The following is a 72089-nucleotide window of genomic DNA, read 5'->3' as shown; positions in this document are numbered from 1 at the left end:
GATATGAGTAGGACTACCTGGACCCACTTTGTGAAGTAATCTGTAGTGATGATAATGAAGATGTGATCTTTAGATGAAGGGGGATATATCTTTCTAATGATGTCCAATACCCAAGTTTGGAAGGGCCATAGAGAGACCTAACTATGGAGTTCCTATGCAGGGGCTCAAATCAGGTTGCTATGTTGTTGACATTGAGGATGCTTTTTGACAAACGAAAAAGAATCTTGTTCCATCATTTGCTAATAGTACCCCATGTGGATTAGCTTGTGTACCAAATACTTTCCTCCAAAATTCCTACCTCCAGAGCTTGAATGGGCTTCCTGAACAGTTTGTGTACCAAAGACTTTCCTCCAAAATTCCTACTTCTAGAGCCTGAATGGGCTTCCTGAAGGGCAAGGGGGATCTCAAATTTTGTTAGACATCACAAAAGAATACCATTGTATGATCTCCTATAATGCACATTAGATATGAGAATGTAATGGTTGGCCAACTTCCAAATCCACATGCGTGAACTTTTGCTGACATCATCGGGAAAACTTCTGGTTTTTAAATAAATGAAAATGTGTGTGAAACATTCTCCTAAATTGACATGGGTACACATAAGTTAATCAAATTGAGTTTGATCAGATATGTCTAGGGAGCAGAGGACTTGTACCACAAAGTGGTATTTGTCCTGATCAAAATCGGGGCCTACAAGGGAAACAGTGCTTACCATTGCATTTGCATGATGATTTTCCCTCTATGAGATACTATTGATCATGTAAGTAGTGAATTGCTTTAGTATGGTCAATACTAAATCCTTATATTGAGACAACTTCAACTGTTGAACATGATAGGGACCCGTCACTTGGTTTACAATAAGTTCAGAATCTCTGTGGATGTGGATGTTCTTTACTCCAATGGCAATCATGGTATGGAGTCTTGCTATCAGGGCCTCATACTTGGTGATGTTATTGGTACAATGGAACTCTAAATGGAAAGAGAGAGGAACTAGCTTTCCTTCGGGTGAGATGAAAACCACACCAGCACTTGAGCCATTTTGACACCTTGAACAATCAAAATACATGTCCCACATGGAGTCCTAGTCAATGATAAGAACATCTTCATCGGGGAAGAAGTCCAAGGTGGGAGAAGATTGATGATATGATGAATCAATAAGGATTCAGACAACTACTAAGAGGGGGGGTGAATCAGTAGATAGAAAACAAACTAAACTTTCACCAAACTTAAAACCCAACTCATAAATCTATCACTGAACTAATTGGTTCAAACACTAAACTACAAACTACAATAGCACTGTCAAGTTTACCAGTTGACTAGTATACCAAAATAACAATATAACAGATTTGAAAATCTCAAACCATTTGAACAATATATCAAACCTCTTCACTAACATTAGTAAAAGCACATTTCAGATCATTGTCGGTCATCTTAACACATCTAAGTGGCTTTACCAATTAAACAAATTAACCATATCAAAACATAACCATAAAAAACCATTCACCACTTGACACAATGATTTTTGACATGGAAAACCAAATGGGAAAAACCACAATGGGGATGAACACCCACAAGTATTCTGAACTCTTTTGAAGTTCACCCTTTTAGTAGCCAAGCCTTGTTAGAAGCTTTACAAAAATGTCCTATTAGGAACAGATCCTGTTAGGGACCACCCGGTTAAGAGATTGACTACAATGCCCTCTTAAAAGAAATACCTTGTTAGGAGTAACCTCAATAGAGGATTTGAAATCCAAGCTAATGGATCACCTGGTTAGAGGATTTAGAAATCACTAAGCCTGTTAAAGCTTACCCAGTTAAGGGATTTAACTATTGTAATTGTTAGAGAACAACAAGGTTTTGTTGTTCTGGTAAATAGCACTACTCTGCTTGATCACATCCTTTTCATGCTCCTATCTGCCTTCAAACATACTGCAGATACTCCTTCTGGTTTGGAAATAAATCACACTGACACTTAACCAAAATTGCCAACATTACAACAAAACAACTCATCAACCTTATAAGAAAAACAATAGGTTGGTAACACATCACAAGACCTAAGATGTCATAGAGATTACAAACAAATTGGTTCAAACATGACCGTTAGATCATATAGCAATCACTGCACATTGTACAAGACAACCTTGACCACTCCTTGATCACCGCTCATTGAATCCTGTAACTCATCATGTGGTTTCCACTTCATGTAATGTACTCGCTTATTCCCAAGATAAAATAGTTATCTCTATGTGCCAAAAACCACTTTGAAAATCATCACGTGCATCATGCATATGTGGCATAATCATCTCCGATCATCATTTGATCATAGATCAACACAACCAATTCACCAAGGTCCATCGTTTAGGGTTTGGTATATCAATAGGTAGGGTTACTGGTTGATCTCACTGCTTGTATAGTAATATCAGTTTCCTTCAGCAGCTCAATTACTAGTTACATTACAACTCCATTACTGGTTACAATTGACATCAATGACAACACTTAGGTTCAACAATACAATCTTCATGCAAATGCCAACAATGACTTGTTTGAGGGAGCATCGACTAACTGATTGGAAATGACCTACCGTTTAATTGACTTCTGAGTTATGAAGTGTAGGTCAAATTTAGAGAGCATCATCACCCACTTGGCCAACTTTCCTGAGAGATCAGACTTTGCAAAGAGGTGCTTGAGGATATCAATTTTAGCAATGACTCATGTTTCTGCATCGAGGATGTAATGTCTCAGATTTTGAATCATGAAGACAATAGATAAGCACTATTTTTCCATAACAGAATATTGGGTTTCGTATCCTATTAAAGTGCAGCTAATGTAATAGACTTCTCTTTCTCACCCTTCATCATCATGTTGGGCCTCTAATGCCACCAAAGCATGAGATGAGGCTGAAATATACAGGAAGAAAGGTATATCATACATAGCCGACATTAGGATAGGGGGATTAGCTAGGTAATCCTTGATAGAATCAAATGCCTTTTGACACTCCTCATTCTATTTGAAATAGGTATCTTTCTTCAACAATCGTGTAAAAGGGAGGGTACGATCAGCCAATTGTGCCACAAATCGATGAATGGCCTGGATCTTCCCCTACAAGCTACTAAGCTAAGAGATATTCTTAGATAGAGGCATGTTCACAATAGCATCGATCTTAGCTATATCTATTTTAATTTCTCAATGAGAGATAATGAATCCTAGGAGCTTCCCAACATCAACACCAAAGACACACTTAAGAGGATTCAGTCTCATTTTATACAACCGAAGTCTTTCAAAGACCAAGCGAATATTTTCAATATGTGTTTCTCGCGCTAAGGATTTTACCAAGATATCATCGACATAGTCTTCTAAGACCTTATGGATGAAATCATGGAATATCAAAGTCATGGCTCATTGATAGGTCACTCCTGCATTCTTCAAACCAAATGGCATGAAGACATAACAAAAGGTTCCTCAAGGGGTTGTGAAAGTGGTTTTATATTGATCTTCTAGGTTAATACAGATCTGGTTATAACCTGAGAAGCCATCCATGAATGAGAGTAAAGCATACCTCATAGTTGAATCCATGATCATATCGATATTTGGGAGAGGAAAGTCATCCTTGAGGGAGGATTTGTTCACATCCCGAAAATCAATGCAAATATGGATGCGACCATCGGGTTTTCTTACTGGGATAGTCTTTGAGATCCAAGGTGAATAGTCAATGGGGCAGATAAAGCCAGCTTTTAGGAGCTTCTCTATCTTGGCCTTGACTAATAAAGCCACCTTAGGATTCATCTTTCGAATCTTTTGCTTCACCAGCTTAGCATCACAACTAAGCACAATTTTGTGTACCATAATAGACTCATCAATGCCAGGCATCTCCTCATAAGACCAAGCAAAGATGTCAGGGAATTGATGTAGCAAGTTGGAATACTCTTTGAATTATTTGGAGGATAATATTTTTCCCACTTTTATGACCGTGTCAATCTAAGTCTTATCTCTCATGATGACATCAATAGTTTCTCCACTAAGGAGCGTACTATGGTCTTTTGGATGAGGAATAGACATTTGTTCTCCATTGTGAGATAGAGGTGCCCCTCATGGAACGGATTCTCGAAAATATGTTTGAGAATTCAAGAAATATGGGAATCGACATTTATGATGGTAAGAAGGCAGGCCATCGTATGCACCCAAAAATTCCTTCAAGGATTCTTTCAAAGGGAAAAGATCCAAGGGAATCTCATTAGGTGATACACCAGTGTCGATGAGTTCCAAATGAACAAGCTTTAAAGGAAGGGGATTGACTGGAATCATGTTAACAGTTTAACCATGGTTTTGCCTTTCGACCCATATGACGGTATCCTAGTCCAGTGTTGTGGTGACGAGGTTTGGGCTCCAAAGGAATTTGAATATATTATTTATTAGGTTTGCAACCATTTTCATCATACCCAAGCTAGGACACAAGCTTGTATCTAGGACCATAGATGTTTTGTAATTCTTAGAATGATGGTGTTTTCCTATAGAAATGGTGATTGACATGATAAGCATCACTTGGCTTTATAGATGTATAATCATATTTCATAGCCAAAATGAATCAAATCTTAGGAAAGCTTAGATGGACGGGGTCTACTTTTTACTCACCAGCATGAGAGTTGATAAAATCCAAAGAAGCCCAATCATCACCTAAACATGCATTCACTTTTGATAGAGAAGGTGATTTAGTGAGGGAAGGTTTTTTAGATGTAGACTCCAACGTTTTCACCCTAGGAGTATCTACCTTTTGGGGATTTTTCTTTCAAAGAATCTTGCTTCTTAGGTGATTTCTCCTTTTTAACAACTTCCTTAGTGACTTCTTACTTCTTACGCTCTTCCTTTTTATGGGATGAGACACAAGAAGTTATGATCGAAGAAGACAAGGTGGGTACATAATTTTGAAAATGAAGGTGTAACAGAAGCCTGACTATTTGTGGCTATTTGAAATAAGTGCATAGCCTCGGGATCAGCCTTAACTATGAAAACTTGATTATTAGCCCCAAACTTTATAGATCCATGAAGTGTAGATGAAACAACTCCCAAATCATGTAGCCATGGTCTACCTAAAAGAAGATTGTATGATAAAGGGCTTGGCATAATGTGCACAAGGATTGGAATAGTGACTGGTCCAACCTTCAAGAATAGTATGATAGTCCCCACAATAATCTCACCACTATTATGAAAACCTCGGATGAACAAGGAGGAGGCTGCCAAATAATTTGGGTCCACCTTGATCTTTGGTAACAAGTCTAAACAACAAACATTCAGTGTCAAACCATCATCGATAAGTGTTCATCTAATACTAACGCCATTGACATTAACAATGATCATTAACAGATCTACTAAATTCTTCAGTTTGGGAGGTGGGATTTCATGTGGATAAAAGGTAATATTCGGCGAATCTGCATGAATATGATCTATCAGTACATTCACATCAACAGGTCTCACAGAGGAAGGTAGAAGAATATTTTGCAAAGCTTCCCATAGCATACCTTGATACATCGGGGTGGTTTGAAGAAAATCCCACAGTGAGATCTTAGATAGAGTAACCTTAAGTTGCTCAATAAGATCATAATCACTTGGTCACTACGCCACCAAAAAAGGTGCCTTAGGAAGGACAAGTTGAGGAGGTAGAGAATTTCAAGGTGGTTTAGGAACTTTTTTGTTATTCTAAGTTTATATGTGTGAGCAATAGTATTATTAGATGGTTTCTTGGATTGCATAAATCTAGTGGATAAAGTAGAAGCTTCTTCCTTGAAAGGTTTTCCATTTATAGTCTTAACTCTCTTAGGAGAATGACTTTCCACTGTCACATGGATGTAAGGTCTCTTAGGCCTTTGTGGGGCCTCAGAGACAACAATGACATTCAAAAAAATTTCATTTTTGCATGAGGATGTCATGGAGGATGACCCACCCTTTACGTCTCTTTTAAGAGAAGGTGCTTCAAGGAAGTCATCCAAGACTTCATTCAACATATCAAAATCATCCTTTGAGAATGCCTTATCAAAGGCATAAAACTCTAAAAGGAATAGATCCGACATTAAGAATTCACGTCGCGTTCACCAAAATGTAGGGGAAGATATTTGCCCACTCCGAGATGATAAATATTAGAAGGCAAATCAGTCAATCACTACCTCTTCAAATAGGCACTAAGATGAGCTAGGGGATAACACATGAATACACTAACAATGCTATAAAATATAAATAACAAAATTATGATGCAGAAGTAGTAAATACATAGAAACCAAATTTACAGAATGATGCAATACTAAAAATAGGTTATACCTTCCAATGAAGGAGCTCTCAAGTTTAGGACACCAGCACGGGGTGTGGACACCAGCGCGGTGTTTTGTAGTTCATATGACCCATGGAAAGGGAAAAGTCTAGAAAGAAGCCTGTAAGTGATTTCCTATGCACGGAACCTATTTGTCACCTGCACACACTGAGATGGGGAAAACTGTTGGTGCTGTATACGAGCCTGCCTCAGTTAGACCCCCTTTTAGGTGTTTCCAGCACCACAGACAACTAGATATATAGATTGGAAAGATAAATTGGAAACTTGGTAAATTGGAAACATGTAAATATTCAAATAGAAACTACACTACGCTTAATGGAAGCAAACCCTATTGCATGTATTAAATATTTAAAATATTGGAAATAATGAATTCACCTACATGATAGATACAATCAACAATGCAAAGGACATATTGCATGTAACAAAAATGGATGAAAGAGAAGACGAGGAGTAAATCCAAACCCCTCTTTGTTGAAGATACAAGCATGACAAAGCCCATGATAGGGTTTGTTGGTAATAACCACCACAAGATGGCTGCAGGTTGATGTTACTAGGGAGTGTATCTAAGAGCATGAAGAGAGAAAGAGAGAAATGAGAGTGTGAGAGTGCAACCATAGTCCAAGTGCCAAGAACCAAAACTGGGAACCCTTCAAAATTAGATAGGAAGGGTTCTTAAACTTGGAAGAGGCATGGAGTGTTATAATGGCAAAACATGAGCCAAAGGACACACATCAACTAGCGTCCAACTCTCTGCCAAATTTGAGATTCTGACATTAGTGCAGCGTGCGGACATCCCCACGTATTTCTTACGTCCGTGAAAAAGTAGGCCCAAGGGGCTTTCAAGGCACTTTGTCTTCTAAGCCCATAATGCCAAAATAATATGATTTTGATCATGGAATCATCATAAATGCACTAGGCATCATGCATAAGTGTCATAAATGCACTAAACGTATTTTAGAACACTACAATATTATATTGATCTGAATAAGAGAGTTTACATGGATATGATTGTATGTGTATATCTATATTATCGTTGTTCCTGATCTTTGAGTACCACATGTTTTTGATGATCCAATACCGATTTAAAATGATATCTAGAGTGCTACTTGAGATTACTAATATCATATTCACATTTTTGTAGTGATGGAGCCCTCTGTGGTTGGCATCAATTGCTTCTCATATGTCTATCCTTCCTATTGTCTTTTTTTTTACTGAGAACTTTATACTGGGATATTAATAATATCCCCATATCAACTAAGAGATGATACCTTTAGAATAGATACTTCTTTCAAAAGAGACATGTCTTTCCAAAAAAGAATTGCTGCTCTTTATACACATTAATTATCATCAAAGAGTTCCTTAATGATAATTGTTGCCTTTGTCTTTTACCAGAAAGAGTGACTAACTCAATCATTGCACAGTAGATTTTGTTGGAATCATTATCCATGTTTTGTATCCTTCTTTATCAATTGCTAACAAAGTCTAGTGTTTGTATTATAATTTGGATGGGGACATCACATGCACCCCTTTTGACAAGATTCTCGATGGATGATAATCCATAGTTCATTGCAACTGCAATGAAATCATTCCTTATTACTATTAATGATCTCCAGTGGAATGCCTTGAATAGTTTATGGCTAACTACTAGTTGACTTGTATATAACACAACCACCTATGGAACCTCATATCACAATGTGCGAATAATTAGCTGTGTTATCACTGTGACCTTCATCTTGAGTGCATAGTGTTTTTGATAGTTCCTTTTGATATCAATTGGATCTTTGTTCTTTTTTTTAGATCAAACATGACATCTGCATTCATAAATTGTTTCAAAGAAACACTTGAATATGGTTTAGCTAAGTTTGAACTGCATGACATACTGAGAATTGGTCACGTTTCTCAATTTGTACTGCCATATGATATTCACTTGCCTATAAGCTCAATAGATTTAATGGATGTTACAATATGTTCTTTTTCTTGACTTTGTCATCATTTAATGCTTCTAATTGGGAAGTCAAATTTGTATACTCAGGAGGGAGATAGGCCTTCAAATCTGAAGTAGGTGCGAGTTGGACCTTCGATTATGAAGCCATCGATAGGTGGTATTCAAAGTGACTACATGGCCATATTGGTAATCATTTCTCATCATCGTATTTCAATATTTTCCACCTATGTGTGCTCTAATTCCTAGAAGTTGGGCCTCATGTAAGTGGAAATGTAGACTAGTCTATGGAGATAAAAGCACTGATGATGTCTGCTTTTTTATTTAACAACATCATGATAATGTGTTTGTTGGTGGGGAAGATGATCCAATCGACAATGTAGAGGAGCACAAGTATACTTATATTGAAGGTGGTGAGAGTGAAAAAGGTGATGTCTATAGCAATTATCAGCCAAGCATCGAGAAGGAGGAGACTCAAGGGAAGGGCAATGGTTTTGGTACTTACAAATAGGGACAAGGAGGGGCTAGTAATGAGGAGGTGTACTATTTATTATTATATTTTATATCATCTTTATAATTCTTTATTTTAGAAAAATTAAACATGACGGTTTGTCCCTATTCGATGTGTGCAACAACAGTTTTATCATAAAAGAGAATATGTGAATGGCAAGTTGTACTACTTTTGTCTATTTGGTGAATGTTTGTATAAAGGAGGTTGTATATTTTGGGATATGGGGAGGCTGAACATGCATATATTCTTAGTGCACCACCTCCCATTAGTGGAGGGCCTAAGATGTGGTTGTGCACCACAAGGTAGAAGAAAATGCAGCCCACGCCACATCAAGACAGTGCGGAGGTACCTAAAGAAGAGGTAGGTTGATATCTAATGCCACATGGTTGTACAGTATAATATGCAAAAAAAATGTCTCATTGATTGGGTGTACAGAAAGTATGGGAAGAATACATATGATGAGCTTCCTACCAAAGGAAAGGAAGAGATAAAAGAAGCACTATGCGCATGTACAACAATAGTCCAATGAGGGAAGAAAGAAGGAAGAAGGTATTAGAGTTACTGGAAAGAAAGAATTTTGGAAAAGAGGTAATTCCTGGTGATTGTTTTGTTTTATAGTTTACTAAATTCAATGTAATTTTTGAAAGTACATATAATTGAGCTATCCTAGGCCATTGGGTAGGGAGTTTGTAATAGTGCATGGGATGGTGAAGTGAATTTGGCATTGGATGCTCATCTTGCAACAAATGTGTGTCAATGCATCTAACTTTGGATGAGGCCACACATTTGACATCGAAGGTGATTGTCTATTCATATATGTGTTCGCATTGCATACTATTCTTTGCACTCTATAGTCTAGTAAGTTGATTGTTTCATCCTTTTTATGGTAGGTTGATTGTGATGTGGTTCATGAAGGAAGTGTGCAGTTGTTTGGGGTTTTTTTGACATTATATGTAGTCTGCCAAAAATACGATGTCACAAACCTTGAATGTTTGTGAGGACAAAGAAGCTAAAGGAGATGACGAATGAAAATTTGAGTGCATGTAGAGGTGAGAAGAATGCAGGGTTGTCTCCTGAATTGGGGTAGACATTGGATGATACAAGGAAAGATGAAGAGGTAATACAATGTCATTTTGCATAACATGTTGTGGGATATCACATGCAGTGTTATATGACATGCACTTATATATCACACTTAGTGTTATATCACACACAGTTATATATTACCGTTCATATGGGTTTATTCTGTACTTACACTCCTTTACAATGTGCCCTCTTTTGCTGCAAACTACCGCAAAAGGAAGCATGCATGGTAAGAAATAGTCCACTAGAAATGACAATGGTTGTACAAATGTAGACCACATTGGGGATATTATGGGACATCCATCTATTTCAGTATTGTTCTATTGCATTGGCATGAATTGATTTTATTATGTTGATGGTCAGTTGTAGAAAAATCGTATTTACATTACCACATGCATACATTACTACTGCAGGCAACTGTGCAAGATGAAGAAGAGTGCGTTGATGAAGATGTTCAAACTCTTGCTATTGGAGATGAAGTCCGCCTACAAGTGGATGGGGAAGTGGTTGTTAGAATCAATGATATTCCCAAAGAAACTGAGAGGGGGGGGGGGTGAATCAGTGTCTAACTGGTTAGTAGAATATTTGAACTTATTAAGAACTTTGTATCCCAAAATAGTGTACCAGTAAATAAGAATTAATGCAGCAAATAAGAATAATAGAGACAACATAGAGAACACACTATAACACAAGATATTTAATGAAAAACCCCAGTGTGGGAAAAACCTCAGTGGGATTTGTGACCCACAATATTCACTCACTGGCAAATGAATAAATATTACTTACAATGAGGGCCTGCACATGCAGCAAGGCTAGCAGCCTAGAGCTCATTGCTCAATTAAAAAATAAAAGTCACACTGACTTACAAAATGGATTATCAAAATCCAATACAATGTACTGCTTCAGATCAGCATCAACTATGCAAGGTTCAGTACCAGTTTAAGCTCAGTCTATTACCAAAACCTTCACTATCAACTATATCACCTTATACAAAAGTATCATCTATTCTCTTTCTCTCATTACCATCATATCTTCTCTCAAAATGACCTATAAGATCTCATACATATATATGATTTTTTTATAATATACCATGTTAGCTTTTACAAAAGATAATTACAATATAAAACAATAAACAAAAGTTTGTTCCTTGTCAGCTTAAGTGACGGTATGCATTATTGCTACTGTAGATGAAGTGCCTGTAGGTGAATGTAGAAGTCTATTGTCAATGTCGGTAACTACCGATGGGTTGACAGATGATTCCTAGTTGGTTGCCCATTTGTTACCATCAATGACAACATCAACTATTCTCATAAGAGTGTAGAATGCCAACAATCTCCCCCTTTGGCATTGATGGCAACACTCATAAGAAAAATCCAAAAATTGTTTCAAAAATTGAAGTCCAAAAAAATTTCCAAAAAGATGTGCTCCCCCTGATCAAATGATCTCCTTTGAATAAATTTTTTTCTCTGCACTACTCCCCCTTTGACATCAATAACAAAGGTTGTCAAAAATTTTCAAATGAGTGCAAAAATTTCACCTCAAAGTCTATAACTAGTTGGTTACAATCTAAAAGATATCTGCCACAACCAATTTCAAACTCTGCATAAACCTTTTGCTGTCATTCAAAGTTGCCTTAGTTTGTTGGATCGTGCCAGTGAGATAATGCATGTGATCTTCCGGTGATTGTTGTCCTTGAAGTAATGCCTTAGATATTTCTATTCTCTGAGAAATAAGATTGTCCAACTTGGGACCAAGTTTATTTTTAAGTTCTCTAGCATTAGACCTTATCCTTGCCTTTTCTTTCTCAAGTTTCTCTAGTTTTTATTCAAAGCCTACCATTTCTTGCTTAAAAACTGATATAAATCCATATGAACCAATTATGTTATCAGCTATGTCATCAATTTCCTTCCGTGTTTTACTAATCTCCTTGTCTATGTCCTCTGTTAGAATGTGAGGTTTGCATGTTTCCTTGTATAGCTCTTTGTACTCCAAAATAGTAGAATTCAGTGCTGGTAATAATGTATTCAGGTGTTCTATGCACTTCTTTATGGTTTCATCAAAGAATTTGTTCTTCTGTTTTTCAACTCTCTCCTTTATTGTATCCTCATTCACTTTATCAATGGTTATTACATTGTCAGCAATAAATTTGGACAATGTGTCCAATTTACCTAAAGAATTCTTAATATGATCTATGTTACAATTTGGTGCAATCAATTTAAGAATAGGTATAGTATTATCAATTTCCTTGTAGGCCAATGCATTGCAATCCATTATCTTTTTGATTGAATCCAAAAGTACCTTTGTAACATTGGTAGGTCTGAATTCACTTACTGATGTGCCAGATGTCTAACCAATTGCCTTTATTACCTTTGAGCTTCCATCAATTGTAACCATTTTACTTGTGTTTTCCACTGGTGGATTAGTCTAGGTTTGCATCTCAACTTGCAAGGGTTTCTCAGACTATTTTGATGTCTCGGTGATTGCTAATTTCTCTGCCTCAGTATGTACCTCTATCTTAGTATGTACCTCTACCTCAGTAGGTTCAACTACTAGTATCCTAGTCTCCGGTGGCCCTGTGTCAGCATCTATTTCTTTAGTAGTTTTCCTAGTATCTAATGGTTGCTCTATTTGGGTTGGGATCTCAACCTCAACAGTCTCTATTGGTTTCTCAACCATGTTTCCACTATCAACATTGTCTTCCTTAACCTCTGCACTATCCTTATCTACAACAATATTTACTTCCTGAGTATCCACATTCATGGTGAACAGTATCTTAGATTTAGGATTTGTGTCATCATGTGTAACACCTTTAGTGTCAATAATCGGTGGATCATCTATGTGTACCGATGTAGTATCCAAAGGTGGCGATAGATTGTCAGTAATCTTGATGTTTGGAATACCATCAATTTTTCCTTTTCCCTTGTCCTTATCCTTCAAATACACTTTAAACTTCTTCTTTGGTCGGTTAATTTCCTCTTGTTTTTCCTTCTCCACAAAAAATCTATCTTAATTATCAGTAGTCTCATCTACAATCTCTTTTACTCTTCCTTCCATTAAACTTACTTGTCAGTGTCCATTGGCAAAAACAAATCGGTTAGCCTCAGAAATTGATTCATCAATTTCCTCTTTTGAGTTTACAGGATGTACAGCTAGAAGTTTTTCAACTTTTAGTTCTTATCTAATTTCATCACTGCAATCCTTTTTGCTTCCAATCTCCTATACAGTTGATTGGGTAAGTCATCCACAACTTCAATTAAAACCTTTTTGCATATGTCTAGATGTAAAATAATACTGTTCTCAATGCTTTCCCTAGCATAATCATTAAATGTGTTATACAATTTGTGTACATTAGCCAAATTTCCATCATCAGTTATCTCATTCAATAAATCATTCAAAGAAGGTGTAACAGGTTTTTGTTTCTTCTTTGGTGTTAGTTTCTTTGGTGGTCCCCTTATTGCCTATTGTTTCTTCCTCAAGTTCCTTGTTCTCTTAGGTGAAGGAGAGGGTACCGATGAAGGTTTTATCTTCCTCCTTTCATCTCTTATAAACTCTAGTGGTTTCTCACTATCAGTTCTAGAAGATGTGCCAACTGGTGAAATGTGTGCTTCTAGTTGAAGTCCTTCAAGATTGCTAGCCGATATGCTACTAATGTTCATTACATTCTCCTTGATTTCCTTCACTTTCTTGGAATCATCTCTAATATATTTTTCTCTTTTCTTTCTTTGCTTCAATATTTTTACACCACTTTCAATAGTCTCAGCACTACCAAAAACTTGTTCTAACGGTTCTCTCAGTGCATCTAGTGAAGCTTTTGCATATGTTTCAAGAATGTTAAGATCTGCCTCATATCTCATTTCAGTCACCCAGACAGTCTTAGGGAGTACAACTTCCATCCATGTCTCATCTTTCTTGATAACAAAACAGATCTCTTTGTCATATTTGACCACTACACTTTGTGGTAGTCTTTCTCTAGTTTTCATTTTAGCTTGGAAGGTTTTGAAGTATTCAATTATGTTGTTATTCTTTGCAATTACCATGCCGGTAAAAGCTTCCTATAATTTTTTTCCTACTGGTATATCATATTCAAAGTCGTTAGGTCCTGTACCAGGGATTTCCTTAGTGAAATACAACATTAAGCATACCAAAAGATTTCCAAAGCAGAATGTCCCTTTATTATCTCCTTTAATCTTTTTCAAATTTTCAATAAGTTCATCTTTTAGCCATTCACACACATCTATCATTGCATTGTTGCTAGCCATCTCATAAGCACTATTTATACAAAGACTAGAAACTAAATTTAGCCTGTTAGCATGTGTGGTCTTGTATCCTAGCACCATACTTACAAATATCACATTGATTTCCTTGATATCATTCACTCTCAGTGATCTATTGTCAAATGTTGCTCCTGTTAGGGTCATCACTTTGTTGTTAGGAATATTCTTTGTTTTATCAGGTCTGCTACCAATTGAGGGTAAACCAATTACTCCCCTAATTGCTTGCCGGGTTATTTTGTAGATAGAATCCAACCATAAGAATTATCCATGTGCTCTACTCAAAACAATTCTTACTACTTCCTCTGAAAATTGAGGAATGTTCAATATCTCCACAAAACCTAGAGTTTCTACAATCTTGTGTTTGGATTTAACAGCACCATTTTCATCACAAATTACCTTAGTAAACATTTTCATGAATTCTTCAGAACCTAGTTCTTCTATATTGCAATGTATATAAATCCTAGGGTCTTCTGCAAATGCTACACCTTTAGGAAATTTTGAAAATGCCCCTACAGAGTCATCTTGCTTGGAAATCTTGGGAATTATCTTAAATACGGGCCTAGGGCATTTCACATTTTTTACAATAGTAGGGTTCAGAATAAACTCGGGAGCAGAAGAAGAAGCCATTGAAAAATACCTTTAGTTGCTTGAAAATATTCTGAATGCTTGAAGAAATCACTTTGCACCTTCACCTTGAATTCCTTCGCTCTGTTTTCACACTCTTTGCTAATTTGAATGCTCAGTGAGTCAAAAATGAGGGAGATTAGCTGATTTATAATGACATTTCTCTCACCAATCACATTAAATGCTCGCCGGTTAAGTGAAAACTTAACACATCTGCCAGTAAAGAAGAAATATATCTTCTCACCATCGACCGAGGTTAATCTGCATGATTTTCAACTTGTTGCAATACCCCCAAAGGGTTACATCTCAGTTGGATGAAGAATCTCCTACCTGTGGAGGATTACTCTATTCTACTAGTATAGAGATAGTTTCATCAATATTTTGATCTCTCTTCCTAATCCATTGTTTTGAAAATTCTTGCTTTACCTCATCTACCTTTTCTTTGCCTTTCAAACTGGATCCTTTATTGTTTGTCAATGAAGTCTTGCTTCTACAAAATTTGGCAATATGTCCAATTTTGGTACAAGCATAACAAGTCACATTATTCCTCTGAATATCCTTTCCATATCCTATGCTAGTTTGTGTTCTACATTGATTGGATAAGTGTCCATATCTTCCACAAACATAACATTTCACATTCATTATGCAATCAACTAAATTATGACCAACTTTGTTGCATTTGGAACATTGACTGGTGGGTGCATTAATATTCTAATTGCTTCTAAATCTATATTGATTTTCTCTATGATCATATTTGTTGCAATTGAAACATTTGCCATTAAACTTATAAGCATTAGATTGTCTTACCGATTTGTTCTGATCTAGATTGTTTTTAGTATTGGAACATTCTCCAACTTCAAATCCAAGTCCATTAGTATCTCCATTAGGTTTCTGACTTTTCAGCATGTCATCAAGCTCCTCTAAACTTTTCTTGAATTTCTCTTTGTGCTGATTTGCAGTAGCCAACTCATTTTCTAGAATTTCCTTTTGTCTCATAAGCTCTGTTTTATCGTGTTGCATGTGAATCAGATCTATCTGCAACATATCATTTTCATGACTAGGTCTTAGATTTTCATTTCCAGCATCATTGAGTCTCCTTGTCAAGTCTTCTTCATTCTTCTTCCTGTCTTCAATGTCTTTGCATAACCTCATAGTCATATCTTGCATTTCATTCTTCATATTACTGTTTTCCTCTCTCAGCTTGTTTGCAAGTGCATTAAGAGTTTCTTTTTCCTCATCATCTTTCTGCATCTTCTCATGAAGTTCTTTTCTTTTATTTTGTGCTATAGCAAAGTTCTCCAGAAGTAATTTAATGAATTCTTGTGTAGTCCTTAGATCATCTTCAAGTTTGATATTCTTCAATTTTTCTACATCATAATCTACAAGAGCTCCTTCCAATTGTTTTCTTAAGTTCTCCATCTATACCAGTGTCAGAATCTTCTTCAAGTTGTTAGGATTTTTAAAATAGAGGACAAGGCTCTGATACAAATTGTTAGAATCAATGACAGTCCAAAAGACACTGAGAGGGGGGGTGAATCAGTGTCTAACCAGTTAGTAGAATATTTAAACCTATTGAGAACTTTGTATCCCAAAACAGTGTACCGGTAAATAAGAATTAATGCAACAAATAAGAATAACAAAGATGGCATAGAGAACACACCATAACATAATATATTTAACAAGGAAACTCGATGTGGGAAGAACCTCAATGGGATTGGTGACCCACAATATTCACTCATTGGCCAATGAATAAATATTACTTACAATGAGTAGTCTACATATGCAGGAAGGCTAGCAGCCTAGAGCTCACTGCTCAATTACAAAACAAAAGTCACAGTGACTTACACAATGGATTATCAAAATCCAATACAATGTACTACTTTAGATCAGCATCAACTATGCTAGGTTTAGTACTGGTTTAAGCTCAGTCTATTACCAAAACCTTCACTATCAATGATATCACCTTATACAAAAATATCATCTATTCTCTCTCTCATTACTATCATATCTTCGCTCAAAATAAGCTATAAGGTCTCATACATATATATGAGTCTTTTACAATATGCCATGTTAGATTTTATAAAAGATAATTACAATATAAAACAATAAACAAAAGTTTGTTCCATGTCGGCTTGAGTGTCGGTATGCATTATTGCCGCTACCGGTGAAGTGCTTGCCGATGAATGTAGAAGTCTATTGCTAGTGCCCGTAACTACCGGTGGGTTGACAGATCATTTCCAATTGGTTTCCCATTGGTTTCCATCAATGAAAACATCAACTATTCTCATAAGAGTGTAGAATGCCAATAGTGGTTGGGAAACACATTATTGATGGGGCTGGTAGGGGTGTCCTATGTCACAACAAATCACTTCGATGAGGTTTTGCTAAAGTTTGAATCATGGATGTCTTTGATGGTAATGTCTCACTACCTTATCCACATGCCTTCTTTGATGTGTTATCAAACTCCATAAACTTGTGGGAGGTGTGGGATATCGAAGACCTCATCCATCCCCCATTTATGGTAAGATTGGAAGATCCCTTCCTCCATCTTCTCATGCCTTCATTTATCTTTTTCCAATACAACAAAATAGGTAGTAGTCATGTGATGTCATTTGTATGTGGTAGGTTAAAGTTGTTGAAACTACCGAGCCACAAAATCAGGTTGGTAAATGCAAGATCTTGCAATCAGATAGACAAGTGTGAGGATATGATCACTTGGCATCACCCCTCCTGAGTTGCATAATAATGAGAAGAAGCATAAAATGTTCTATTCTATTGCCAACTTCATTGCGCAAACCAAACAATGGAGGTGATAATATATTTTTTATGTGTGTGTGTGTGCCTCTTTCGGACCTCAAAATAGAAGCTTGAAAGCTCAAAAAATGTGTAGTAATATTTATAGCTAGATATTGTACTAGATGATTATTCTTCATAAACTATTTACATCCTATCTCAGCTTCTTGGAGGCGAGGTTGAAAGTTGAATAAAGAATGTTTGTGTGTATCTTTGAACAATTATTTGTGCATTTTTAAATAATTTGTGCTCTTGTAATGCATTCCATGGAAAAATGTGGTACAACATAATATTAAATCTACCTTGTAATATAGTGCAGAAGATCTTTTTCACAAGTTATGGTAGTTCAAAAAAATTTGTTTGTTATTATAAACTGTTTTCATATATTTACCTTCCATGTTTTTCTTGATTTGTGTCTTCTTTTGTCTTGGTGTTTTCCTTGGAAACCTTGCTTATAGTTATTATCATATTAACTCATATTGGGATTAATGTCTAGCAATTATTTATAAACTGTAATGTCCCCTATTAGGATACATAGTGATTATGGGAACAATATACAAATAGTGACACTTATCAATGTCACTTTCTCTTTCTCATAGATGAAATGATGTATATTGTAAGTGAATAATAGGCTAGTAGTGACCAAATAACATAAATTTATATCAGAACTTAGTTATATCAGATTTATCTTATTATATGTTTATTGATGTTCCATTATGATAAGTAATGCAATCCAAACTATAAGTGACATTATAGTACCCCTTTATATATTTATTGCACATAATTTGAGTACTTATAGATTTTGTGTATAGTCTACAATGCTACCTATAGTGTACAGTGCTACATATAGATTTTGTCTATAGTCTATAGTCGTACCTATAGATTTTGTTCATATAAATTTGATTACCACATAGGGTTTCCTTTTACCACATCTTCTTCTTTGATTTCACTAAAGATTTCATAAATGTTGTACCTCTTTAGTTCATTGTTGTCTTAGGTCTCTTACTTATTGCATATGCATAGGTTTTGTTATTTGGTTTCAATAGTCATTCTGAAATTGTTTTATGTATACAATTATAGTTGAATGTTTGGTTGTAATTGTGGACAAAGTATTTCCTATTTCTGTTATAACTTATGAAATTTTAATATACAATTCTTATTGTCTCTATTTTAAATAAAAATCTAAAATAAATTAATACTTTAAAATAACAATAGACATAGACTTGGCACACATTTTCTTCAAAATCAACACAATGTATGTATGGTTAATCTCTCTAAGAAGGCAAGAAAAAGAGAAAAAATCATGGACCACCAAAGTGACATCCTTTCCTATAATGTTCCAAAACTCTTAGAAGAAGAAGGGAGGAAACCCATCAAGGCCCAAATATTTAAACGGGCCTAGAGAGAAAACTCTCACCCTAACTTCCTCCTCAGTAACTTTACTTTCCAAAGACAACAAATCCTCATTAGATACAAGTTTAGGGATAAAGTGGAATAGCCTTTGCAAAGTGTTTTCCACTTGACCATCCTGATGAGACAGGTTGAGCAGGGAGGAAAAGAAAGCAATTGCTTCCTTTTAAAAATCTTACTCCCTTGAAAGATAGGCATCATCCTCTCCAATGACCATCTTAATTATGTTTCTACTCTGGTGCCAAGAAGAAGAATGATGGAAGAAATTAGTATTTTTATTATGTTCATTGATCCAATATCTCTTCTTCCAGTACATCTTCTTTTTGAATAAGGCTATGAAGATCTGTTAACAGGGACTTTTCCTCATAGGTCCTTTCTCAGGAATCACCAAGATGTTCTATCTCCAGTTGCAGATACTGATGTTTAGCTTTCAATTCCTTCTTCTGATGAAATATAATATCAAAGGAGGACTTGCTCCAACTTTGGAGGTTATTTCTAAGGTGTTTAAGTTTACTAGCCATCAGGAACATTGCAGTGCTAGAGACATTAGGTTCCACTAGTTAGCATTAAGTGTTAGTCCCAACCGGTGCTAAGAGGGGAGGGGTGACTCAACACTTTACTGGTTTTACCCAATTAAAAATTTTAACTCAAGTTTGTACGAACTTAACATTCATCAATATATTCAAGATGAACCAAAATATTAGAATCATGGAGAGGACCGGGGAGGACAAGGGGAACGGTTAGGCCCAAAACTCAAATTTTTTGGGCAGGAGAACTGGTTCAGCAACAAGATAGCATGCAATAGGAGATTCAAGGAGCCCTTTGGAAGGGGAGAGTTTATATGGTAAGGAATATGATGCTCATTGGGATTCAGGGGACCTAGGTGGGGGTCCTAGATCACGAGAAGATAAGATAGTAGCAGACAAGGTGAACGGTCAGGTTCAAAATTCAAACTCGGGAGGCGGCAAGCCTGAAGCAGTTTCAGGACAGAAGGCAACAAGCATTTCAAGGGATCCAATGAAGGGAAAAGAATCTAATGGGAAGGATCTCAAGACCCCTTTGATCTCACGGGATCTAGAGGGGGGTCCTAGATCGATTGGACACATTGGTAAATGGTCCCCTTTGTTTGGTATCAAACCCAAAGGTAATTCATCTTTGCCCCCAGTTAAAAATGCTTTGAATGTTTCTCAGGGAAAGTTTTCCATTTCCATTCTTGATCAAATTATAGATCAAAATATTGCTCAAATGGAATCTACTCTGATTGGCAAATTCTTTGAGATGAGACCAAACATTGAGGTTGTTCGAGGATTTGTAAAATGAAAATGGAATCTGAAATGTCAGGTTGATGTAGTCGCTATGAATAAAGGATGTCTTTCCTTTTCTTTCTCTTATGAGGAGGATCACAGAAATATCCTCAACAATGGTACTTGGGTGATAGGCAAATATTTACTGTATATCCAGAAATGATACCCTAATGCAAGAAGAGAGGATAAGTTTGTGGTCCAAGCTCTAGTCCAGATAAAGTTACTTGGGTCCTATGGAATATTGGGAGGAAGATGTGTTTGCTGGGATAGCCAATGCTTTTTGGGGAGCTTATCGCCATAGATCCGGTTATGGAATCTAGAAGAAGACTTATTTATGCTAGCATCTATGTAGGAGTTGGGCCCAAAATGGATATGCCATAGGAAATAGAGATAGAATCAAAACTAGGCAAATGGATGCAGAATATTGTTTATGAATCAATCCCTTTTGCTTGTTTTCACTATAAGAAAGTTGGGCATTGGGCTAAAAAATGCCCAAGTAATGTGGTCAAACCTCAACCCCAAACTAATGTGTGGAAAAAGGTGGACAACTCTTTGAAATTTTCTCCTTCAGATTGTTTGGATCAGGAGAAATAGTCCCAGGTAGGAAGTACAGAGGAAGTGTTAGTCAGAGAATCAGGAAATGAAATGAAGAAAGGAGAGAATGATAAGATCTCCCATTAGGAAAAGGAGTAGGAGAAAAGTAGAAAGGATTCAAACGATGGAGAAAGAGAGTCACAAGTCAGTAGTAAAAACAAGGAAAAGGATAAGACAAAACAAAATTTAGATCAAAATGAGAAAAGGATTAACTGTCAGATGGATAAGGGAGTTAGTCAATCCAAAGATAATAAAGAAGAGGGAGACAATTTTAACTTAGTAACAAAATTAACTGAGTCAGAAAATGGAGGAAGCTGGATCCAAGATGCACAACCTTACAATATCTTTAAACAAGGGCTATTAGAGATTTCATTAGTCTCCCCAACTCAGGTCAAATTGACTTTCTTGGAGGCAAAGGAACCAAGATGGGGAGACGAGGAAGATATAAAAAAGGCATTGGGAAAGAGTGAGTCAATAAAAGAAAGAACAATAACAACAACAACAATAACACATCCACTAGAAATACCAGAAGTAGACTAGGGGATGTGGGAGCTCAGTATACTTCTCCTGGAAGACTTTCAAATGCAAAGAAGAGGACCAAGGAGACAAGCAAGAATATAGAAGATGGGACTCAAAGAACCATGTTTGAGGCAGGTATTTCTAAAAAATCATGAAGATTATCTCTTGGAATATTCAAGGATTGAATAATCCTCACAAACATGAATTAATTAAAAGTATGATTAGAGACAAAAACCCAGATATTTTTTTGATTCAAGAAACTATAAATGCCTAAGGATAAGGTTGAATGTTTGAAAATGTTTAGTAATGGAGGAGTTAGTGGTGGTAGTTCAGAAGGAGTGTCAGGAGGTATTGTTACTTTCTGGAATAAAAATAATGTAAAAGGTGAAGTGTTGATTCAAGACAACAATCTGGCTTGTATTAGATTTAAGCATTTGAAAGAGGGAACTTCATGGGTCTTAACTAATGTGTATGCCCCAAACACCAAGACTAGCAGAAGTGATTTCTGGAAAAGCTTATCCTTGTTTAGAAGTATGTTTACTGAAGATGGGTGGATTATTATTGGGGACTTCAATACCCCTTTGAAGGAAAATGAGAAAAAGGGAGGGAGCCAAACCAATCTGGACAACATATTGGATTTAATGGAATTCATCAATAATAATGCTCTCCATGAATTGGATTTGAAAGGAGTTAAATATACCTGGACTAATAGAAGGAGTGGTGAAGACTTAATTCAGGCAAGACTTGATAGAGCTCTAATTTCACTAGATTGGTTTAATTCTTACTTCTATTCAGTATCATCTCATATAAGGGCAGGATCGGACCATTATCCTATATCCTTTACGGCTGATGCCAAGAAGGGAAGAAGACACTTCCCTTATAGATTTGAGAGAATTTGGACAAAACACCTGGATATGGAAAGAAAAATTAAGGAATGGTGGCAGGTTAGAATTGAAGGAAATGCTATGTATAAGGCGGTCAAAAAGTTGAAGTTTGTGAAAGATAATGTTAAATTATGGAACAAGGAGTCCTTTGGGAACATCTTTGCTTCTAAAGCCACCATTCTCCACCATTCTCTTAGATCTGAAAGATATATAGGATGAGATTCAAAATAATGGCTATACAAAGGTCTCGAGAGATGTTGAAGATGAGATTCTTATGAAATATCATGACATAGTAGCAAAAGAAGAAACTTTCTGGAAACAAAGGTGAATAAATATTTGGCTGAAGGAAGAGGACATAAATAATAAATACTTTCATATGTCCACTCTAAAACATAAGGCCATCAATAGGATATCACAACTTAAAGTTAATGGTAGAACTATTGAAGATGAAGAATCTATGAGGAAGGTGGCCATGGAGTTTTTCTCCAACCTCCTGACTAAGGAACAAAATTTGGACTTGCAAGCTCAAAAAAACCTTCTGGATTGTATCCCCTCTATCTTGGATGCGGATCAGAATTCATATCTTACTGCTATCCCATCCAACGATGAGATTATGAAAGCTATCAATTCCTTTGAAGGTAACAAGGCCTCGAGTCTAGATGGTTTTCCCATGTTCTTTTTTCAAATGTACTAGCATATTGTTGGAGATGATGTTTCTAGTGCTGTGAAAGAATTTTTTGGTTCTAGAAGAATTTTGAAAGAATTGAATGGCACTTTCATTGCCCTTATTCTGAAAAAGATGGGAGTTGATTCCATAGATATTTTTAGACCTATAAGCCTTTGCAACTCTGTGTACAAGATCATCTCTAAGGTTCTGACTTCTAGAATCTTGAGTCTGCTCCCCTCTATCATTTCTCCCCAACAAAGTGGCTTTGTCCTTGGGAGACAAATCTTGGATTCAATAATATCGGTCCATGAAAATATTCACTCTCTATCTAGTGCTAAAAAAGAAGGCTTTCTTTTGAAGCTTGTCTTATCCAAAGCCTATGATAGAGTGGACTGGGGATTAATGATGGATGTTCTCATTGCTTTTGGTTTCTACTCTAGAAGTATCTGTCTTATTTTGCAATTAGTGTCTTCTGCTTCTTTTTCTATCTTAATCAATGGGTCTCCTTTCCCCTTCTTCAAGTCCTCAAGGGGTCTCAGACAAGGGGATCCTCTATCCCCAGTTCTTTTAATTATCATGGTGGAATGTCTAGGAGGATTCATTGGTCAGCTTGTTGAGAAGGGAGATTTTTGTGGGTTGAAACCTTCTTTAGTGGATCAAGTTTTCTCCCACCAATAGTTTGTGGATGACTCTATTGTTATGGGGAAGGCATCAGTGAGAGATTATAGGAGTTTAAAGAACACTTTGGATAGTTATGGCACAACTATTGGTCAACTAATAAATTGGTCTAAAAGCTTTGTTTATTTCATCAATACTCTAAAAAGAAAGATAAAAATAAGCAACATTTTGGGGTGTCAATTGGGGAATTTTCCTGCTACATATCTTGGGCTCCCTTTATGTCAAGTTCCTCTTGATACTTTATGGGGAGCTCTTGTGGATAAATTTCATAGGACGTTAGCTAGTTGGAAAGGCTCTCTTCTTAGCCAAGATGGTAAGCTTCAACTTTTGAAATCTACTCTTTAGAGTATGCCTCTTTATACCATCAGCCTTTTTAGAATTCCTGCCAAGTTTGCGGAGGCTATTGAAAAAACTCAAAGAACTTTTCTATGGACAGGGGTCGAGGAGAAGAAGAGAATGAATCTGATTATGTGGGATAAGGTTTGTAAACCTATAAGAAAGGGAGGTCTTGGCCTTAGAAGAATAAGAGACATGAATGAGTTTCTTATGGCTAAGTAGATTTGGAGAGGTTATAAAACCCAGGGAGAATGGAAACTAATATGGGATAACAAGTATAAAAGACAATATCCTACCCTTTTAAGCTTCCTCAATGCTGAAGATATCCCAATTGGCTCTAATATCTAGAAAAATGTTTCAAGAACAAGAGATCTAATTGCCAAAGGTGTGAAATGGAAGGTGGGGAAAGGAAACTTCATTAAATTCTGGGAAGATTCTTGGTTGCTTGATTCCTCATTGAGTAAAAGCCTTGATTAGGGTGAATTTTAGAATTAGTGCAAAGAAAAATATGGCTCTATGGTGGGTGACTACTACAATGATGGACAGTGGAAGGATTTATCCCAAGTTGATCCCTCCCTTGGTAATCTGAACAAAATTATGAATTCCATGGTGGTGGTGGATGATGATGATCAATTAATATGGAAACTTACAACAAATGGTAAATTTTTTGTGGCCTCTCTCCATAATCATCTTTTTTCTAAGATGGAAAGTCCTTGCTGCGCTAAGGCTTGGGTGAAAGGCGTAATTCCTAAAATTAATATCTTTTTCTGGATTGTCCTTCAAGATAAAATTTTGACTATTGATAACCTTAGAAAAAGAGGAATATGTATTCCTAGTGTTTGTTTTCTTTGTATGCAGAATGAGGAGACCATTAACCACCTATTCTTTCTTTGTACCTTCTCTACTGATATATGGGCTGGATGTCTGGATTACTTCAATATTAGTTGGATTTTCCTGGAATCAGTCCAAGAGGTTTTTAATTCTTGGCATCATCCCTCAAGGAATAAGACTATTATTTTTTATGGAGAATGACTTTACCCCATATTTGTTGGGGAATATGGAAAGAGAGAAATGAAAGAGTGTTTAGAGAGAAGGCTTCTAAGGCTCAAATTATTTTTGAGAAAATCAAACGAAATATAATGGAGAATATTAACATCATAGGTGGAATAGCCAATCCCCAAGATAAGGATGATCATATTATCTTTAAGAACTGGAGATAGGAAGAAAGGATTTAGTAATGCATCATTTGACAGTTAGACTGGGGGCAAAACTAGTAAAACAGAAATTAAGAAAGATGCATCCACAAGTGGCATTATTAGTCAAAGCGGAGCTTGAAAAATGGTTGGATATTGGATTCATACGCCCAATTTATTATCCTAAATGGATCTCCAACTTAGTACCTATTAGTAAACCAGATTGTAGCATCAGAATATGCACAGATTTTAGAGACATCAATAAAGTTTGTCCTAAGGATGATTTTCCATTGCCAAATATTGACCTAATTGTAGATATCATAGCAGGTCATGCGATGCTATCTTTGATCGATGGATTCTTTGGCTATAATCAAATAAAAATCACATTCGAGGATCAACACATAAGAACATTTACTTGTCCCTAGGGAACTTTCTACTAGAATGTCATGCCCTTTGGCCTAAAGAATGCAGGTGCTACATATCGAAGAGCCATGACCACTATCTTTCATGATCTCATGCATGTTACTATGGAAGATTATGTTGATGACCTCTTGGGAAAATAAATAGATAGAGATACACATCTGGACATACTTTCAGTCATTTTTGATCGATTGGAAAAATACAAAGTAAGATTAAACCCCAAGAAATGTGTCTTTGGAGTAACCTCTAGGAAGCTCTTGGGATTCATTGTCTCAAAAAGAGGAATTGAAGCCGATCCAGCAAAATTCAAGGCAATCCTAGAGATGCAACCACCAAGAAATATCAGTCAACTTCGATCTTTACAAGGAAGGATCCAGTCCATACGAAGATTCATAGCACAACATAGAGATAAATGTCATCCTTTTCAGCACTTGCTACACAAAAACATCAAATTCAAATGGGATGATAACTATCAACAGGCTTTCCAGATACTTAAAGATTATCTCCTGAATCCACCAGTCTTGATGCCACCAGTTCCAGAATAACCCTTATTACTATACATATCCGCTACTTCAACAACACTAGGGACACTCTTAACACAACAAGATGTTGAGGGCAAAGAAAAGGCAGTCTACTACATTAGTCGTACTTTGGTAGGCTATGAGCTAAACTACACACCAATTGAGCGTGCATGTCTCGTTGTGGTCTTTGCTTCACAGAAATTATGACACTACATGCTAGCTCATAAAACTAAGTTGGTCACAAGGATTGATCCATTGAAGTACCTTCTCAATAAAGAAACACTTACTGGTCGACTAGCCAAATGGGTGATGCTCCTGAGTGAATTTGACATTAAATATGTAGATAGAAAAGAAATAAAAGGACAAGCTATCATAGATCAATTAGCAAATGCTCCTATGATAGATGATGCTCCTCTAACTTCAGAATTTCCAGATGAATCCATCTTAACAGTATCACACACAAAGCCTTGATAACTTTACTTTGACGGCTCATACACACAGCATGTTGCAGGAGCTGGCATCCTCTTCATCACACCTCAAGGGGATTCCATTCCAAAATCATACCAATTATCATTTCCTTTCACTAATAACATAGAAGAATATGAGGCGTTAACAACTGGATTACGGATTGCAGTTCAGTGGAAGATCAAGGAACTTTATATTTTTGGGGACTTTCAACTTGTAATTCATCAAGCAACTGATGACTACCAAACAAAGGATGAAAAATTAATACCTTAAAAAAAAATGGTGGATGACCTAAAACAACATTTCATGAAGTTAGCCTTTGAGTAGATACCAAGAGAGCAAAATCGAGCCGCAGATGTCATGGCTACTATTGCTTCACTGATCGATCTACCACAAAATGAACCCTCTATGAGTTCTTGGTGGATAACCTTTTGGTTCCCTCGTATGAGATCACTCCTACTGAGATGATATGTGTCATTGGTCTTGATTCCCAGTTATATGGTTCCATTTTCACATACCTTCATAATAATACCCTTCCTCTTGACTTATCCAACAACCAACATCGTACTTTCATTCACTAATCTTCTCGATATGTCATTTTAACCGATATCCTATATTGTCAAGGTCTAGATGACACTCTTCTTAGATGTTTAGAAAGGGACGAAGCTCAGATTGCGCTACATGAAGTTCATGAAGGGATATGTGGTCCACATTCTATTGGTCCTACCTTAGCCAAAAAACTCATCAGGACTAGATATTACTAGCCCAATATGGAAAAAGACTTATATCAGTTTGTCAAGAAATGTAAGCAATGGCAAATTCATGGAGACCTCATTCATGTGCCAACACAAGAACTTAAACCGCTGTGACTCCTTGGCCCTTTTTCCAGTGGGGACTCGATCTCATAGGCAAGATTCACCCTCCTTCTTCCAATGGCCACAAATTCATCATCACTGCCAGAGAGTATTTCATAAAATGGATTGAAGTCATGCCTCTTACACAAGTCACTGGAAAACAAATCGCTACATTCATTCTCAACTACATCATTTGTCAATACGGTATTCCTATTTCCATCATCACCGATAACGGGCGTCCCTTCAAAAATCAAGATGTTCATGAAATTTGTGATCACTTTCATATTACCCATCATTTCTCCACACCCTACTACCCCCAAGGTAACATTCAAGCTGAGGCATCTAATAAAACCATTCTTAAAATCCTAAAAAAGATAGTCAGTGACGCTGGCCGCAATTGGCATACTCAACTTAATCCCGCACTTTGGGCTTATCACACAAGCGTCCGCACACCTACAGGAGCCACACCTTATTCACTTGTCTACGGTGCTGAAACTATCTTGCCTATTGAGGTCGAGTTACCTTCTTTATGAGTCTCTTTTCAAAACGTTATCAGTGATGAAGACTACAAAGTCTCTCTCCTACATGAACTAGAACTATTAGATGAACGAAGACAAACTACTTTTAATCATCTCAAGGCTTATCAACAACGAATGAGTCGTAGTTACAATCATAAAGTCAAGCCTCGCACATTTGAGATAGGTGACTTAGTTCTAAAGGAAAACCCTAAAAATTAGAAAGATGGAGAGAAGAAGGGCAAGTTCAAACCAAATTGGCTTGGTCCTTACATCATTACAATAGTCTATGGATCAAGTGCATATCAACTTTTGACACCAAAGGGAGAACCTTTGGAGGATCCTATCAACAACATGCACCTTCATAGATTTTACACATAGCTCTTCAGAGTATCCTAATTCAAAAATTATAAAAAAAACAAAAAAATTCAAAATACAAAAAATCATAAACATAAAAAAATTGTTACTTGGTGAAAACCTGGCAAATAGGTACCTTGTGACACAAATTTTTTTTGAAAAATCAATAAAGTAAAAAGAAATAATCCATCCAATGGTGAAAACCACTTTGGTGGCACCTTGGGCAAGTACCATGGTGAAAACCAGGTCACCGATGCCATGCATAGAGACATTGCTCCTCCCCCCTTCATGATTCACTTTCATCCCGTCACTTTGCACACACTCACAACCTATCCATCCATAATAAACTTACCCATTCCCATCATGGCTTGTTATTGATCTAGCTAAGATTGGTTAGCCATCCATAATAATCCCTCCTTTTCACCTCTTTCCATCAATAATAAATTAGTTCCTATCTGTGGCTAAGGCAAATCCTATGTCTAGTAATGAGTGTGGAACTAAGAACATCACATGTTTCGAGGAGTACAGTTTCTTCCAGTTTTCTTCAGTCTATCCATGCACAATCCACAATAAAGAAACACAAATCACAATAAAGTTTTGTCTTCTTTGCAATAAAGTATCAGTTTCATGGATTCAGTTAGTTTCAGATGAGACACAACAACAACAATGGGCTTCAACAAATCAAATCTTTCAACAGACTTAGACAACATTATGATTCAGGGCTCTCTATCCTTTTGTGAAAGTAAACATTGTGACCACAATCAAATAGACTTATACAAGTGACAAGAGACACTCAACTTGAGGACTACAGTGGATGTTAGTGTCGATTCTTGGTTTTCTTTTGATTTTATCTTTTGGTGACATGTCTTTTAGCTTTTCCAGGATGTGTCTCACTAGAGATTCTATCTCCAGGATGTCTTTGACTAGAAAGGCGAGGATGGGGTATCATCACCTATTTTCTTTGTTGTCTGTGGATTATCTCTTAGTAATGCTATGACTTTACTAAGGATATGAGGACGTTGTGAGTCTAGTATGAACTAGGGAATTCCTTGTTTGCAACTGTCTTATCTCCATGTAAATGGGTACAATAACTTTCTGGGTCGAACATATGCCTCGATTGTCATAACTTACTTTCCATAATAAAGCTCAATGATGATAATGCACAAGAAGCTCTTTCACTTTCATATGTTCTATCTTCCATCCCCCTTTCTTGATTGTCCTCCATCGTTCTTCTCAAGTCATGTAGTCCATTATCACATGACTAAGTATAATGACACAGCAAAAATATTTGCTTTTTATGTAGTTTTTCACCCACATTACCACATATTAAGCATTTCATACATACATATAGATATCACAATTACATCGTATCCTACACACAACACATGTTAGCACATTTTACATTCTCATTAGGTAAATAGTATTTGCATTATCATATTTATTTGGATTTTATACATTCACATTTGCATCATGCATAACATTTAAAAACATAAAAGAACAAAAATATTGCATTTTCATCATGTATATATTTGCATCCATACATCATAAGACACATAGAAACATACATCACATATGTACACATGCATATAGCTTCCACAAAGATGAATCATCTCATATATGTATAATCATAAGTGTCATTATACAATGATGTCAAAATACATATGGCTACCATCACCCAAAGGTGTCATCATACAAAATGATAGAAAAATTGATACATAGGGTGCCCTCTAAGGCTATGATGAACTCCCTCCCTCAGAGTCAGTTGGCCTTGATGGAGTCTGAGCCTAGAAGGACCCACCCTAGGATCATCTCTCCTATCCCCTCTATCTAGTGGTGGTGGAGGACCCATGAACCCACCGCTAGATGCCTGTCTCCTGTCTCTCCCTCCAGTCGTCGTCGCAGTCTACGATGGTCTACGGAAGCTCATAGCCCGCTGCTCTAGTGGTATCTCTCCATAGTATAGGTCTCTCCAGTAGCCTATCTCCTCCCCGATCCATAGAACATAGGTGTATCCACCTCCTGTGTCCTCTATTTCCTGCCTCCCTACCCTCAGTGTTGTCTTAGCCTTTGTATAGCATTGAATAGCCTGGTCCCTCTCCTGCTCAGTATCCCTCAGCTACCTCTTGAGCCTAGCTATCTCCCTCTCAAGATCCTGGATCTCATCTTCTTATCCCTAGCAGATCTCCCTCAAGGCCAGTAACTCATCCTCCTCCTCTCCCCCCTCACCCTGATCCTGTCCCTATGGCTGCTCCTGTGGCTACCCCTAATCCTGTCCCTGTGGCTATTCTTGTCCCTATCCCTATCCTTGTACCTTCCTAGGAACCTGTGTTTTTGGCACCTGTAATGGCAATCCACCTCTACCCCTCAGTATATGAGCCTTCTCTCTCCTCTAAGCTACTCTCCTCTCTGCCACTGTGACCCACCTCCTCCGTCGGCCTCTACCTCCACCATCTCCATCACCATCTCCATTTATCGGCTCCCCTGGATCCATCAACTGTGGAAATGGATGCTCTACCCAATATATAATGTACTCTGCATCCATCCCTTCATCCTTTATATCTACCCACATATCCCAAGGCAAGGGAATCATCTCTTCTAGTTGTGTCACAACCTGATCATACGAAAGCAATGGCCACAAATGCACCTGATCCCTCACTATCTATGCATACATCCCTAACCCCCGTGGCATCCGATGTATCTTATCGAACTGCCTGCCCACCCTATCTACCAACTATCACTCAAGAACATATGGTGTCCTCCCAATCAGATACCTGCTCCTAAACACATATGGTGGCTCCACTGCATCATCCTCCCACTCCTCATAGTCCCAGTATGACCTCCATACAACATTGTCTATCTCATCAATCACCCTACACCAATACTCTAGTCTCCTAATCCGCAACTAAGAAGTAATCATATCATACAAGTGAACATAGTTGTGCCTATGTCCTCTACCTCTGAAGTGGATCGGTCGTGTAACCGACACATGCTCATAAGCCCATACTTGCAACAAGGTCACTCTGCATCCCAATCCTGTTGATCCATGGTAGACAAACTGATGCAACTCATAGTACAAGTGTGCCAGCAGACATGGTCCCCATGCAAACCTAGTGTGCTCTATCACCAATGTCTCTAGAGTCCTCCCCCATCCCACAGCCAATCCTCATGTCGCCCTATCTAGATATAGGAACCCACTGATCACTCTTGCTAGCACCACCGGTAGCGGCAATCTTGTCACTCTCATGTTATCCCAAGCCACGTGTCCTACCCTCATCTCCAGTCCTGGATCCTAGAACACTCATCTTAGTGCATCCCTATCTCCCTCTCGATCATAAGGAACTAACTCCCCATCGATCAGTATCTGCAGTATCCTATATACATCCTCTAAGGTGACTACCATCTCACCCATAGACAAATGAAATGCGCAAGTCTTTGAGTGCCATCTCTTAGCTAATGCAGTCAGTAATCCCATGTTCACCCAAAACTCAGTCACATACAGAATATATCGCGAGCCCATAGCCTGAACTGCTGCTCTATCCTCGAATATCAGCTCTTCTCGCAAACTCTAAGTCGATCAAAATCTCTCTCATGACTCTAGAATAGGTAGGTCCTCCTATAGTCAAGCAAATCAATGGTGTCAATCATAGTAACATTCCCTATTCATCACAAAGTGTTGCTTTCTATCCTAGTGGTACCCCTTGTTCATCACAAAGTACTGCTTCCTATCCTAGTGGCATTCCTTGTTCATCACAAAGTGCTGCTCTTTTTAGTACTCCCTGTTCATCATAAAGTACTACTTTTTGGCATTCCCTGTTCATCACAAAGTGTTGCTCTTTTTATTACTCCCTGTTCATCACAAAGTACTACTTTTTGGCATTCCTTGTTCATCACAAAGTACTGCTCTTTTTAGTACTCCTTGTTCATCACAAAGTACTACCTTTTGGTACTCCCTGTTCATCACAAAGTTCCTCAATCTATCCTAGGGCATCTGCTTGAGTGTATCCTCTTGAGTAGTTTCCTAATTGGCAACATATGTTCTATCATATAATTGTCAATACTAGCCCTATCTGTTATCCTAGTCTTCCCTAGAGGACCTGCTTGAGTGTATCCTCTTAGCAGCTTATCCAATCGACATTGTATGTTCATCACAGAACTGTCGATTTGGTCTTGAAGACATAAACGTGCATTCATGACACAAATGCTGCTAAATTCATAGACGCGCCTATCCTACCCAGACACACCTGACACCAACGCAGACATGCCTTAGCATTTTTCCCCCTCCGCTTGACATATCTAAAAAGTATTTATTACCTAACTAACATGCATTTATGACAACATTTAATGTGACTAAAGTACAAGGAGGTTTTGCAGTACTTACCGGCTCTCCTGCATTTGCTGGCCTCTGAAATTGGCGAATGCAATCGAATCTGTGAACCAATGCCATCGTTGTTGACAACTTACTACTCTTTTATCTCTCTGCACTCTGATCTCTTGGATGTGTGGATGACAATGAGGATGTTTTCCCCTCCTGGTGTATCTTATAGACTACCCTAGCCCTAGCCCTTATTTTCCGAGTCAGTCTACATTATCCCGTGACTCTATCACTTCATTCAGTCAGTCCATTCTAGCCTTTCTTTCTTATCAAGAGATTGTCTGCGATCTTTTCAGATATTTTCATCCAATCTCTTGAGGGGGCATATCATTCCCATCTTGGGGCAACTTTGTATCAGTTCATATTATCTTCTTTGAAACAACGGGACAAGTTGCATTGTCTCAAAGAGGGGCAAAATGTAGACACCTAAAATTGTCCTGTCTAATTAAATAAATATTTTTATTTATTTAATTATTTCAAGCTTAATTCTTCTATTAAATAAATAAATGTTTATTTATTTAATTAATTCATTTATCCTCTTCTAGCCTTATTTCTCATTTAAATAAATACCTTTATTTATTTAAATTCCCCTTTTCATAAATTAAATAAATATCTTATTTATTTAATTGATCCCATTTCTTCTATTAATTAAAATGAATCTTTATTTATTTAATTAATTTATTAACCTTTTCTACCCATGACACATGTCATTCATCTCTTAATTCCTACACTAGCCACCCTCTTATTATTTTATTATTTCCTTTACCTACCCTCTAATCTTAGCCGACCATTTATCTTTTACACCTCTCAATCTAATCCCTCCATTTCTTATAGTGTCTTCTATATAAGGAGATGCTTCCTTCATTATCAACCCCCGACTACTCTACACTTTCAAACTTTCACATGTGATCAAACCTACTTGCAACCATATTTCTGTTCTTTCTTGAGCTCTAGTGCACACATAAAATCTGAGAGCAAATATATCAAGCAAGATCAATGGAAGAATGGAGATCCAAACCCTATTGGACATGTGATGGTATAATCTTTGTGATTTCATATGATTTGCATTGTCTCAGGTAATCTTCATATGTTATGGTGGATCTTTGTTGTTGTTAGGCTAGGGTTTTGTGGTTGAATCTATTTAGTCTTTCAATGTTATTGTTATCCACTTTCACCATAAACAATGGGAAAGCCCTACCCATGGCTGGATGAAAATCAACTTTCATGGCGCAACAAAGGGTAACCTTGGAAATGCGGGATGTGGAGTGGTTTTAAGGGATGAATGGGGAAAATGTAAAATCATTAAATGTATCCCTATTGGAAATCAAAATAATCATGTTACTGAGGCTATGGTGGCTTATCAAGGGATGGTGCTAGCAAAGGAAGCCAATTGTACCAAAGTTTGGTGTGAAGGTGACTCTTTGAATATTATAAACTGTTTGAATAAGGTGTTCTCGCCTTCTTGGTCAATAAACAATACAATTAAAGCAACAAATAAAATAAGTGAAACCTTTTATATATGTGTTTTCACACATGTGTACATGGAAGCTAACTCGTGTGCTAACTAGGCAGCCGACCTGGCCTACCGAACTGAGGAAATCATTACTATTAATGGAAAGAGTAAACTTGCATGTGAGGCAAAATTCTTGCTCGATCTGGACCATATCCAGATGAGGCAATGTGGCATAAGTAATCATAATTTCTAATGCTTTTCCCACTTTTTTCAATGAAGGCTTAAAATGGTGGTGATGAACATTTATTTAATTGTCTTATCATATTAACTGGGCACAGATTTAGGGTTATTTTTCAGAGCAATAATAGAAATTAGAGAAGAAAAATAAGAGTTGAGATTAGGAATTCTAGTGATTGTGAAGAAAAAATGGGAGGGAACAAAAAAAGGTTTGAACCAACCTCATGTTCAGATTGGAAGAAGAATAGAGAGGTTTGAGAGATTTTACAGGAGGGAGGATTAAGTGTTTTCATGGAGAGGCTCAGTGGTAAAGACCCAACAGTCACCAAGCACTTTATAAAGAATTGGAAGAATGGAAAAGTTTTGGTGGGAACCCAGATGATGACAGTTGATGAAGAGATTATTGTAGAAGCCACAGGGATGGTGACAGAGGGCATTAACTTCTATAGAGATCATAGTGTCTCTGATAAGGCAGCAAATAGATTTCCGGTCATGGATGGAGAGAAGAAGAAAATGGTGAAGGTGGAGAACTCCTATCACTCCCCAAAATGCATCTATAGGCCATGGAGGTTTGTGTTGTTTGCTACCATAACCTACATTAGGTTGGATGGGAGATTTATGAGAGTTTACGGGCACCATTTTATGTTGCTCAACCACTTTCGCCATGGTGAAAATGTAAGCTTGCCCTATTATCTTGCTTGTTCCATGGACCAGACAATTAAAGAAATGCAGAAAGACCCTCAGGGCGACCATGCTCTTCATCATGGCCTTATGGTTTTCATGTATAAATTGCTGAAAGGAAAATGCATTGAGAAACCAATTAGAGGTAATAAGGCCAGGGATGAGGAAATAGAAAGTGAGGATAATGGTATCAACTTCAACTTGGAAAATGAAGGTGAGTCAGAGGAGCTTGGAAAAAAGGGGAGGAATAAGGGGAAGAGAAAGAGGATTGTGATTGATTCTGATATCTCAGACTCCGAGGCTGAGTCCTTTGAAGGAAAATTCATCAAAAGCAAGAAAGGTAAAGGGATGGGAAAACAAACCTAGAGGAAGAAAAACACCAGCAGGGGAGTTAACAAAGATAATAATCAGATTTTGATAGCTTCTGACGAGGATGCAGAGGAGGAAGAAAATGACAATGTGCAGGGTAAGGAGAGGGATGACATCCCAAATGTGGGTCGTAATGAGGATTTGAATACTCAAGGTTTGCAGAATGATGGCCAAGATAATAAAAGGGGAAATCCAAGTGATTGTTTTGGAGATATTGATAGTATTAAGGGATTTTGTGATACTGTCAGCATAATTGTGAAAGATATTGGCAACCTGAAAAATGATATAAATGTTATTGACAAACCTCTTTCTGAAAACATTAAAGAATTGGTGGTAGCAATCAATAATTCTAAAGCCATTGAAAACATGGTTGGTAAAATTATTGAAACTGAAAAGAAGGTTAAGGAAATGGAAGGGAATAGAGAGCCGAATGGGCTGGAAATTACTATGAATAATCTAGGCAATAGAGTTGACAAAATGGAACTAAGTGTGAAGAAGATAGCTTAACATAATTTCCAGATTCTCAAAGCCTCTGTGGACAATATGAATATTCTGATTAACAGATTTGATAACATCAAAGGTAAAGAGGGCGACAAGGACTAGTTGGAGAAAAAATATCCTGAGAAGAGGACTAGAGCCAACACTAGGAATAAGGGTGACATCAAGGGACGAGAGCTAGATGATTTGAAGACCTCTGTAAATAACATGATGCAGATGGTGGTTCACACAGAAGACATTATGAAAAATATCTAGCTGTCTTGGTCTCTATCTTTGTCTTTGTGTTGTTCTTTTGCTTTCTTTTTGCTGTCTTTATGCAGATCTTTGTGTTTTGTGATCCCTTTTTGGTTTGAGTGGGATCATTTTTTTGTTGGGGTGATCAGGCATAGATCTTTTAAACTCTAATGCTTTTTCTACTTCCTGATATGTAAAAGATTCAGGTTCCTTTCAATAACCTATTATTACTTAATCAAAACATTCATCAATATAAATAATTACTAAAGAAGAATATGCATGCATGAAATAATACATAGTGACACCGAGATTTATCTTGTGGAAACCCAAATGGGAGAAAACCATGGTGTGAGTAGGAAATCACAAAATTTGTACTCTTCTGGAGTACACCTGGTGAGGAGCCATCCCTATTAGGAGATTACAAAGACACTATTAAGTACCACCCAGTTAAGGGATTTTTATTAAGGCCTATGAGTGCCTTTACCCTGTTAAAGGTAGCCTTGTTAAAGGTCCTAGGATCATCAATTGAGATGACACATGGTTAAGGGATTTTTACAATGGGACCTATTAAAGTCCACCCTATTAAGGGATTTTAGTTGTAATGGTTAGAAAGCAATAGTAAGATGATCTGCTAGAGTGTCTACTGATAGCTTGATGAGATCACACTGAAAGTCATACTTTATCTACACCGGTTGCGTTTGCTTTGCACAACACTAGTTTCTTGAATATACCTTCAGCTTTGTACTTTATCAATATACTGATCCTCAACTCTTGACTCTATCGGTCCTCTGTCCTTCGGCTCTACACTCTGTTCTGCTCCCCTTGTGTTCACTTTCACATCTCTCTTTTCACAAGAACAATAACCTCATTAAAATGAATTATGTGAATTTATTACCCTTCGAATCTATTGCCAAATTTCCCTCCAAAACATCAGATTCAAAATTCTATTACTGAGCCATAAATCACTCTCCAGAAATCATTTAAAGAATCTTTGTCAAAATAGTTGTTCATGCCAATAATTCCGCAAGTTGACTGCAGAAGACTACCAGTTTAACTAGATGTTAACTGAATGTTACCAAGTCTGTTGGTTACAGATTTTGTCGGTGTACTGATAAAAATCTACCTAGTCAATTACCTCCTGTATACCGATCTATTCACTACTTAGCTGGTTGACCTCTTCTATGTCAGTCTACTCACTGCTTGCCGGTTGACCTCCTATGTACCAGTCTACTCATTGCTTGTCGGTTGACCTCTTTTATGCTGGTCTACTCACTGCTTAGCCTATCTACACATTGCTTAGCTGGTTAATCTCTGTATACTGATCTACTTACTATTGATAGACTGTTAAGACTTGGAAGATGATCTTTCCAACAATGACAACAATATCATTCACCAGTCATACAAAATGCACCAAAATGCCAACAAACTACCCCTTTGGCATTGGTGGCAAATACTACAAAAATGTGTCGGTTCTAGCCCCTGTTTCTGACCCATGCAACTCACATTGTACAAATCTCCAAAACATTTTTTTTGCCATCAGTGGCAAAGACTATACAAAATAATTTTTCAAAGTAAAGCAAAAAGAGCCTTGAAATTTGCTTGAGCTACTTTCAAAGAGGATTCCCGTGAATATTTTACCTGTTTCATCATGGTGAAGTGTCCATCCATAACTATAATTAAAACCTCCATATCATCAACTGTCTTGCAGTCAGGTTCACTTATGAGGCATTCTTCTTCTTTAATATTCATTTGCATGAGATAAATAATTGGTGCCAGATAGCACTGTAGCTCTAACAAACTAAGACCTCATGTGTCCTCTTCTTCTTTCAACCTTTTGATTTCATGATTAAGTTGTTTGACCTTGCTAGTAAAAGTTGATGCTGAACTGGTAAGAGGATCAAAAGAACTTATTAGATCTTGAATTTATTTTTGAGTCTGATTTCTTTTGTCTTCTAGATCTCTGATTAAATCAGTAAAAATTGAAGATTTCACTAGTAATTGACCAACTTCCTAAAGTATATTTTTGACTTCTTCTGTTCGGGTGGAGAGGGCAACTTTTCCAACTAATATTTGTTCCATTAAATTTTCTCCTCTTTGATTCATATTGCCTTACTGCGACCTTCTCTAGATCGGTTGCCTTTGAACCGATTGTTGTAACAAGAGTACTCAACTGATCAATGACGAGGGTAGTATCATCAACAAAAATGTCAAGAATTAGGTCAGAGAGAATTGTCTTGGTAGAAGTGAGAATTCTTGCCTTCTTTTTCTTTTCTCTTAATTTAGCCTTTTCAGCTTGAATTTTCAGTTTTTCGGAGACTTTCATCAATTGCTTGGGAGCCATTTTATTTATATCAATGACCGATTCCCCCTCTTCTTGCTCCTCTATTTCATCTTCCTTTTCTATAGTCTCAACCTCTGAACTGGCTACAGTGGTGAGTTTTACTTTCTTCTTATCACCTTCTCTTTCTAAGTCTAACTTCCTCTTTGCCGGAGGAGTATCCATCTAGTGTCAACGAAGTTCTATGAGGTGTATCCTCATAAGGAATGTCTTCAATTGTTACTTCATCTTGATCATTGGGAAGCTTAGTTTGATCAACTTCCTTCACCAGTGTAGTGTGAACCGGTTGCTCGACATCCTTTGTTAGATTGGGAATGTCTGACACAACATTTCCTATGATCTCATTAACTGAGAAAACATCAAAACCTTCAGTAGAGTCTTTTTCCTTACCTTTTTCTTTGTCAAGGGCAGCTGTACCTTGGTCCTATTTTGTTTCCTTTTCTATTTCTTCTTTAGCTTCCTTTTGCTGATTCATGATTTTCTTCCACAAGGCAATACCTTCTTTGTGCACTACTTCAACTTCACCTACTACCACTCTCCTAGTTCTGTTTCTTATCTTGAAATGTTGAATGCATGCTTCAGCTACTAGTGAAGCTTGATCAAGGTCTAAATCATGTTGCACTTCCATGAGTGCTTTTATTCTATGTTCTTTCTCAATAGCTAGAGTTGTTTTGCATCTCCCTTCAATTTGATCTTGCAAATCTAATGGGATTAATCCATATAATTTGCTGGGAGTCCTACAAAACTTGTGCAGCTTCCAGATCAGGGCTTTTTCAATTTTCCTTTTGTCTTCTTCATTACTAAGGGAATATGTTTTCCCAACACCAGATAGGCCTCCAAATTATTTGATCCCATCAACCAATTCATCAACTGTTGGGGCTTTGTTTCTTCCACTTCTTCTAACCTCTTTAATTTCCACATCTGATTGGGTATCAGTGATATCACCCTCTTTTTCATCCTTTTTGAGCTTTGTATCAATTTTTCCTTCACTCTTCTTCTTTCTAGTATAAGTCACTCCTACCGGTCTATCTTTACTTGGAGAAGATACAGGAGTACCCGAATCCCTTTCTTTTGTATATGTCGCAGGCTTGGTTGCTGCAGTCCCCTTTGGTTCTATCTTTCACACTTTCTTCCTTTCTCCTGTTAATTATTCATCTTTATTAGGTTTGACTCATGTCTGTTCATTGGTACTGGTGGAGGTACTGGCATTAGATGCTTCTCCAACATATTTTTTGTCAAGAGTATCAATAATTCTTCCTACTTTTCTTTTCATGATTGGCACTTGAAGTTCCTATTTTATTTTGGAGCTTTCCTCCTCACAAGTTCTAAATCTCTTTGCCTTGTGGTCTACAAGTTTGGACAGTAGCATATTTACATAAATTTTGACAATGTATGTTGCAACCTCATAGCCCATAGGTGGAACCCAAAAGGTTATGAGTTGAACTGCTTGAATGATGCAACAATCTGTGTCTATGAGAAAGAAAACGTTGTCTTTGTACTTTTGCACTATACCAGTTGGTATTCTTTCCCTTTTGTGCATCCTAATTTGAAATTCCTTAAAGTATCCTCACATTGTTTCACCAAACCTATCTCCTAGATCCCTAATCATTTCACCTATCTGAACCATGATAGGTTTTTCTTCAGACCATACTACATTACCCTTACTAGGGAAAAAGTTTTGCACATAGAAAAATATGCATACCAGTAGTGAGCCATATTTGAAGGATTGCTTCTTGTCCTTCTTAATTCTTTCCATGTTCACCATAAATTGGCTTTTGATCATCTCACAAATATCATAGGTTGCACCCTCCTTGATAATTCGATAGACAACATGAATGACACCGCTCGGAATACTATTCATTTAGCTTGATAGATATACCCTATAACCCAACATGGTAGAGGCAAATTTTACTTCAGCATCCTTAATATGAGTAATTGTCATTGCTCTACTATCACATCGAGATTTGGTTAACCTAGTGACTTTAGTTGATGAAATTGTTCTTAGGGTTAATGCTTCACTGATTGCACTAAACCTTGTAACTCTTCAAATCACATCCTTTGTGATCTTGATCGGTGCTTGCATTTCTAGCCACAAGAATTGATCATGAACTCTACTCAATACATACCTAACCCAGTCAGCATGAAACTGATCGGGAAAATCGACAACATTAGACAAACCCTTGGTCTTCAGAGGTAGATATTCCGCCTTCAGCTGATCATTCACACAGAACCCTTTAAATTTATTTCGAATGAATTTTTCTCCAAGTTCTTCGATCTTGCAATGGATGTAGGAGCGAATGTCTTCAACCAATAATACACTAGAGGGCACAAATGATAAGGCACTGGTCATGTCGATCTCATCGACTTTCATTAGATGCAGCTTGAACTCACGTTGGGGTTCTTTAATAGCTTCAACCAACATAGGAGTTGATATAGGCATTGCCATGATGACCTTCAAACAAGCTTTTCTCAAATGGGGTTTGAATACCTTCTCCTTAGAAATATCAAACACCACTATCACTCTGCTTGAGCTTTTCACACAAAAATTACTAGCACAATTTCAATCACCTTTGATCGCACAAGAGCTCAAAAAAGTTCACAAGAAATCAGGGTAATGAAAATGTGTTGACATTTCCTTATTTATCGATTGAGATTTATTAGCGTTATGATATAACAGTTAGTTTTGAAACTTACAACTTAAGGTACATCGATTTACCCTTTACCAATTGTTTGTTACTGATATCGATACACAAACAACTACCTCACAAGATATTCTTCAACCAAGAACTTTTAGAATAGCTTTTATGCATCTCAACTATGCAGATAGACATAACCTTATATTTGTTAATGGGATTCAAAAGTAATCTTACCATATGTGCTCCCCCTGAGCATCGATATGCCTAGTTAGAAGAGAAATTGTCATCATTGATGAATGATGAATTGGTTTCAGAATGAACTTCTCCTTCTTTTCTTTATTCCTTCTTGATCCATGTTTTTTTCATTTCATTTCTCACTTCTTCAATTGTCTTCTTTCCTTTCAGGTCATTTTTCTCTTTCTTCTTGCTAAATTGATTCTTGTCTTCAGACTGGTTATAGGATCGGTTCTTGCACTCTCTAGCTAAGTGACCGATCTTATGGTCTTGAATTATTTCTTTGGCCCATTCTCATTCTGAATTTTTTTGCAACATGACCAAAATTACCACACATGGAACATGTGGCATTGAACTGATTGCTCTTTTTATTAGGACTAACCAGTTTGAATGGTTGTCTTGATACATTTTAATTGAACCTACATTCTTTAGATTTGTGTCCAAACTTATTGCATGTAAAGAAATGTCCATTGAATCTTCTTCTATTTGACATACTACTAGATTGAGATCTACACTCATAAGTAGTGTGGCCATACTTATGACAATTATGGTAGTAACCATTAAAGGTGAAAAACTTCTTTTGACTAACCGGTTTATTTCTATAGTCATCAGTCTTATGACCCGGTTTTCCACAATGATTACAAGAGGATTTAGAAAATTTCATACCTTTCACTTCTAAATGGTTCCTTTTATCATCCTTCATCTTTTTGGATTTAGATGATTCTCCCGTTTCCATAGGACCTATACCAAAGTAACCAAGACTGGTTGTTTCCTTTGTTCTTCTCTGAGCCTTCAACTGTTTATCTATCTTCTCAGAGATTTCATTGAATTTCCTTAGCTTCTCATTTCTCTCATTTTCAACTTTCAGCTCACTCTTGAGTTGTTCAATCTCTTTCATCATCTTCTCCTTTTCTTTTGTGTTGTCATGCAGATGCTTATGTATGTATTCATTCTCCTAAGTGAGAATTCAGATTCTTCATCTTTCTCAATCATGATTGCATCATTTTCTCTCAAGGCATCTTCAGTAAGCCTCCTGGCTCTTTCAGCTTTTGATAGAGCTTCTCCTGCTTCCCTTTTTCTTTCATTAGCACTTCTGTTGGCTTCCAGTATCTTAGTCATTTTCAAGGCCTGACCTTCATGTTCTCTTTTGAGATGTGTGATTTCTTCAGTCAGCTTCCTATTCTTTTCCATGAGTTCTTCTTCTTCTTCTTCTTCTTCAGATCCACTATGTTAAGAGAGTTGATCTATAATATCCTGACTCTCATTTAGTTGTTGAGCTAGTTCCTTTCTTTTTGCAAGATATTTTCTCAATCTCTCTTTCTACTGAGCAATAATTTCATTTGCTTCATCCGTCTTCTTCTGATACCAGTATTCTTCCATGATCTTTATCCTCAAGATGTCAAGCTTCACTTCAGAGGACCAGAGCTCTGATACCAATTGTTAGTATCAACTGGTGTTGAGAGGGGAGGGGTGAATCGACACTTTACCAGTTTTACCCAATTAAAACTTTTAACTCAAGTTTGCACTAACTTAACATTCATCAGTATAAATAATTACTATAGAAGAATATGCATGCATGAAAAGATACATAGTGACACCAAGATTTATCTCTTGGAAACCCAAATGGGAGAAAACCACGGTGTGAGTAGGAACTCACAAAATTTGTGCTCTTTTGGAGTATGCCCACTAAGGAGCCAGCCCTGTTAGGAGATTACAAAGACACAATTAAGTGCCACCAAGTTAAGGGATTTTGGTTAAGGCTTGTCAGTGCCTTTACCTTGTGTAAAGGTAGCCTTGTTAAAGGTCTTAGGATCATTAATTGAGATGACACCCGGTTAAGGGATTTTTACAATGGGACCTATTAAAGTCCACCCTATTAAGGGATTTTAGTTGCAATGGTTAGAAAGCAATAGAAAGATGATCTATTGGAGTGGCTACTAATAGCTTGATCAGATCACACTGAAAGTCATATTCTATCTGCACCGGTTGTGTCTGCTCTGCACAACACCAGTTTCTTGAATATTCCTTTGGCTCTGTACTCTACCAATTTACTAATACTCGACTCTTCACTCTGTCGGTCCTCTGTCCCTCAGCTCTACACTTTGTTCTGGTCCCCCTGTATTCACTTTCACATCTCTCTTTTCACAAGAACAACAACCTCATCAAAATGAATTATGTGAATTTATTACCCTTTGGATCTGTCGCCAACTTTCCCTCCAAAACATTAGATTCAAAATTTTGTTACCACGCCATAAATCACTCTCCATAAATCATTCCAGGAATCTCTGTCAAAACAGTTGTTAATGCCGATAAGTCCACCGGTTGACTGGAGAAGACTGCCGGTTTAACTAAACATTACCAAGTCTGTCAGTTCCAGATTATGTAGGTGTACCAATCAAAATCTACATAGCTAATTACTTCCTATATACCGATCCATTCACTACTTAGCTGTTTGACCTCTTCTGTGTCGGTCTACTCGCTCCTTTCCAGTTGACCTCATGTGTGTCGGTCTACTCACTACTTGCCGATTGACCTCTATTGTGCTAGTCTACTCACTGCCTAGCATGTTTGCACATTTCTTAGGCGCATAACATATGTATATCGATCTACTTATTGCCGATAGGCTATGAAGACTTCAAAGATGATGTTGCCAAAAATGACAACCATATCATTCACCAGTCATACAAAATTCACCAAAATGCCAACATTAAGATCCTTCAAATTCTGGTCATAGAGGATCCACATATACTCAAAACAAAAAAGGTAGAACCTCCGAGGCTTAAAATAATCCCACTTGAGGATGATAGGACAGTGATCAAATCTGGACCAGATGTCAAAATAAGAGGATATAAAGCTAGAGATGTTCCACAAAGTAGAGAGTAAACATCTATCCAATTTTACGTGAGTTAAACCTACACCAGAATGGGGTTAGACCAGGTACACTTACGGCCTGATAAATCCAAGTTAACCAAATCCCCTTTTGATAGAAATTCATGGAGAACCAGCATACTGTCTAAAAAATATGAAGAACTCCCCATTTTTTTGAGGGGTAGAGGGGGGGAGTTAAAATATCCCATTAGCAACTAGTGATCATCATTAATGGATCTTAAACCCGAAAGAAGGGTGGACAAAAATAACCTCCTTGAGACTAGATTATTTGGTGCATAGACATTAGTTAATGCCCATTCCAATTTAGTAGAGTCTTTAGGTAAGGATATGATCTGCGAATTCTTATCTTGGCTCTTAAGGACCCTTGTAAGATTGTTTGGTTTCCATATTGTCACTAAACCACTTGAGGCACCTTTAGCACTCATAGAGATTGTATTAGAGAAGGGCTATATGAAATTACTAACCTTTGAAAAGGAATAAAAAATAATTTTAGTCTCCTAAAGCACCAAGATATCTAGCTTTAGGTCTTTGACCAAAATTTTTACCAAAATTAATTTGTGGGAACCATTTAGTCCTCAAATGTTCCAAGAAAGAATAATCATTTCTTCCAAGATCAGGAGTAGATCTGCTCGAGAGTACTTTGGCTACCATTAACCACATCTCTAGCCACATGCAATTGTCTTACATCTCTAGCAAATTTTGTGCCCACCTTGGAATTTTTACCCATGTTTGTCAATTTCCTTAGCATCTTACAAGCAAATTCAGACAAGGACCCAACCACCAAAGGGGTGCATGGCGAGACAACCAAATTGTCCACCGCAAGAGTAGAGAAGGAAACACATTGACTAAAAATTGTTGAATGCACCCAGGAATCGATCGGTCTTTTCGCAGATGTCTACAGTTTGCTATGGAATGAACTCAGACTATATGTAATGTTGATCTGCCTGTATGTATCTACGATCTAATGTAATATTTAAGGTTTGCTGATATTGATATATAGTTTATCATACACCATTTGTATCTTATTCATCCAATGAAGGAGAACACTGATCTTATGTATTCCCCGATAGGAGTTGACTCTCCTCAGGGAGATGTGATTGTAGTTAGAGGATCACATTCTTCCAATAGAGTGATGAGTTTATCATCATTAGTTTGTTATTAAATAAATAACACTAATGATCAATCTGTTAGGTCTAGTTATGATTAAATATAAATAATCAAAATACAAAATTTGTAAAGCCGATAGACCATTCACACATTTTGATTTGTAGATTTGGCTAGAAGGAGACCGATTGACACTATACCACTAACACTCCCTCTTAGCTAGGGAGGAATCATTATTGATCTATTCAAGTCACATCACTTCATTGTGATGACTAACACAATGAATATACTCATAAGCAAGAAGGAAACTTATCACCTCATTGTGATAGCATATCACATCATCATGATGTTTGACCAAAATGTCTACTCTCATATGTGGAAAGGAAATATATCAGCTCACAGTGATATCAACCATCATGACTCATCCATAGATATCACCTCACATGATATCAACCATTATGGCATATCCATAGATATCTCCTCACGTGATATCTACCATTATGGTTTATCCATAGATATCTCCTCACATAATATAAACCATTATGACTTATCCATAGATATCACCTCACATGATATCCACTGTTATGGCTTATCCATACATATCACCTCACGAGATATCAACCATTATTGTGAGATCATCACCTCACAATGATGGTAAGATGCACAAGTGCTCATTATTGTTAGATCGTCACCTCACAATGATATTCACCATGGCTCATCCAGAGGGTAAACACACAAGTATAAGAAAATCATCACAAACTCTCTCACGTGATGTTGTCATGGCGTCACACACATGACTTCCACTATGAACCATATCAAAGGTTGAAGATAAGGGCTTTCACCTTAAGTATCTCTCAAAGAGAAATGCATTAACAAGAGTTAACACTTTAAACATCTTATAAAGAGAAGAATATATTAGTAGAAAAATATAAACAAATTAGAGATGCTGAGACTCAATCTCAGCTAGCGCTTTATTCTCCACCATACCAAGCTTTCCTTAAAAGTACACAAACTTTATTCTAGAGAGAAACTTGGTGAGAATTTTCATCGTCTGCTCATGAGTGCTAATATATCTCAGGTGAATAGTTTTCCTTTCCACCATGTCTATAACATAGTGATACTTGATCTCCACATGCTTTGACCTGTCATGAAATACAAGGTTGGATTCTGCATCACTCTTGGTATATTCCAGACTCACCAAGTATCCATCTATCTAGGAATATCATGAACTAGGAGTCAACATAAGGCCTTCCAACCTACATACATGGGACTCCATCCCATGAATCATATTCCTTTAACATATCACTAGAGAAACCATCTCGACATGGTCCACTCCCTCTAAACTAGATATCAACCTTCTGATCTCCTCATCCAAGGTTGCCTCTGATGAAATGTCAAACTCCATCTGAAGCTGAAATGCCAAGCTCCCTCTTAATGTTATTTCCTCATCTTCGAAGAAATGTCTTCAGCCACCAACTCAATCTCATGTCAGCAAGCATCAAGTTCTTCCTTCCTTGAATGCAATCTCTCAAGATTCTTGTTCCATCCTAAAAGAATTTTAGAGAGAGATTAGAAATAGTTCATAAAACTAAACTATTCTAAAGAGAAATAATAATGCTTAAAGCTTACAAGATTCACTATCCCAATGTCATAGCATGAATAACTCAAAAGAATTCTTGTACAAGCATAAAATACTTCTCTTTATTTCCGGTGCCCATTGAGTTAGTCTTGTAGCTAAGTCTCATCCTTCAACATACATGATAATATTCTCAGCTCAAACTTTTCATTTATGTAGTAGGGTTGAGTACCACATCCATCTTTGTAGCTTCTCTAACAAATGTTTTGAACCTTCTCTAACAAATGTTTTGAACTTTCTTTTGATTGAACCACACCCACAACTCTTCATGTAGAAGTTGATAGTGAACTCCAAGGAACTAATAGTGAGCTGCTAGATCGAATGAGTTGCATCACCTTGGATAATGCCCACTACTTTCTATCTATAAACTCCAAGTTCCAGTCCCTCCCACCTTTCCACAACAAGGCATGTGGGTAATGATTTATTGAATCTGGATTGTACAACTTGTTTAGCCTTGAAAGAATCCATTCATTGTGACCTGAAGCTTCAAGTATAACTTGATCCCCAGATTCCCTCCAGCCTCTGTCAATTCCTACAACTAGTATATTTGCGCTACAGGATACATAATTCAGATGCCTTAAATCAGAGGAATTATCTACAGATTTCTTTAGCTTCTCTTCCCTATTTGCCTAGAAGGATGATCCCTTCTCATCTGCCTGTTGTATTTGAAAGGAATGCCATCAGCAATCTCAGAGAAGATCAGATTCAAACACCCACTGTGGTGTTTTTGAGGTTCACATGTTGATTCCTGTTATCACAATTTTGAAGAAGATGCCACACAATACTCTTCTTGAGACCAATATTACGCAAGTCTATTAGTGTATCTACATAAGTAGCTGATTGGTCTACCTACATTTAAATCTGACAGCCCAGAAATGGTATCAAAGTAACCATGAGAGATTATTCTGCAAGAGATTCCCTTTCATCATTCTTAAAACTGCTCCTAGCTTCAACCTCTGTGACTGGGAAGTTTCTTCTACAAACAAAAAAAGGCCTTTTGACGTCATGAAATTCTATTTGTAATGTAGAAAAGATCACTCATACCCAGGGTCACTTCAGTCGCCTAACAAATAGACTCATGTGCAAATTGGAATCATCTTTCATAAATTGACCTGTCTTTATGTAGTTCTCATGAATTGACAAATTCCTCCTCAATAGTAATCTTAAGGGTTTCACTTGATATAGTTTGAAGATCATATTCATATCTTATATAGGTGGCACTATAATACTTTTGTATGGCTTATATCCATTTGCAAACACCAATATTTATAACAATCTTCGTTGTTCCAAGCTCCCTTCAACGCTAACTATCAAACAGATAATATATAAAAGACTTTCCCTGCTTAATATTCCCATCTGTCATCTTGGTCTTTCATGACCAATTCACTAGGACAACCATGGAACTAGGTGATAATAAGATAACATCTCCCGTTGCAAGCCTAGAATCACATAACATGGAGGATCGAAAAAGTCAGATTTGAAAGAGATAGGTGGCGTTCCTTGGTGAAACCCCAGTGGTTCCAAAATAGAGGATAGTGTACCAGATGTTTGACTGGAAAACAGATCCCTCCTTTGTTGTTATTTGTCAACACAATGAGCAAGTCATATCTGAAGTTGGTAGAATCCCTCGTTTGCAACATAGTTGTCTTGATTTAGATGAATGATCCATGTTAAGGCTTCCTCAAATGCAATCAAGATGATTGATTGAGTTCGCGGCTAGAGGTAATTACAAAATATTCCGTGAAGAAAATATTCATCCCCAGAAATCCTTTGAGCATTAATATATTTCCTTCCTTTGACCTTGCAGTCACTTTCAGTTCATTCTAGGTGTTCCCTTTACTTGTCTTGAGAAGTCATTGAAGCACTGTGATGAACCAGCAGTCTGCATATATGTGCAGGTACTTTTGTGAAGAGAAGTTCTCCCTCTCTTATCTCATAGAAAAAATCATGTATAGTTTTCTCAACACACTCAGCAAAGCTTATGTAATCTCTGACCCGACATCTCTATCAATCCATCCTTGAATTTTATTTTAAATCTGATCAGATTTCATGAACCTTCTCTGATACCATGTTGAATGCACCCAGGTATCAATCAATCTACTTGCAGATGTCTATAGTTTGCTATGGAATGAACTCAAACTATATGTAATGTTGATATTCCTGTATGTATCTGCAATCTGATGTAATATATAAGGTTTGCTGATATTGATAGACAGTCTATCATACACCATTCGTATCTCACTCATCCACAATGAAGTAGAGCACTGATCTTATGCATTCACCGATAGGAGTCGACTCTCCAGAGGAAGATGTGACTATAGTTAGAGGATCACAGCCTTCCAATAGAGTGACGAGTTTATAATTATTAGTTTGTTATAAAATAATAACACTAATGATCAATCAGTTAGGGTATAGTTATAGTTAAACATAAATAATTAAAATGCAAAATGTGTAAGGCTGATAGGCCATTCACACATTTTGATTTGCAAATTCGGATAGAAGGACACCGATTGACACTATATCACTAGCAAAAATAATCATTGGATTAGGAGCAACTAAAGAAGAGTCCACCAATGAACGAAACCCTTTGAGAAAGTTTGGTTTCACATAAGGGACAATGTCCAAAATTAGAGAGGAAGGATCCAAAGCTATAGGTGCAGAAGAGAGGGGAGGGCTTGTGACAAAAGGAGAATCCTACAAAGAGAGCACCACTTCTAATGAAACTTCTAGATGAGGTTACATCACCCCAGACAAGGAGTCATGAAGCAAATAGTGAACCAAATAGAGAGGGGAACTGGCATCCTTTTGAGGCACAAGAACCACAGATCGATTTGTCACCTTTGACCATGAACATGTAGAGGAAGCAAAACCAGAACCACCATGTCCCTTTGAATGAGAGTGCATTGGGTATTTACCTTTCACCTTATATTTATTCCCATTGCAGACACCCTTGTGACAATGAATGTTGAGATGCCCGATATAAGAGAGCATAATTGATAGAAGGGGGTGGATCTCTCATACTCAATCGGCTAAATCCAAGAACCTAGATGAGACTTCAACTCAATGAACACCATAAGAGGTGAACATGGAACCACATTAACATAGAAACAAGAAAACACTATCCTAGAGAAAAGCTTAGTAACAACATCGAATAAAATGAATTAGCCAAAAGAGTTAGGAATACCTGCAATAATCTCCTCATTCCAAAATTCAAGGGGAATGGTAGGGAGGTAGACCTAAGTAGGGATAGCCTGCACTAGGTGTTTAGGTTCAAACCTCGGCCATCATTTACATGAAAGGAGATGAAACTTTCCAAAGAACCATGACCTAGAAGAGAAAATTCAGAGAAAGCCTTCTTTGAGGGAAAAGGAGAAACAAAAAATACCTTTTGGGAGCATAGAGATAGTAATACTGCCCTTCACCAACCATTTAGCAGAAGTCCATTTCCTAACCATATAAATCTTTGGCCTTCTTCCCAGTAACTTATCAACCAAGGAATTCTCCAATTTCACCAATGACCAGTTCAAGGAGGTTTCCTTAATGTTCAAACAAGTACTCGGTAGAATTCTCCACAAACACCACATATGTAGGGATACAACTTCAATCTTCAAAAAAATCCTTCCAGCTTCTTTGAGATATTGTGTCTTTGTCAAGGGAGGAGAGGGCCCACAAAATCCTTGATCTATGTTGACATTCTACTCTGATTGAACCTCAAAGGAGATTCCACTCCCAATGCTAGAAAATCCGAGGGTTTCTAGGAAAAGTAGAAGATAATTATCACAAGTCGTGTCCTGCGAGGGTAACAATCCCTGAGCCTCGAGACTTCCAGATCATTCTAGAAGAATAGCATCCACAACTTCATCATCATCTCTAGGAAACTCCTACCCATCACTCGCCATGGTCTTCTAACATTGACTAACACATCTTAAAGTTAATGTTAGAATGTTGAGTTTAGTTTAGTAGCTAGTTATAAATTTAATTATTATTTAAGAAAATAGGCATCATAGTGAAATTTGAACACATATAATGATATCAACCTATTCATTCTTATCAAACAATAAATTAATTAAATTTTTTATTTAGAATTTATGTGTCATATTAAAATTTACATATCAATTTTTTATCTATATCACTTAAGATGAATCAACTTATTGATTGAAGTATTAATTGGTTGAATGATTAATTTTGTTAAATCTTAATAATTTAGCATATATTTATTAGATCATTTGTTAATAGATAAGGTCTAGGTTTTCGTGCTGACATGGTTTAGCTATTTATATTAATGGTACGAAGTTAAAGTTTAGTTAATTAGTAATTTCTGATTAAAGTTTGGTGTTAAAGATTTATATTAACCAAATTATGGTTTCATGTTTATAATTAGCAGCTCACAAAAATAATTATATATATATATATATATATATATATATACACACACACACATAAATGTATTTTTTTATTACAAACTTTAATTATAATTTAATATAGAATTTTAATTAAATATTATATTACAAGAAGTTATTTGAAAAAAAAAGACTAAAACTTATTTCAAGTTAATAGCTAAAATATATTAAAGAAGTGTAAGCCACACACATAAAAGCTATTTTAGATGGTTAGAAAAGGTGGATTTAAGTGGATTAAGACTCCTATAGTGCTTTTGCCCAAAAATGTTATATATATTAATTGTTTTGAATCTTGATTGAAATTATTTCAACTGAAATTTTATGTCATGTGAGGTAAATTGTTTTCAACAGCATAAATGAAATAAAAAAAGAAAAAGTACTAATCATACAAAACATATAAAATGGACTGATTTAACATAAATAATGATAGATTCTCTAAAGTGAAGTTAGAAACTACATCAATAAAAGCAGATTTCCACAACTCATAAATAGATTACTTATGTTTCTAATTTTGATTGTATATTGATATTTTTATCATCAATACACATTCAAAAATTGATAAAGTACCGAAACCAAAAGCATAAAAGAAATAGATGTTGGCTTGATGATGATTGTAATGTATTCATCACTTGTTTTCATTGATGAAATACTCTCATATACATATATGATTACATTGACTACCAGTGTAACTTCAACTGGTTTACACTACCAACCGGTATGTTTAAGGTCTATCTCTAACCGGTACTTTGTCTCAACCGGTATGTGCCTAAGAGATAACCTGTGGTAACACTAAGTCAGCATCAGAATGAAGAAGAAGATCAAGTGGAAGATTCCATGACAACGATTCACTAGTTTTATTCCAACCGGTATTGACTTCTCTAACTGGTATTTGACTTTGTGATGAGTTACCAGCATCGCTTTCTTGACGGCCATTTTTGTGATGAGTTATGTTTACTTGTCTAGATACACTGCACCTAGGAAATTGTGTTCCTATGGCCGACATAAGATATGAATGTCTATTTAAAGACATCTTAGTGAATCATTTGATGATGACAACACATAGATAGTTGCTATGTGAAAAAGCTTTTGTTGAAAAGCGATAAGTGTTAAGATGAAGAATAATGCTAAATGTACTTAGAATGATCTGATCAAGCAAGTTTGTGCTATGCGGAACATATCAAATCTTTCTTGTTGTTTTATAACCAATACAACAGAATCAAATCCCTTAACCGGGTAAGCTCTAACCAACTTCATTGTACAAATCCTCTAGCAAGGTGATCCATTAGTTTGGATTCTCAAAATCCTCCAGTGAGGTTACTCCTAACAGGGTAGTACTCTTAATAGGGTATAAGCTTCTAATCAAGCTTGGGATCTCTAACAAGATTTGCTCCTTGCAGAGCTCTTTGTAAGACCTTAACTGGTCAGTTATCTATTACTGCAGATAGTTAACTTGTGAGTTCCATCTCACCGTGGTTTTTACCTATTTGGGTTTTCCACGTATAAACACTTGTGTTATGGTGGATGTTCTACTTTATGTGGATGTTGTTATTTCATTTTGGATAGCATGTATTTTGTTTAACTGCTTGGTTAAGTTCATCTACCGGTTAGTGTTTAAAGTAGTGTTAGTTTTGGTGTCACTGATTCACCCCCCCCTCTTAGTGCTTTTCAAGTCCATCAATTGGTATCAGAGCCTAACTTCTTTGAAGCCTAACCACTTAGAAGGGAATCTTGAAACTACCATGGGGGACAGAAGCTACTTCGAGATGGATAGAGAGCTAGAAGCTAGTAGAAATTAAGTTGAATCCCTTAGGGGAAAATTGAAAGCTTCTCAAGTCAAGAGGAGAGAGCTATCTGAAAAACTGTTAGAAATATCTGACAATAGATCTTCAGACGAAGCTAATATTGATGCTTTATCAGAAGAAATTGAAAAGTTGTAGGGTGAGAAATTGAATCTAAGAAGAGAGTTGGAAGGTCTCACTATCCGCATGAGTTAGGAACTAGAATCCAAAAGAGCTGTTGAATATCTTATCAAAGAAAGAGATCAAGAGATTTTAAAAATCAAATGGGAAAGAGACACTATGCATGAGGACTTAATAGCTGAAACATAAGAAAAAGAGAACTTAAAGCTAAACCTTGAGTTGTCATCATCTTTGAAAGAGAATCTGTCTAAGGATAATGAAGATCTTGTCAATAAGCTTACTGAAGCCAATGAGAAATTGGAGAAATTTGTCAAAAGTTCTACCATACTATAAGAATAAATTCAATCACGGAGGATGAAGGGTGATATCCCTTGACTTGGTTATCATAAAACTGAAAAAGGTGAATCCTCTGGTACAAAGAGCAACTATCCAAAGAACAAAATTGCTCCTAAAGTCAATAAGACTACCGGTAAGAAGGGTTTTAAGCTAGTCTGCTTTATTTTTCATAAGCCTGGTTATACTACAAATGTCTATAGGAACAAACCTAACATAAATGCAAATTATAATACCAATGTTAGGTATGTATCTAGAAAATTTGAAGGTCATTGCTACACTTGTGGAATGTATGGACATAGACACATTGAGAGCAGATATGGTGCAAACAATCTTGCACAACACATGAGTCCTAGATCAAATGGTGACTGAGCAAGGAACTTTAATAACCAAGTGAACCAGAACTAGCAAAGATCCTATGACAACTAGTTTAGTCCATTCAAAATGGAAAAGGTAACAAATGTTGTGTGTACCTTTTGTAATAAATTTAGTCATGTGGCTATGAACTATAGAAAAATAATAGGAAGAGGAAATGCAGGACTCTGGAAATCATCTGGTATGGTCTGTTACGACTGCAACAAACCAGGGCACTTGGCAAAGTTTTACAGAACAAGAAACAAAAAACCGGTCAACTCTTTCAGGGATCAGAAAGGCAAGCAGAAAATTGATGTTGAGAAAACAAGAGAAGATATAAACTGGACTTGGAAGAAGAAAAGCGAAGAATTGCATGTGGAAGAAACCATTCCTTCACCTAGTGAAGAGAATCCAACACTGGTGAATTAAGCCTGTCTAATACGGCTAAGGGGAGCTCAACGGTAAAACATTTCTGAATCCCTTTTATAAAATAAGCGGGAAAGAATTTTTGAATTTTGAATTTTGGTGATTTTTTGTTGACATGTTATTAATAGGTATTTCACTTAAGCGATGAAATTAGGGTTTGTGACCTAAAAGTGTGAGCATTTATTGCGGTTGGTAAAAAGGATAAAAACAAGTTTTACCTTATCATTTTTACCCTAACTCTTTCAAAAAGGAAAATTGAAGCAATTGTAGAGCAGAGCAAGATTGTCTTGATGTGAACTGGCAAATTGCTTTGTGATTAAGAGAAATCAAGTTGAATTGGAAGCTAGAGAGAAGCAAACGGGAGTGCATTTGAACAAGTTCAACCAGGAAATGGAGCGACATGCAAGACAATAGGTATTTCTTTGTATACCACCTCAAAAACTTGTTTATCTAGAATGGCATCTACGTCTAAGTCTGTAGGGAGGTTGATGATCACTACTGAGCCTAAGGAAGATCTTAAGGCAGAAGAAATTATGTCTTATAATGCATTATCACAATTCCTAAGTGGTGTCGTGATTAAAGGTGATTTGTCCAACTATATAGATTGCAAAATTGAAGATTTGGGAACTCTTCACATCTATACTTAGCTAAAATCACTCTATAATAAGGATGGAAAGATTGAAGCTAAATATGCTAGGGTTTTTGAAAAAGGGTTTCATAATGCTACCTACTTTCTTGAATATTTTGAGGAAGATCACATAAGAATAATCCTGAGCCAAGTCCACAGAGAGAATATGTATCTGGAAAGGACTCACACAATTACCAAGGAAGCTATTAGGGTTGTAATGGGTTATTGCTCAATCAGTGAAGTTCCTGTGTTGAGGAAAATTTCAAAAGACACTGTCTTCAAGTTAACTGATTCTACCTCTGATAGGCGAGCTTTTTCTGTCAACAATATTAGAGACCCTGTGGTGAAACTTGTAGCAATGGTGATAGGCTACCAAGTATTTTACTCCAATAGACTTAACAGTGTTCCATCCACAGCAATTCATACAGCACGTAGAATGATAATTGATAATGCAAACTATGATATTTGTGAAGCTATCAGAATGCAGTTATTTCAAAATTTGAAATCCATTAAGAAGGACAATACTCAGAAGCTCAAGTATGGTCAGCTGTTAGCTGGGTTATTTTTCTACTTTTAGAACTTTCTACTGGGTATAGGTGACATTGAATAGTCCAAAGAAGAACTGGTCAATGCACGGATCAAGAACAACATTAAGGTTGTGAAGAATACCTTTTCAACTACCACCAATGGGTACTTTAATGAATTTCAGAAGAAGATGAGCTTGAGAATGAGGATACCTGAAGATGTGGTAAAACACTTTGAAAAAGACATAGTCTTCACGGTTACCACTGACTTTTTCTTGATGCAAGCAATTGAACCTAGAGGGGAAGAGATGGAAGATATGAGCTACGAGGTCAATCATGACTTACTGGTTGGCTATGCTAATACTCTGTTAGCATCACCCAAAGACAAAAAGAAGGCAAAATTGGACATCTTAGCAGTCCAAGCTGCACCTACTGAAACCAGTACTGCACTTGTAGCAAAAGAAAAAGGAAAGAAAAAGCAAAGTGATAAAAAATTTCCTGTGAAGAAGACCACAAGGGTGACTCAAAGTGTCCTAACCAAGAAGGAACCAACACCTAAAATATCTAAGAAGAAGAGTGCACCAAAGAAGAGGAATAGGAAACTAATTTTGCAACCAGAGTCTGAGGGTACAGATTATTAAGAAGAACCTAAGAAGGAGAAGGCAACCGACAGAACACCTAAGAAGGTAAAGGTAGTGCCAAAGGCAACTACACCTATTGATATTGCCACCTACAAACCTCACACAATATTTGAGAGAACAATGAAGTCATTGGGAAGAAACAAGTTTGACAATGTTAAAGAACATTATGATTCTTTTACTGAAGATGAGAAGAAGCAAATATTCCAACAGGTAATAACCCATTTGGGTCATTACAGTAGATTTCCACATGATTTAGAGAAAGATATTTCAATCTCTTTTTATAATACTTTGTTATATAAATGGGAAGAAGCCATTCAATTAGAAAAGAAGATTATTGATGAAGTATTTGTACAATATTTTTCCACATTATCATCAAATGGAATTAGTGCTTTAACTGAGGAATACAAAGAATATTTTGATTTTAAAGTAAGAAGATTGAAGCTTCTTAATGCAAAAAGGTCAGTTGTTAAGTCTGACACACATCAGCTAGCCTATATAATCAAAAAGAGGGAAGAAGCCACCCACTCTAGAAATCAAGATAATACTACAGAAGATGTTTCTCTACCGGAAATGGATGTAGAGGAAATTGTTCAAGCTGACATAGTCTATCCAACCAAGAAGAAGGATGACTCCATTATTCTTGTTGATGAAGATATTCAGGATACAATAGACCTATCTGGAAACATTACTGCACTAGATATGGATCCTCCTACAATCACAGAAGTACAAGATACATCAGGTGATCAACCGGGTAATCAACTAAAAGAGGTATGTAAATTGGCAACTAAACAACTGGAGAAACCCCAATCTCCACCAATCATTGAGATTACTCAAAAGGAGTCTACTGAGGAAGTTATTACTCAGCAAACAGAAGATACAATGGAGAAAAATACAGAGAGAGCCATCATTAAGAGTATACCCCCTGAATCGGCAAAGCAAGAAATACTTGATGATGATGATGAAGACTCTGTAAGTATTTCAAGACCTATTGATATGAATACCTTGAGTGCATTTGAAATTATGAAGATTGCTAATGTTATGCAATCTCGTGCACACAAAAAGAGGTTGAAAGAACAAAGAATTGAGGTAGAGACAAAATCCAGAATGTAGTAGAAATTTTGTCTGTATTACTACCGAAAACCTCTGTCACACATCTTCCCATTCCTATCAGCAAACTTGGTCAGTTAGTTGTAGATGCATCTGATCAAATCAAATCACTTGAAGATGCTACTCAAATATCTGTTGAGAAGAGCCACAAGAAGGCATATGGAAATGAACTGGCTAAGCACATTGAAAATGGTAAAATGGCTTTATCTCATAATGGTAGTTTGTTAAAGAAAGTTATTGAATCTGGAGGAAAGTATCTTGCCTCTACCTCCAATATTACTTTCTTTTATTTAGATATTTCTAAGAATCAAGTTGAAATTGAGCAATAAATAGAAAGGTTATGCAAGGCATATGTCCCACTCTAGGACTCCATTCATGTCTTTAACCAGTCTATAGATGAGTTGCATGACAGACTGAACAGGTATGATAACGAGAGAGCTAAGAGATTCCAATCTCTAAGAGAGCTCAAGAGTCAACTCACCTCACAGATTGGCATTCTTCAGAGAGCCTAATCCAGTGTAGAAGCTATTCTTGCTACTCCTGAAACCTGCACACTTGACTCAATAGAAAAATTATATTCTTAGCTGATATCTACCTCTGAGTATACGCATAACATACTAGATTCATGGCAGAATGCTCTATCCTAGATGAAGTAGAATTTCAATAATATTTTCATGAGAATAGCCAATGCATGAATTTGTTTAAAATTTAATCTATGCTGAACTCTTTGATACAAATTTTCTATATATGTATATATTTTACTTTATCATTTTGGCATTGTTGTCAAAGGGGGAGTAATAATATGTATGTATTTTTATGAAAAATTTGTATTTATGCATGCATTAAGAGGGAGTATTACATTCAAGCAGAGTATGAATATATATATGTAAATATGTTGTGTATGCACACTTAGGGGTATTGTATTACTCAAAATTTTCTAAATGTTGCCATCAATGCCAAAAGGGGAGATTGTTGGCTTGATGATGATTGTAATGTATTCATCACTTGTTGTCATTGATGAAACAATCTCACATACATATATGATTACATTGACTACCGGTGTAACTTCAATTGGTTTACACTACCAACCGGTATGTTTAAGGTCTATCTCTAATCAGTACTTTGTCTCAACCGATATGTGCCTAAGAGATAACCTATGGTAACACTAAGTCAGAATCAGAATGAAGAAGAAGATGAAGAAGAAGATCAAGTGGAAGATTCCATGACAATGATTGACTAGTTTTATTCCAACCGGTATTGACTGCTCTAACCGGTATCTGATTTTGTGATGAGTTACTAGCACCACTTTCTTGACGGTCATTTTTGTGATGAGTTATGTTTACTTGTCTAGATACACTGCACCGAGGAAATTGTGTTCCTATCGCCGACATAAGATATGAATGTCTATTTAAAGACATCTTAGTGAATCATTTGATGATGACAACAAATAGAGAGTTATGTGAAAAAGCTTTTGTTGAAAAGCGATAAGTGTTAAGATGAAGAGCAGTGTTGAATGTACTTAGAATGATCTGATCAAGCAAGATTGTGCTACTCAGAATAGATCAAATCTTTCTTGTTGTTTTCTAACCATTACAACAGAATCAAATCCCTTAACCAGGTAAGCTCTAACCAGCTTCATTGTACAAATCCTCTGGCAAGGTGATCCATTAGTTTGGATTCTCAAAATCCTCCAGCGAAGTTACTCCTAATAGGGTAGTACTCTTAACAGTGTATAAGCTTCTAATCAAGCTTGGGATCTCTAGCAAGATTCGCTCCTAGCAGAGCTCTTTGTAAGACCTTAACCGGTCAGTTATCTATTGCTGAAGATAGTTAACTTGTGAGTTCCATCTCACTGTGGTTTTTACCTATTTGGGTTTTCCACATATAAATACTTGTGTTATGGTGGATGTTCTACTTTATGTAGATGTTGTTATTTCATTTTGGATAGTATGTATTTTGTTTAACTGCTTGGTTAAGTTCATCTACCGGTTAGTGTTTAAAGTAGTCTTAATTTTGGTGTCACTGATTCACACCCCCCCCCCTCTCAGTGCTTTTCAAGTCCATCAATAGAAGCCACATATTGAAAAGAAAGATCAAAGAAACATAAACTGAGTTGAATGTCTGATGGAGTGTGCATCCTTCCTTCCTTCTATCAAGAGTAATTATATCAACATGTAAACATAGAATCACATACTTACTGCAGAAGTATTATCTGACTGTGGATAGGCTTCCCACCGTGGTTTTTCCCTTTGCTAGGTTTTCCACGTACAAATCTTAGTGTCATATGGATGGTATTTATTCTTTAATTGTTGCTTGTGCTTAATTGGTATATATGCTATTTCGGTAATTAGTTTATGTATTTCGGTATTGATCTTATGTGTTCCGGTATTAAAGTTTTAATTACTTAAGGTTCCGATAATCTGATGACAATTGATTCACCCCCCCTCTCAGTTGTCTTCTGGTTATTTGAACTGTCTAACAATTGGTATTAGAGCTCTGGTCCTCTCTACAGAAGCTTAACTACTTGAGGAAGATCCTCTAGCATCTAACAATTCAAGTTCATCTAGTTCAGCTGCAGCTGTCTTTCGGAGAGAAATTTCTAGGCTTGATGGAACAAATTACAGAGTATGGAAGATTCGGATGGAGACTCATCTGAGATGTTTTGGTAAAGAAATTTGAGAGATCACAGAGAATGGAGTAACACATTTTAATCTGACATCTGAAAATCCTACTCTGGCAAACTTGGATAAGGAGCTTGAGAATGATTGTAGAGCTAGAGAAGCCCTCTTCTATGCACTTTCTGATCAATAAATAATGGGATTGACTAACAAATCATCAGCAAAATCTATATGGGACAAGTTGGAGACTCTAAATGAAGGTGACCCTTGTTAGAATATTTAATCTTTACTTGTCTTAGATTTATTTGTATTTAGTTTAGGATATTCCTTTGGAATCCCTACATGTAATTTGTCCTCTAGTACATGTGTGAGGACAAGTCATTTCTTTTATTTTCCTTTATTAAGGAATATTAAATTTCGTCCTTAAGAGGATGTGGACATATGGCACACACATTTTATGAATGGTGGCATTCATAGATTTGGTAGTTACTTTGTAACTCCTCTCCTCATCTCTATTTAAGAGATGTCTTCTCTTTCATTTCTTCTAAATGATGTTATTGTAAAGAGATTCTTGCTCTCTCTCTCTCTCTCATTTTAGGCATTGCCTCATTCATAATAACACAAGGGGTTTTTCTTTATTTTTCCCCTCTCAAAAGGTCTTGCACCTCCTTCTTCACATTTGGGTGATTGCTCCAAGGTTCCTGCATTTCTCGTGATAACATTTACTTCACCAATAAACTTACTTGGATTTTGTTTTTCTTTCCTTGCTCTTGTATTTACTTTCATGGTATCAGAGCAGGTTTTAATCCTTATTTCAAATTGAGATTGATGAAGGTTACCATTCTATGGAGTTCACTTTCTTGGAGGCACTTTTGAGAGGAGAAGAAGTTATTTCTCTAATATTTTCTACCGTGCGGGTTTTTTGCTTTAAATCTGTATTTTCTTTTCTAACGTGCTTTAGAAAGCGTGCCACCAAAGTTATTTCTTTGGTTTAAGTTTTTTTGTGTGACTAGATTGGAAGGTTTACCACCAAACTCGCCCTCCTTAATCTGTTTGGTCAGCTTGCCTCCAAACCCATATTATCTAACTTGTTTTGCAAGGATTGCTGCCAAAACTAATTTATTATTAAATTGCATTATCTATTTGTTTGCAAGTTTTGGTTACTAGAAATTTAATATTCTAACAGTATTTGCTTTTAGTTTTTTGTGTTCACTATTTCTATTGCTTATCCTCCTGTATCGTATTACTTTCAACTCTTTCTTTCAGCGATTGTATATTTACGTCTTTACATTCCCGACTTCTTCCATGACTCATTCCTACAGTTAGCTACATTTCTCTTTTAAAAACTTTACTTAATGTCTCTTTGTATTGTTCCCTATTCTTGCCTTGATCCTTTTTTTATTTACCAAGTATATCGCCCTTTGCTATTTTCGTTGTCTTCTGTTTCAATCTGCTGTAATCGTCCCTGCAGTAACATCTTTGTGCTTTTAAATTTATCAATTTCATTTTTGTTATTTCCATCATATCGTTCTGTCTAACTCTTGACTATAACGCTTCTTTATTTATAAAAAGTTTTTAAGTTCATCATTTCGCATATTCATAGATTTTAAATATGCGATTTTAAAAGTTTATAAAGTCTTTCACACTTAAAGTTTAAAACGTTCTATTAAAAAGCTTCTTAAAAAATTCTATAAAGTTTTTAATATATAAAAAGCTTAAAAAGTGAATGAATTTTTTTAATAAGTTTTTAATATATAAAGTTCTTTAAATAAAGTTTTTGTTACTCTCGGAAAAGTTTTCTTAAAATTATAAATAGTTGTATTTTATTAAAGTTTTTTTTTAATATAAACTTTGTTTAAAAGAAATAAAGTTTTTTAAAAAAAAATTTAAATAAAAGTCTTAAGTTTTTTTTAAAATTTAAATTTGTTATTAAAGATTTGAAAATAACAATTTTTGATAAATAATTTTTAAAAATATTTTGTTGTTTTTAAAAAAAGTTATTATTGAATTTTAATTGAGGGGTTATTTTTAAAAAATACTAACCATTATTTGTTCAAGCTTATTTTGTAAATATGTCTACATTAATTCCTGAAATTAAATTAAATAGCAATAATTATCATTCATGGAAAACACATATTTCTTTTTTTTTCATTTCAAGCACCTTTTGGAAGTTGAGAATGATTGTAGAGCTAGAGAAGCCCTCTTATGTGCACTTTCTGATCAACAAATAATGGGATTGATTGACAAATCATCAGCAAAAGCTATATGGGACAAGTTGGAGACTCTAAATGAAGGTGACCCTATTGTTAAGATTGCTAAACTTCATGGTTACCGGGTGAGATATGAAAAATTGAAGATGGAAGAAGATGAAAGGATTGCTGCATTCATGGAAAGGGTAAATGAAATTGTCATGGGAATTCAATGTTGTGGTGAATCTCTGAGTGAAGATGAAATAGTTTCTAAAGTTCTGAGAGCTCTACCACCGGCTTACAAGATGAAGGCTATTGCAATTAATGAATTAAGAACAATGGCAAATACTTCTGTCAATAGGGATACCTTGGTTGGGAAATTATCTTCTTTTGAGCTTGAAGAATGTTGACCTTGTGGAGCTGTGAAGTCTAAACCTTCTTTTCATGCATTTACATCATTAACCGACGAGCAAGATTGGAAAGCTTTATGTGCAAAGGAATTGGATGATATGAAGAGAGAAGATGAAGAATTTGAGCAACTTGAAGCCCTATTTGCTAGAAGAGTACCTAAAGGATCGGTAGGAAGTAAGTATGAAGGAAAATCACCTTTTAAATATTTTGCATGTAATAAGATAGCTCATTTTGTATCTAGATGTTTTGAAAGGAATTCAAGATTTGAAGAAAGAGCTAGAAGATCTTTTAAGCCTAACCCTGGATATCAGAACAAGCATAAGTATAGAAAAAATAGAGATAAATCATTTTACTTTGTGGATGAGGAAGGTGTGACTGATTCTGGTGATGAACCAACACAAGACTCTACTAGTGGTTCCGACAATGGAAAGGAATGGGTGTTCCTAGCTATCAAGGAAGATGTTCTGGCACTAGAAGAGAATGTACCTAAAGAGAAGGCCCTTGCTGCTAAAATTGAAGATAAGGATGAATGGGTAATACACAGTGGATGTTCATATCATATGACTGGAGATAAAAGGAAGTTTCTATCTTTTCAAGAATTTGATGGCAGTCTGGTTAGATTTGGAGATGACAAAGCATGCATGATCAAAGGAAGAGGAAGCATATCATTAGATGGTAAGCACAATACTGATAATGTTTATTATGATGAAGGTTTGAGGCATAATCTTTTGAGTGTAGGATAATTGGTGGATAAGGGATTTCAATTACAATTCAAGGATGGAAAATGCAAAATCATTAATAGATCTGAATTGGAGATTGCAACTGATACTCAGACAAAAGGTAATATAATGCATCTGAATTTTGGTGAGAAGACATGTTTGATTGCACAAATTGATGAGAGTTGGCTATGACATAAAAGACCATGTCATGTGAATTTTGACTGCATGGTAAAGATCAGTTCAACTAAGGCAGTTAGGGATATACCTAAGATTGTGAAGCCCTATAATCCAGTATGTAAATAATGTCAAATGGGAAAATAGGTCAGAACCTCTTTTAAGAGTATACAAGATAAATCTAATGATGGTCCTGATCTTGTTCATACTGATTTGTGTGGTCCTGCTAGAATCAAAAGTTTTGAAGGTGATAGATATTTTATGCTCTTTATTAATGACTATTCTAGAATGATGTGGGTTACTTTTCTAAGGGAAAAATTTGAGGCTTTTGAAAAGTTTAAAATATTTAAAGTTAAAGTTGAAACTGAGACATGATTGAAGATTAAGTTCTTAAGATCAAATCATGGTGGAGAATTCACATCTGGTGAGTTTAATAAGTTTTGTGAAAAGCATGGCATAAGGAGACAATTTTTTGCTTCCCAAACAAATCAACAAAATGGAGTTGTGGAAAGAAAGAACATAACTATCTTGGATGTTGCTAGAACCATGATGATGGAAGGTAATATACCTCATATCTACTAGAGAGAAGCATCGAGCACAATAGTTTATATATTCAACAGAGTTCATATCAAAGGAGAAACTGGTAAGACACCTTATGAGTTATGGTTTGGCAATACACCTACAGATAAGTATTTCAGAATCTTTAGTAGTAAATGTTATATTAGGAGAGATGATTTCATTGGAAAAATTGATCCTAGATGTAATGAAGGAATATTTCTTGGTTACTCTAATGAAAGAAAATCATATATATGTTATAACAAGAAATTGTAGAGAATTGTGGAGAGCGCTAATGTCAAGGTGGATGAGCTGAATAGAAGTCAAATCAAAATTTATGAGCAAGAACTGGCAATGGAAATGATCATAACTGAACAAGTATCACGTTTTGCAGGAACAAAATGTTGAACCAGTTACTCTAGCAGTATCAAAAAATTCAACAGTAACTGAAGAACACGAAAGAGGAACAAAGAGTGAAAAGGCTCCTAGGTATGTAAGGTTGAATCATTCAAAAGATCAGATCATTGGGGATAAAAATAATGGAGTGATGACAAGAAGAAGATTGGCAGCTAATGAGGTATGCTTAATTTCTCAAGTTGAAATGATATCAGTAACTGAAGCATGTAAAGATGAAAGTTGGATGAAAGCTATGGAAGAAGAATTAGATCAGATAGAAAAGAATAACACATGGATTTTAGTTCCCCCACTTAAAAATAAAAATGTTATTGGAACTAAATGGAATTTTAGGAATAAATTAAATGAAGATGGACAAGTTGTGAGGAATAAAGCTAGATTGGTTTGTAAAGGATATTCTTAGAAGGAAGGAATTGATTATGGTGAAACTTTTGCACCTGTAGCCAGGATTGAAGTTGTAAGATTATTTCTTGCCTATGTTGCACATAAAAACTACAAGGTTTATCAGATGGATGTTAAGCATGTTTTTCTGAATGGGGATCTTGATGAGGAATTTAATATTGAGTAACCTGATGGTTTTTCACTTTCAGATGATAAAAACATGGTTTCTAGGTTAAATAAAGCCTTATATGGATTGAAACAGGCACCTAGACCTTGGTATACAAGGTTGGACAAATATCTTTTAAAGCTTGTTTTTACTAAAGATAATATTGACAGTAATCTATATTATAAAGTCACTGATGATGATATACTGATTATTGAGGTTTTTTTTGGTGACATCATTTTTGGAGGTGAAGATAAGTTGTGCATGGAATTTTCTAACAACATGGAGAATGAATTTGAGATGTCTATGATTGGGGAAATGAAATTTTTCTTAGGTGTGCAAATTACTCAAACTAATAAAGGTATTTTCATCTGTCAAAATAAGTATGCTAGAGAGTTGTTGAAGAAATTTGGTATGGAAAATTCTAAACCGGTTAGTACTCCTATGGTTACAAGTGAGAAATTGACAAAGAGAGATGAATTTGCACCGATAAATCCTACAAGATACAAGTATATGATTGAAGGTCTTCTATATTTGACTCAGACTAGATTAGATATAATGAATGTTGTTTGCATTGCATCAAGATATCAAAATGATCCTAGAGAAAATTGTGAGAGTGAGGTGAAAAGGAGTTTTAGAAACTTACAAGGAACATTTGAATATGGTTTGTGGTACCCTAAAGATGATGACTTTACTTTATGTGCATATATAGATGTAGATTGGGCAGGTGATGTTGATGACTGAAAAAGTACTTTCGATGGAGCTTTCTTTCTTGGAAAGAAACTTATTTCATGGATCAACAAGAAATAGTCATGTACTTCTTTATCTATTGCAGAAGTTGAGTATATTGTTGCTACTACTAATTGTACACAAGTTCTATGGATGAAGAAAATGTTGAAGGACATAAAAGTGCATTGCAATGGACCGGTAGTTATTCACTATGATAACTTTGATGCTATAGACATATCAAAGAATTTGGTATTTCACTCTAAGATAAAGCACATATTTATCAAGTATAACTTTTTGAAGGAGAAGGTGGAAGAAAATGAAGTTAGATTGGTTTATGTGAAGACTAAAGAGCAGATTGCAAACATCTTCACTAAACCTTTGCCTAAAGAATCATTTGAGTACCTCAGAGATAGATTAGGGGTTTCTTCCCATCCAATTGAGAATTGATTGATGCTATTTGGCATAGGTCTGGTATGCATTATCAGAGCTATTATTCATCTTGGATTGATGTGGTGATGCTACTACTCAGGGGGAGTAGTTAGTCTTTTGATTCACTGGTTTATGATTTTGCTTTGATGTTTATGTCAGATTTATGGCATTGATGTCAAAGGGGGAGAGATATTCATGTGAAAAACTTAAGGAGTTATATACATTAGGGGGAGATGTTTGCAGAACTTAACTGAGATATCATCTATAGGGAGATTATGAATCAGAACTTCATTGCTATATTCTTGTATGGGATATCTGTTTGGCATTTCTTGGCAATTGGATGTTTTTCACATCTAGTGTTGCCATCAATTCCAAAGGGGGATATTGTTGGCCATTTGGAGGAATTGATTATTTGTTGCATTGATGTTTTGTCATCGATGTCAATACTAGCTGCTTTGGCTGCTTTACCGGTATCCTTTTGGTCCTGGTCGGTTGATTGGTTTCTGGTTGGTAAGACCATGATGATCCCGTATACTCCAGTATGCTTTGGCTTATGGAATTGGCTTAGATATGCTATTCATGATACTCAAATTCATGTTCAATCAGTTGGTATTGATCTGGTGATTGGATGCTATCTTGTATGCTGGTAAGCTTGGTTTGTTGATCCGAGGAGGGTTTCATCGACGAAGCTTTGTTTAAGATCTTTTGATATTATGCTTAAGTGGTGTTGGTGTGACTTCTAGTAGAGATTCAGGATGCTGATGCTGATCGTGTTTGAGACTTGGCTGATTGGGATCATTTATTTAGTGTGCGTTGACCTAAATTGGGTTCGACTCTATGTAGGTTATGGACTGGCTTAATGTAACGTGTTGTTTGGTCTTCTCGATGTGTTTCCAGGATGTCTTTTGGGTTGGATAATATTTGTTTGGTCTCAGGGCGACATGTTTTATAATTATGTAATTGGTTTATTGTCTGGTGGTCAACCTTATTGTTTATGGTCGAGGGTTTGTATATATATGATGTAAGATCTCATTGTAGATCATAAAAATGATGGTATAGGAGTGAATAATGTAATAATCATTCATGCAGAGGATTTGATTGATAATTGGTGATTGAGTTGGGTTTATGCAAGAGGATTAAGTCCTCCGGTATTGAGCTTAACCGAAACTATACTCAGGCATAGGAGATTCTATTATTACAATTCATTTTTTCTTTCGAATTATAGTCTAGATTTTTATGTAGTCAGTGAGACTCCTTTTGTAATGAGAAATGTACTCTAGGTTATTGGCCTTCTTGCAAGTGTAGGCCCCTCAATTTGTAATCACATACTTACTGCAAAAGTATTATCTGACTATGGGTAGGCTTCCCACCGTGGTTTTTCCCTTTACCCGGTTCTCCACATAACAATCTTCGTGTCATGTGGATGGTATTTATTCTCTAATTATTGCTTGTCCTTAATTGATATATCTGTTAATTTGGTAATTGGTTTATGTATTCCGGTATTGATCTTATGTGTTACAGTATTAAAGTTTTAATTGCTTAAGGTTCCGGTAATTTGGTGACAACTGATTCACCAACCCACCCCCCCCCCCCTCAGTTGTCTTCTGGTTATTTGAACTGTCTAACACAAAACACATTACTCCTTGTCATAGCTTCCTCCACATCCTTATATGGTCGAAAAAATGTCAATAAGACCAAGCCCAAAGATTTACAAAAAAAAAAGCATGCATTACAAAGACAATAAGAATAATTAAATGAACATTATTTATGTGAAATAGAGGGTATTTTTTAATCTATTTTCATAATTTTTTAAATACCTTCAAAACTCTTCCAATACAGAACAATTTGGTAGTCGCATGTAGTATAAATTACAAGTTAATATATACATCCATTTTTTTAAAGGAAAGATAAACATGGATGTCCTATACAACTAAATGAAATGAATAAATAAAATTAAATATCCATGTGTTAAACATTGAATATTAATCATTAAGGTTAAAATTTAAAACTTTAATATCTACCTTAAAACCTAAAATGCTAACAATATACAAAAACTCCAAATATTAAAACCAAGGCCTCAAAATTTGGACCCTCAACAATGAATCTTACTATCAAACTATGTAAACAAATAATTGAATTTATATACTAAACAATGTGCGATTAACACAATAATAAAATTCAATGTTAAAAATTAAACATTTCAATCCTTAATGTGCTTTAAAATATAACCACTTAGAAAACAATAAATATATGTTAATGATATAAATTGAATGTATAGATTGTTGGCATAAGACTCTATTTTGGTGATGCTCCAGTGAAGATTGATGATGTCTGGTGCATGAGATTTCTTAGGAGTTGTCATTGATGGCAACTCAACCTATTGATCTTATTAGGTATGGACTTTGGGATATCTGGATATCTTGAGTAAGTTTTGGTATAAGTGTATCGATGATACTTAGTGTACAGTTTTGGTGAGCATTTCTCATTTTTGGTGATGTGTTTTTAGTTTCAACTATTAGAGTTAAGTTGATTGAGTATGAGAAGCAAAAAATCACGCAATGATATCCTCAGGTGTTGTCTCTTAAGAATGTTAGAAGGTCTGGTATCTGATAGAGCAGTAAAACAAGGTTATCTTCATAATTGGTGGTGTAATGTGTGGACCAGATTATTTGAGTTGATTCTAGTGGTTGTTGGTAAGTTCAAGGTAATTGGACCGACTTATGGGAGGCATTTGATCGTATGTTTTGGATGTGGAATATGGTTTTATGAAGATTTGAGCTGACTTGAAGCTACACGTTTCATATTTTGCAGTTTTGAGAAGCCGACTAGTTGGAGATCTATTTTGTTAGTGCGGATATATAAGATTGACTTGGACAATGTTTTTGGGTGATGATATGACATGGGAGATGATTTTGGAAGCGATTGAGCATAGTTTCACGTGCACAACTTAAGTTTTGTCGATCCAATAATCAGTAGAAGAGCATAACAGAGCAATTTATCAGAACAACAATAGCGGATCACTTTGTGCCTAACCTAAACTATCATTTGACATCATTAGATTCTTCTCTTCAGTTCATTACTCATTGTAATCAGTTTGTATTAGCCTATAAGGTAGTGACCCTTCCTCCAGGTTGTTTCTCTTTAGTAATTGAGCAGTGAGCTCTAGGGAGTGTGCCTAAATGCATGTGCATTCCCTTCATGTAATATTGTTCTACTATTGACCATAGTATAATAATATTGTTAGTTCAAATCCCACCATGGTATTTCCCTTTTTGGGTTTCCACGTATAAATATTGGTGTTATGGTTATGTTCTTATTTTCTTTTTGTTTCTACATTTCAGTTTCTTACTTGTGCATCCGGTGGATAAAGAATCATGTTAACAAATTTCATAACTGTAGAACACTAATTCATCCCCCCTCTTAGTGTTCATTGATTCCAACAATTGGTATCAGAGCTTTGTGCCTCAGAAGAAGCCTAACAACTTGAGAAATATCTAGAAGATTGAATCAATGGACTCCAGTTTGCAAAAAAAGCTTAGTGTGGCACTTGAAGATCTCGATGCAGCAATGAAAGAAAAGAGTAGTCTGAAAAGAAATCTGAATGCATCTAAAGACTTCATTAAGACATTGAAATATCAATTGAACATTTCAAGAGAAAAGAGAAAGGAGCTAATGGATAAGTTACAGTAGAAGGAAGAGAAAGTGTTGACAACCAAGTCCTACAATATAAGACAGATGAATGTGAGAAGTTAGCCAGGGAAAATATACTTTTGAAGAATGAGATGCAATCTATTGTTATGAAGCCGACTAAGGAGATTGAAGACTGGAAGAAGAATGAAGAAACTTCGACTCAATCATTGAAGGAAATATTTGATTAATGTTGCGGATTGACATGTGAGAATGATCAGTTGATACTTGAATTGGTGCAAACAAAGAATGATGGGCAAGAACTTGAAAGGAAGATTATAATTCTGAGAGATGAGGAAACTACTACTAATGAATACAAAGAAAACTTCAAAGCTAGTTGAGTCTGGTTAGATGAGATGCTGGAAAGTCAGAGACATGGAAAAGGCATGCAAGGAATTGGATGTGAGAAATGAGAATCCTCCAGTTCTGGTCAAAGCAATCATCAACAAAAGAACAAGAAACCTCCGGTAAGACAACCTAATTCATATAAATTCAATGGTAAATGTTTTGTTTGTGGTAAATTTAGTCATATGGAAAATCAATGCAGAAGTAGGATGAATAATGGGATGATGAATAATATGAACAATGGTCCTACCTTTATCGGTCAATGTTTCATATGCAACAAATTTAATCATAAGTCAAACATGTGCAGAACAATGATAAATAACTTTTAGAACAAGAGATGCTATACTTGTGAAATGTTTGGACATATATCTAACTAATTCAAGATGAGACCAAATCAGATGAAATTTAGACCTATGCAGAGGAATGTAGTTTGTCATGCATGTAACAAAGTAGGTCATATTGCAAGATATTGCAGAAGAAAGAATGCACTGATGAACAAGAACAAACTAGATGAGAAAGGAAAAGCAAAGGTAGATGAAATCAGAGATCAGCATAAGAATATGTGGGTTAAGAAAGAAGATCAGAATGTGCAAAATGACTCCACACCTGAATCTAGTGATGGAACCTCATCCGGTAACTAGGGCATTTTTTCCTTAGGGGGTAGATTATCATGCAAATATTTATAACCCCCTTGAGAAGATTTGTAACCAGTCAAAGATTGTTGCAGATGATGAAGATCAGTTATACAATGTTGGATTATTGTTGGGAGATTGTTGGATTTGGTTGCTGCTACTAGGATATGTTGTTGTCATTTCAATGTCAACATATTCCTGCGAGTTATTCTAGTGATTTTGGGAAAGGTTTTTGGTCTAGTTTTTTAGTTTGGTTTTGTTGATCACTGTTTTGCAGTATCCGATATTCCCTCCAGTATATTCCAGTGTGATAAGATCTTGTGCTAATATTTTGGTTTTTTGTTTGGGATGATCTTGTGTATCTTCATTTTAGATGGTTCATGATTTGGTGCATCGCAAGTTATCTTTCTTTGTGATAGTTGTTGATTGGTTGTGTTCTTGAGCTTTGAGATGTTGACAGATGAATATTTGAAATGAGATGATTGTGCAACTATTCTAGATGATTCTAACATTCTTGGTGGTGTTTCCTAGTCATGTTTTATTTGTTTTGGTGATCTACATTGATCATTGTGCTATTTTTGATGATTTTTATGAACCGGTGATAATTTGTGTGTTATGCAGTATTTTTCGGTGGTGTAGAGTGTTGCGGTTGATCTTGGTAGGATTTACAGTGGATGTGATCGTTTGGGAATTTGAATTAGGTCCATTCTATGTAATGTAAATCATAACATTGGTCTGGTGGTCGATCTTTGTATCATGTAATGTATTTTTGTAATTTTGAGTTGAGGGTTGAGGGTTTAGCCAACCTTGTTATCAAGGTTGATAAATTACATATGTATAACCTATACATATGCAATTTTGGTGTCGATATTGTGTCTGTAATATCAGAGAGAGGTAAATGTGTGAACAAGGATACATTATTCAACAAAGTGTTTGAGGTGAGTTTGGTGTTGTAGGGCAGACAACTGTGCTTAATCGGAACTATCCTTGGGCATTTGTAGATTGTATTATTGTAGTTCATTCCTTCTGGATTGTAGTCCGAATCATTTTGTAAGTCAATGAGACTTCCCTAAGAGTTGTAGCCTTCTAAGAATACATTTTTTGAGTAGTGAGCTCTAGGTAGTGTACCTGAATGCATGTGCATTCTCCATTATAATATTTTCACCTACTACTATAGAGTATCATCTTATTGTGGGTAGGTTCCCACCATGGTTTTTCCCTTAGCTGGGTTTTCCACATCAAAATCTTGGTGTTATATGTTGTGCTATTAATTTGCTTATTTATTATTATTATGGTTTATCAATTTATGTTCTAGAAGTTTAATTTGTGGTGTTCCGGTGAAGATTGATTCAACCACCCTGCCTCCCCCC

Source organism: Cryptomeria japonica, chromosome 10 (genome assembly GCF_030272615.1).
Source record: "Cryptomeria japonica chromosome 10, Sugi_1.0, whole genome shotgun sequence".
Classification (NCBI taxonomy): Eukaryota; Viridiplantae; Streptophyta; class Pinopsida; order Cupressales; family Cupressaceae; genus Cryptomeria; species Cryptomeria japonica.
Note: the sequence above shows the minus strand (reverse complement) of the source record.